This window comes from Dermacentor silvarum, chromosome 1 (assembly GCF_013339745.2).
Source record: "Dermacentor silvarum isolate Dsil-2018 chromosome 1, BIME_Dsil_1.4, whole genome shotgun sequence".
NCBI classification, from domain to species: domain Eukaryota; kingdom Metazoa; phylum Arthropoda; class Arachnida; order Ixodida; family Ixodidae; genus Dermacentor; species Dermacentor silvarum.
The window spans coordinates 127,689,504-127,761,592 of record NC_051154.1 but is presented as its reverse complement, the minus strand read 5'-3'; the positions used below and the strand labels follow the sequence as shown (position 1 = coordinate 127,761,592).

The window sequence follows — 72,089 nt, the reverse complement described above, 5'->3', positions numbered from 1 at the left end:
TCGTGGGTTCAGCCTCGAGTGTTTTTAAATTGGGAAGGACAGTGAGCCTCCGACCATGCAAAAAATGAGTGGGAGTTAACACTTCTGGTTCATCCGGTGTAGCATACAGATAAGTTAACGGGTGTTAACATGTTTAGGGTGGCTTCGACTTCCGTTAAGACAGTGGCTAATTGCTCGTAATTGATGAACGATGTGCCAAGAGCCTTTCGGAGACTGTCCTTAACAGATCGAACCATGCGCTCCCAGAACCCACCCCACCAAGGAGCGCGTTCTGGCGAAAACTTCCATGAGATGCTATGTAAGCAAAAATAGTCTCCAAATGCACTGCATCGTAAGAGTTCATATAACGCACGAAGCTCTCGCGAACCACGCTTAAAGCATAACGCATTGTCAGAATAAACAATACGGGGGTAGCCGCGGCGAGAGGTGAATCGGCGAAAACCTTCTAGAAAGCATTCAGTGTTAGCACGTGTAACAAGCTCTAGATGAATGGCTCGTACTACAGCACACGTAAAGATGACAACATGGGCTTTCACAACAGGGTCACCTCTCACATATAACGGCCCCGCAAAATCCACTCCTACTTTGTCAAAAGGCTGAGCGATTTGCACGCGCTTCACAGACAATGGTGCCATTGGGACACAGGCGGGTTTCGCGCGGAAACGCGCACACCATGAGCACTTCGCGATCACTTTCTCCACGCACTGCCTAGCGGCCACAATGCAGAATCTCTCCCGTAGCTCTGCCACTGTAACTGCTATTCCAGCGTGGAAGAGACGCTTGTGGGCACTGTGGGCGATCAGCTGGGTCACTCGGTGATCGCCAGGAAGCAGAAGAGGGTTCTTGACGCTAGGCTGAGTAACTGCGTTCTGCAGTCGTGTTCTTATGCGTAGAAGTCCGTCGTCCTCCCAAGAAATGGGTGATCTTTTATCCGCGATGATGTTTCGATGGCGCGCCCAGCTTGCAGTCATGCTATTTCCGTTGAGAAAGCTTGGGTTTGGGTGTATGAGAGCCATTAAACTTTCGCTTTGGCAATTTCTTCAATCAGTAGTACATTTTCCTTTTGACGTGTCAGTCGTCTGGAACCATCGGCAAACCTTAGGATCCAGGCGGTCACTCTAAGGACGCGAGTCCAGGAGCTATATCTACTCACGTCGAAGAGTGCCGGGTGGGGCTCTGTTGACGGATGTAACACGACGGTATCGGGCGCGCATTCTTCTATCACAAGTGGTGGGCAGGTCTCTACAGTTGTTGTAGGAGGCAATTCGGTCCGCGTCGCTAGCCAAGCTGGCCCTCTCCACCAGAGGTCGTTGGTGCAGAGTGAACGCGCTGACGTTCCCCTGGAAAGCAAGTCTGCAGGGTTGTCACTTCCAGAACAGTGGTTCCATTGTGAAGGATCTGTTAGTTCTTGTATTTTGGCGACTCGATTACGGACGAATGGCTTCCACTTCGTGACGGATCCTTTGATCCAACTTAGAGCCACCATAGAGTCTGTCCAACAAATATATTGCAGAGAGGGAATATTTCATGTGCTCCTGATGAACTTTGAAAGCCTTGCCCCAACTAAAGCTGCTGTGAGCTCGAGTCTTGGTAGTGAAAGGTCTTTAAGTGGAGCCACTCGGGCCTTTGCCATTAGGAAGTGCCTGTTGGAGTCCATAGCATGTCTTGGGATGCACAAATAGGCGACTGCTCCGTAAGATGCATTACTCGCGTCCGTGAAAACGTGCAGCTCTGTGTCTGACAAGGAGCTCGAGGGATGGCACAGTCTTGGGACAGCCAACGATGCAATATCAGGCACTTCACGTAGGCAGTTCTTCCAGTCTTGAACTAGTTCGTCTGGAATTCCGTGATGCCACGACGTCCCTATTCGCCAGATGCGTTGAAAAAGTTTTTTGCTCGGATCAGAAACGGTGCTACAAAGCCGAGTGGGTCATAAATTCGAGCCGATGTCTGCAATATGAATCGTTTTGTGGGCTCCTCGTTTTTCAACCATTCCAATACCGGTTGTACATTCACGCTTAGCGTGTCCTCTTTAGTGTCCCACATAAGGCCCAATATTTTTGTCTTGTCAGGAGTACCGGACTGTTCTTTCTTATCAATGTAGCCACGCATTTCAGCGCTGTTGGTGGCCCACTTTTGCAGTTTCATGCCTGCACCAGCAAATATATGTGTGGCATCCTCATACAGCTGGCGAGCTGCCTTGTTGTTCTCCACTCCAATCAGCATGTCGTCTACATAAAATCATTTAGACAACTTTAGTGCAGTAGTCTTGTAAGGTTCACAGCCATGCTGTAAATGGTACTGTAGAGTCGCGCTGAGTAGAAACGGACTCGATGTAGTACCGAAAGGAACACGAGTCATGCGATACTCTTTGACTCGACATAGGTCTTCTACACCCGTCGGCGTGCTCTCAAAGCACAAGAATCTCAGAGAATCCCTGTCGGCGCACTTGATTGAAATCTGCAGAAACGCCTTCTGAACGTCTGCGGTGATCCCAATCTTATGCATGCAAAAAGATAACATTTTCAACAGGTCATTGTTGAGGTTTGGGTCTTTCTACAGATGATCGTTCAAGGATGTCGTTCCGGCTGCATGCGATGACGCATCAAAAACGATCCGTAGCTTAGTCGTCGTGGAAGACTCCTTGATGACTTCGTGATGTGGCATGTAATACGTAAGCTTGTTCTGGACTGTGTCGTGCGAAGGCACGGGTTCTGCATGACCATCTACGAGATACTGCGTGACCGCCGTATCGTACTGAAGTAGAAGGTCTTCGCTCTTGGACAGTCGGCGGAGGAGGCACTGTAACCTTTTCATCGCTACCATCCGGTTGTCTTTAAGTTCGACATCAAGCGCCTTCCAAGGGAGGCTAACTTCGTAGCGATGGTTGCACAGCTTAACATTGTTGTTAAATTTTTCGAAACAGTATTATCATGTTCAGACAAATCTGGCTGATCAGTTATACCCAAACTCTCAAGCTGCCAGAATTTCTGCAGTGGTGTTGATAGATCGTCGAACATGCAACACGAAGTACGAAGCACACAGACATTCGTCTGTGTCCGTCGATTGAGACATCTGTCGTTGCTAATTGGGCCTTGCAATACCCATCCGAGTGCCGAGCTCCTAGCAACCAGTTCTTTGTGGGTGTCATCCCACGTCACTTCTTCTCTTAATATTTTCCAAATCTGATCTGCCACAATTAGCAAACTAATTCCTGGTTCCTGTAGCATTCCAGGATAAGCAACCACGTCAGCCAGGAGCCTACAACGACTCTCTATTTTCTTCACAAAGTCGTTGTCATGCGGAATCTCCACAATAATCTCGCAAATGTGCGGGATTTCAATAGCCTCACTTTCCACAAGGGTCCCGTCAAACAGACTCTGCAGTGCAAGTTTAACTGTCTTTCGTCGTGCAGTGTGGCTCGGACTTTGATGGCCATAAGCCAACTTTGATGGCCATAAGCCATAAGTATGCATAAGTCAACATCATCTATGGCTTCGAGCTTCAGTTTGCTGATAGTTCTTGGCTAACAAAAGTGCGTTGGCTGCCGCTGTCAAGAATGCCTCGTGCATAGCAGCAAAGATTGCGGCCCCGCATCCTTGCTCTAAACGTCTGAAGTAGAATAGCAGTGTCAAATCTGCAACGGTTCTTGCTGCCTACTTGTGTAGCATGCATCGACGCACTGCTGAGAGACTGCTTCGGTTCAGGTGTAACCACCTGTGATATGTTCTTATAACACATAGATGAGGCATGTCTGCCGGCACAGTGGGTGCAACTGACCTTGCGGCGGCAATCCTGGGCCCGATGTCCCTTGGTAGTGCACCGGAAACAGCTGCCGCTTGCCGTGAGCAGACGCCTTTTCTCGTTGTGTTCCAGGGAGGAGTCACACTCTGATGTTGCATGATGCTTCTCACAAAAGACGCACGTTCCAGAGGCACTGTTCTTAAGCACTGCTGCCGATGACGCTGGTGTCTGTCGGCGACCGGATCCGGGCAGCAGGTACTGTCTGCTGAATCCCTCTAATGGACCGTGAGCTGTTCTCTCCCTGCAGTCCACCTCGACGCGAAAATACTGCAGGAGATCTTCAAGGTCTTCCTCCGCTGTTGGCCTTAAGTTCCGATCGTCATTTGCCTTAAGGCTTCTGTGTCTATGGTAATTTACCATGACGTCTTGAGGGATGGCTTTCGTTAACACTTCGCCGAGCATTGCTGCCTACGACGACGCAGGAACTCCGAGACCTCTCAGTCCTCTTATATTCACCTGTACTAAATCGTAGACTAAAGCGAAAAAACCAGCGAAAAACCAAAACGCAGGACCAGAGGGAGGCAAACACACACACACACAGTCGCCGGTGACTGTGTGTTTGCCTCCCTCTGGTCCTGCGTTCTGGTTTTTCGCTGGTTTTTTTTCGCTTTAGAACATGAACCAACTAGCCCAGCAATTCACGCTTCTAAATCATAGAGGTTCCGCAATCCCGTGACTTGGGTCGAAGAGCTCACCGGAGTGAGGGTACGCATGTTCTCAAGGTATTTCGCCTCGATGATCTTGGTGTTCCCGAAACGTTCCTTGAGAATCTCAATGGCATCGGTGCAACTGTTCTCGGTAGTAATGTTCCCTGCGATAGCCTTGGCTGCCGGGCCGTCCAGAAGAGAGCGGAGATACTGGAACTTGACGATGTCACTGAGACGGGAGTTCTCATGCACGTTGTGGCGGAACATGCCCCAAAATGACTGCCACTTCATCGTTGATCCATAGAATCTCAGCAGGTCCAATTTGGGCAGTCTTGGTTCAAGTGCGGCAGGGGCACTCACTTGGGGACCGTTCTCGCCAGAAGGCATCGCGCTGGTAGGTTGTATGGGCGGCGGCTCTACATGAACACCTGTACCGGTAGTCGGAGGATTAGACAGCTCCAAAATATGGTGTCGCAGCAGGCCCAGGGTGCCTGCGGCCTGGTCTGCATATTCCAGTACGGAATCGTAGTCAGCTGCGACCTCATCGTCGGACATCTCAGCATGAAGCTCACCGTTGATCTTCGTGAGCTCATTCGTGCTCTTCTCGAGACGCTGAAGGATAGTCCGGAGCGATGCCAGGTTGAACTCGTTGGCTTCAATGAGGTCGTTGATCTCTTTCACAAGCAGCGTCTGCTGAGCTGCACGCATCTTCTTCAAGCGCTCCATGGCCCATGCAAGTCGAAGTCCTGCTCCCGGGTTTCAGCACCAAATGTAAAGGCGAGAGCCTTTTCGAAGGAAAGATCAGGCTTCGTCATCGGGGATGGACAAGCCTTGAGACCATAGAGTTTCACACTATAAAACCTAGAGGGAAATGTGGCGCTGCTGCGCTGTGGTATGCAAGGGAATGCCGGTATATTGTGGATTCGGATTGGCATCGTTCTTGGAGAGCCAGAACGCCTTGAAGACGCGCCTGGCTAGCACCGTTCCGTTTGTCACAATGATTCATTTCCTGCTAAAACAGGACATAAAAAACTGCTTTAGCTTTATTATTACACAAAAACTTGTTTTGTTTAATTTTGAGGACACACTATTGGATGCACAATTCTATGAAACGTAAAAAAGTATAAGCTGGCCGCTAAAGTTGGAGGGCAGACGACAAGATTCTCGCTCGCTTTGGAACAACTCGTCGTCTGTTCTTGCTTTTCTTCGCTTGATGCTGCATTGTAGGTGAGTAAACTTTATTGAGAGATGTAATATGGGTGAATGAAAGCCTTTTATGTAGATTTTATTTTAAGAACGCGTTATTTGTGTAGCCATGTCCACGTTTTAGACGAAGCCCCCTACAACACCAGCCAACACAAGCCTCGCAGACACATATCCCGTCATTTCCATGAGGGCACGGCAGCCCTTTAAGAAACTCGCATAGACGGTGACGCCAGTTTACCCTCTAGGTGTTATAGTGAGAAACTCTATGCTTGAGACAGAGACACAATACGTCAGCTCGTCTTTAGGGTTTCATTTCTTCTTTTCCTTTTTCGTGTCCATGCACCGAATTCCGCGTCCCACGCGCCCTCCTCCAAACCTCGTTCGCGCCAGCTTCTATGCGCCGCACAGTGTAGCAGACGACGCTACCACTATACGTGAAACAGGCGTTTCAACAACTAGGACACGCGAACCTCAACACCACTGAGTTGGTTTGAGCTTCCTAGCACACCCCGTCGTTTTTAAAACATTGGCTACATTTAGCTGGGACACCCTGTATATACAGGGTATCCCGACTATCAAGCAGCAGGATTTCAAAATATGCAAATGCCACGTAGCTGTACAGAACCAAGGTATTGTTGTTTGCCGTCGCTTGAAGATACTAAGATCATTTTTTGCATTACGCCTAATTAGATAATTAGTCCTAATTATATTTATCAACTTCTCAATTATTCTAATTAGATGAAAAGGGTCAATGGGAAAATTGTAGACGAACATGAAAAACTTCCGATACAGTTTTCTGTTGCTCAATACGTACTAAATAAAAGTGTTTTTCCGATCATGAAAGAAGCCCGCGAATACACGCGAAATTGCCGCGCGACTGACCGCTCGAGGCACTTTGCGTGTATTCGCGGGCTTCTTCAAAGCTCGGAAAATCACTTTTATGTAGAACGCATTCAGCATCAGAAAACTGTATCGGCAGATTTCATGTTGCTCTACAATTTTCTCATTGACACTTTTATTCTAATTATAATATTTGAGAAGTTGATTAATTAAATCCTGCTGCATAATGATATTTTTAAATCCTGCTGCATAATAGTTGGGACACCCTGTATATACTCATCATCATCATCGTCATCATCATCATCATCAACCTATATTTATCTCCACTGCAGGACGAAGGCCTCTCCCTGCGATCTCCAATTACCCCTGTCTTGCGCTAGCTGATTCCAACTTGCGCCTGCAAATTTCCTAACTTCATCACCCCGCCTAGTTTTCTGCCGCTCTCGACTGCGCTTCCCTTTTCTTTGTATCCATTCTGTAACTCTAATGGACCACGGGTTATCCATCCTACGCATTACATGGCCTGCCCAGCTCTATGTTTTACAGCGAAAACTGTATATGGCTAGGCGAAACGAAAAACCGTTCGTCCCATGTTTCTCTGAACGTCTCCATTGGCTGCACCGTCAGATACGTCGTTCTCTACGTCGCACCCAAGCGCGCGCGCCATTGGCAGCGCCGTTAGGGACGTTGTTCTCTGCAGTCGTACCTGCTCTACCCGCAACGCCAGGCTCCTCGGCTCGCCGTTGTCGCATGCGTTCGATATATCGAGTTAGCTCGTCGTCTTGGCTAGCAGCATCCGCCCGCCATTGGCCATTGCGTTGCACTTCGCGATTTCAACGTGGACGTCTCGTCACAGCCAAAGTCAAAGTGCCACTCGAGAAACTCCCGCCAAAAGTGGGCTTTGGCCCCGGCGAACACGTTCGCGCCATTGCCACGTTGACGCTTCTCTGCCCGCAACGCCTCCTCCTCGGCTCGCCGTTGTCGCATGCGTGCGATATCTCGAGTTAACTCGGCGTCGTGGTTAGCAGCATCCGCCCGCCATTGGCGCTTGCGTTCCACTAGAAACACAAACATGTAACCAATAATTGAGAAACGCTTAAATACAGCGTCGGGATTAACCCACTGCTAAACACCGGGGCCGCACGTTTTAGCTTAGCTGGTTAACCATCTGCATACGGAGTGCTTGGGCGGTGTTTTTTCTCTTAATGTCAACTAGAATATCGGCTATCCCCGTTTTCTCTCTGATTCACACCGCTCTCTTCCTTTCTCTTAACGTTAGGCCTAACATTTTTCTTCCCATCGCTTTTTGTGCGGTCCTTAACTTGTTCTCGAAATTCTTTATTAAGCTCCAAGTTTCTGCCCCATATGTTAGCGCCGGTATAATGCAATGATTGTACACTTTTCTTTTCAATGACAGTGGTAAGCTCCCAGTCAGGATTTCGTAATGCTTGCCGTATCCACTCCAACACAATTTTATTCTTCAGTAAATTCCCTTCTCACGATCAGGCTCCCCTGTGAGTAATTGACCTAGATAAACGTACTCCTTTACAGACTCTAGAGGCTGAATGGCGATCCTGAATTCTTGTTCTCTTGGCAGGCTATTGAACATAGTCTTCTGCATATTAATCTTCAACCCCGCTCTTACACTTTCTCGGTTAAGGTCCTCAATCATTTGTTGTAATTCGTCTCCATTGTTGCTGAATAGGACAATATCATCTGCAAACCAAAGGTTGCTGAGATATTCGCCGTTGATCCTCACTCCTAAGCCTTCCCAGTCTAAGAGCTTGAATACTTCTTCTAAGCATGCAGTGAATAGCATTGGAGAGATGGTGTCTCCTTGCCTGACCCCTTTCATGATATATGAAATAACGCATGTGCGCACGCACTTTCACTCATTGGCATAAGTGCGTAAATCTGCACATATGTATATGAGTTAAAATTGATCTTTTACATGTCCCTATACTGTGCTAGCTGTAAGCACCAAAATCTTGCTGAAGACACTTAAGCGTTGTGTACATCCTTGTCCGCACAAGTTTGACTGCCGGCGTGCGTTGATAATACGTAGCAAGTCAGCAGCAGGCACAGTTAAGACGTGAAGGCGATAGAACTTCAGTACCCTCAGAAAGCAGAAATAAATATTCAAAGAGAAAGAACTGCTTTGTTACGTACATTAACAAATAAACTTGGCACAGAAGTTAATTGGGCTTCGCACTCGATTTGGCTCCTAATCGCGTGGACGAGATGCTTATAGATTGCTTTTTCGGGGCATCCCACATGATGTAGAGGATGGCTAAATAAGTATGTTGAACATTGCCGCTGCGAATGGTATGCTTGCGTGTTATCTAAAATAAAATACCATTATTCAGATTTAGCAATGAACTTTACAACAGCACAACGCGATAGAAAGGATACTCAGCTTGACCGAAAGCATGCTTCACTGCTTTAACTCAATAAATATTGAATCGCTCTCATGGTAAATACATGAACGGACGTTTCGTGTGCATCGCCAATGCTTTTTTTGTTTATTTAATGTTTTCTTGTAACGACTCACTCAAAGTGCAGCAGTTGCTAGTGGTATGACACATCACTCAAAGTGCAGCAGTTGCTAGTAGTATGACACATGGTTTCACTCTTCTTACCACAATGTTGGTGGGCCAGTCTGTTCATTTTCGGAGCAAGGTCAGGTACACTAACAGTGCACATACATGAAAGTAAGACAGGGCGAGAGATCCACCCAGCAAGGGTTGCTTGCCAATGAAACACCTCGACCCAAAAGAGAGGATGGCAGCGTAAGCGACTGCAGTGATTCCACGGCATGGAACAGCGGAGGTGTGATTCCGCCACGCTGGTTTCCTCGCACTGCCAAGGCAAGGATTGACAACTTGGCGTCGATTAGTTATATGATGTCATAGACAAAAAAATGCAGATCCATTTTCGGCTTGCAGGTTTTCGCAGAGAGAAACCAGGTATTGCTTGGGTCTCGAGAACGCACATCTATCTCCTTTTTTTTCCTTCTTTTAAATAGCTTTTTTTTTTCTCAGACATAGAATCAGAATTAAGCCTTCAACCCATTATGGAAGGATTGCGCCATATTTGTATCAGTTTTCAAGATCGAGCATGCCGCGAGCACATTAACGGTTGTTACTCAGTTTTATTTCTGCCACAGAGACAGTGGAGAAGGTACCAGTCACAAAATATCTAGATGGCGCTTTGTGGGTGCGTCTATTTTTCTGTTCCCGTCTCGTCTTCTTCGCGCAGTTTAAACATTTTGCAGAAATTCGCGAAGATGTGCTGGATAAATGAAGAATTCAATTAATTTTAATTATCTTTATCAGCAATATCCTGATTCGTACAAATTCACCTTACTGTGATCCGTTGCTATGGTAGAGCTTATTTCACAAAATAAAATGAAGTTTGGACTGAGAGCTTTCTCCGCTGCCTAATGTTTGCTTTCCAAAGACTGACTGCGTTTGTACATTTTTGCAGATATGTATAAATCTATATTTAATGAGAGAGCTCGCATTGCGAATTGCGTCAGTATAAACGCTCTTAGCAAATTCGCTCCAAGGTTCGCTCTAAGTTCACCAATGGGTTCATTGTCTCTGGGAGAGGCAAGACAGAACGCCGATAAGCAACTTTGACAGTCAGCTGATCATCAGCGCTCTGTATTGTTTTGTCTGCGTTGTTGTCCCGCTTTGAGCTGGAAAATAGCACAGTGTGAAACCAACTAGCCCAACAATGCGTTATTGCCAATTTCAGATTCTGGGTATCATCGTGTTCAGCCTGTGCTACAACTACACCGGTTACAGCTCGGGCATCTTCCTCCTGCTCATCTCGTTCACGTACTGGCTCATCTCCTTCTACATTCTGCTGTCCGCCTTCTTGTCGGCGTCGGGGACGCTGCTGCCTAGCACCTTCTTTGTAAGTTTTTACCGCGGCCTTGGTACGCAGTGCAAATTTCATCCTGACGCTTTCACAAAGTGATACGAGGACAGCTCTTCCCTGCCATTGTTTACACAGGCACCGCGGGGAATTGATCCAATGAAGAAGCAGAGAAGCAGCAATAAAAAAAAATGCAAAAATATAGCCCTAAAAGACCGAATGAAGCGCGAAGCACTGTGGTAACAACCAACAGCATAACTTATTTTCACGTTGTGGCTTTTTATACAGTGAGGAAGTAAAAAAAGAAGGAAGATGCTTTGGGGCCTTTCAATGCTGTTTTTCCTAGTCCCATTATTGAACTGGCCCGTCAGTTATTCTTGCTAGAAAAGCAGAGCTACTCACTTGGACTGCCAATAAGGCAAATATACTCCTATGGCCCGAGCCTCCAAAATGCTCCTTGTTTAAAATTAAGTGGATCGGCTCGCCGCTATATACGCTGTGTGGAACGAACGAGCGGAAATAGACCATTTAATCTGCTCTTTTTAGCCTTTTCACATTCCAGAGGACAGCCCTAATTCCCGCACAGAAGATACGTGCGCATCCGTCGTGGATGTAGCCTTGAGGCGCGAGAGAAACTTGGATCATGGATTTTTGCCGTCTGTGCATCCAGCACTCTGAAGGCGCTTTTAACGTTCCTGCGAGACATTGGTCTCACTTAGACACTGTTGCTTTGCATGCTGGGCGTTAATTTCTGCTTTCCGTGTGTGACGTGACTGTTGTTCGTCCTGTACGTGTAACTTTATTTAACATTGTTTTCATATCGAGTACAGTATGCAAGGCACACCAACAGGCAAAGACCTCACCAGTTTTTATTAAAAATAGCTGCTTGCTCTACCTGCTCTACCTTATTTCTACTCCCTCTTTATTTTATTTTTGTGAAAGGCTCCGGTTGAGAAGTTGCTTACATTCATTCTTATCTATTAAGTCATAATTCCAGTAGAGTAAAGAAGTGAAATTATGTGAATACCAGGTAACAAGTTCTGTATTCTCTCATCTGCTCAATGTTAAGAAACGAATGGCAACGCCGGACCGTTGGTATTTTTTTAATGGACAGCTGGCAACAAACACTCTGCGCGATTTTGTTGTACTACTGATTATTGAATGATTTTATTAATCGGAAGGATGTATCGTTCGGCGCAGTAGCGCTAGATCTCTAGCAAGTCATGCTGTCAAGTTATAATTGAAACGTTTGAATGTCCGATGAATGGTACTTCTAAAAGATAATCCTGATTTAAGGGGATGTAGAATTTTCTGCATAAATAAAAATTGGCTTGAATGAACACCATAAAATTATTTTGGTAATTTGCAATGTAGGAGTAGCTTTCTATGTAATATAAGACCGAAATGTAGCTTATTTCACTCCTGTATTTTATTAAATAGATTTACATTTGTGAATGCCTAAAATAGTATACATTTGGTATGCAAAGGCGTGACCACAAGAAAATATATTTTTAAAATGTGCCACGTTATTGAGCTCTGTCCGTGCTAAAACTGGTTTTAAACAGTCTTTCACATCAAAAACAAACATAAATGAGATGATGGTACACATAACGATTATTTGAAGAAAGGAGTAAAAATTAAAAACGAGAAAATTATGCATAAACCATCATAGATGATTCTAAAACTCAATGATAGGTTGTGTGGTCATAAATCGTCCCACATACCGCACGCAACTAGTATGGTCCCCCAATGAAATGTTTGGTGAAGTAATATGAGAAAGTGTCTAGTCAACAGGCTGTGAACGGGATCACCGCATAACTATAACCGGTACAATTTGAAAGATTCAGCTATCATCTCTTGTCTAATGCGATGTTATTGATCTATTATGCAAAGATGAACTACTCCGAATTTTCATTTTAGTAAACGAAAGAAAAATGCCAATGAGATAAATGGTAGCCTGGCTACCATTTAATCGTGGGCCAATATCAATAAATCAATCAATTTTATTTACCAGAAACAAAAGGAATTGGAGGGACACCTGGGAATAAAGCTGTCGCAGCAGCTTGACGGAGGCCCAGGGTCCCTTACATGGCAGTAGCACTCACATGACATATACACAGAAGGCTTCATACACAACACTTTCATGAAATGCTTCATACACAACAAGCATTACACATCGCAGGTATGCATAAAAATGAAATTGTACACTTGAATGCAATATACTGAAGAGAGAGAGAGAAACTTTAATGGATAAAATGAAATTTGAGGTCCCGTGGTTGGGGCCCCTAGTCCAGGGCTCCACTGGCATGAGGTGTCGCTATAAAGAAAGAAAGTAATCACGCAAACCATTTTTATTTAGCGTAGCTGTGTGCTTATATTTGTTTAGTACAGTCGGTATATTGTGTGTTAAAGACTGTAGGCTGTAATTGTTTCGAAACCATGTATGTATACCTTCCACCCCTCGAGGTTTCGTGTTGCATGTTTTGTGTGTGTGCAGAGTTCTAGCTGAGCAAGGGATGTCAACTAACTTTTGACATAAGCGGATGAAAAGTAAATTGTTTCTAGTAATCTATGTCCGTATAATTTATCTACGCGGTTTAGTCTGTATTTGAGAAATATATTTTCTGTTGGTGAAAGCCGATTAACGTTCTCTATATACCGAGCGATTTTCTTTTGAAGTATTACCAGCTTCTGCAAGTTAGATTTAGATGTTGTAGCCCAGACAAGGTAAGAGTAATTTATATACGATAAGAAGAGACCATAGTATATTTGAAGTTTTGCTCTCGTAGGTAGAAATGTGCGGCAACGTGCCATAGCACCGGTAACCGCAGAGATGTTTGATATTGGCATCCCAACGTAAACCAGTTCAATGCGCTGGCTCTGAAAATAAATAGCATGATTAATGTTAAGTGGTTTATTTTTCGCGCTAAATATTCTAACTTTCGTTATACAGGGTGTCCGTGCTATCACGCAGCACGAATTTAAAAAAGAGGAACGGCGTTACGCGAAGCAAACCTAGTGCGTATTGTTTCCAGTACAGTGGAGTAGCAGCCAGTAATTTTTTAGTTACTGAGATTTAATTAGGTAAATGTAATTAATTATCTAACTCGTAAAGTACTGTCCTAATTTTCAAAGTGTCAATGAGAAAATTGTAGAGCAACATGAAAAACTCCCGACACAGCTTTCTGTTGCCGAATACGCGCTACATAAAAGTGTTTTTCCGAGTGTGAAAGAAGCCCGCGAATACACGCAGAATTGCCGTGGGACTGGCCGCTCGAGGCACTTGCGTGTATATTCGCGGGCTTCCTTCACGCTCGGAAAAACACTTTTATGTAGCATGTATTGGGCAACAGAAAGCTGCATCGGGAGTTTTCCATGTTGCTCTACAATTTTTTCATTGACACTTATATCAATGAAAAATGTTGTTTTGCTGTGCATGCGAGTGTCCTTGCGTTGTTTGACGAAACCTTCTATTTTTATCGCTGGCATGAATCAAACGGTCGACATCACGCAATCAACAATCATTTAAATTTTATTGCGTGCCGCAGATTATTCTTCACTTCAAAGCTAGCGCAGCTGTGGCTTTCGTGCGAGGCAGTAGCATTCGAGTGGTGCGTCTAGACATAAAGGGAAGTTGGCACGACGCCCGAAAGGTGTTTAGTACGCATACATAAGCATGTGCGGGCGTAGTGGCCCGGCAGTTAGAAAATACCATTCTTGTTCTCGCCGTGATGACAGTGACGTGCGAGCTCTTGGCGCTGCCACTCCTTCACGTAGTCTAGCTTCTATCTTATATGGCGCTGAGCCGTGCTCTCTCAAGGGCTGCAGAAGATAGCGCCAACCTTCCTTTACTCATAACGAACCACTTAGTATATCTCTTGCGACGAACGCCTCGAGCACTGCAAGCTGACGGCGGCAGCCGGATAGCCGTTGACCTCTGGCCCAAAGTGTGCCAGTTCGGCATCCGCTGGCAGCTGCAACGTTTACGAGGCTGCCTTTACGTTTACTTGTTCTACATGCTTGCTTACCAAGATATATGTAACATCTGGGAGCTGGGTTTTCTGTAAAGATTACATGAAGTCTGATGCGCTCCTCCGCCGGGTGAGGGGAACAGGCTGAGCACCATCTCTTTAGTGCCTTAATTGATCGTAGTACGTATTGATAGAAAATACTAATCGATAAGTTGCGGGCTGTGCGGTCTTTCGTGAACAATGTCTAGGGTGCAAGTGTGGTGCAAATTTATGAAATGAGGGCATTAGGTGCTTCTTCAAAGACTCCAAAAATTACTTTAAAATATTATGCGTTTGTTGTGAGGCTCGCATGATTCTCCTTTCCTTATATATACATGTATGGCCTGCGATGTGGTAGGTGCGTATTCACTTGAGCCCTAATTGTACTTGAACTCGCGCCACTACGGCTCTGTGACCCGCTGTGTTGCACAGCGTGACCATCGTAACTGTGCTTGTAAGTTACGAAGACTTGTTCTTACACCTGAGTTACACAGGGTACTATCGATCACGATCGATCTCGATCAGGCTGGACCATGATCGAAAGTGCCCTTTGTGTACTAGATTCGCGTGATGTACTCTTTTTAAATGCTGTTACATTTGAACAACTCACCACGAGAAAAGCGAGAACGAATCGCGCAACATTTACTTAGAGTAATGCTGTTTATTTTATTTTTTGTCGCACAGTGTCTTAATAGCGGAGGAGTATTCCTCAATGCTAACGTCTCCTGAACGAGCGTTTAAATAGTAAGAAGGGCTGAGTTGCAGCGAGTAAAAGGAAATAAGCTAGTGTAGACATGATATAGGCGTATTCTCAGGAGCTTTATCATTCCATGTGTATAAAAAGAAAGTTGAAAAACGAAATAAGCCGTGAGCCATCGCTGCACCCTGTCATTGAATCGCACGGACTCCCCGCGTTCGTACCGCAAGCTATGGTATACATAGCCGCATGCCACAATGATACCGTTTGCGTCCCAAACTAGACAGAAAACGGCTGTGTACGATTATTTCATGAAGTTTAAAAGAAAAAAAGATCAGTAGTCAGTGAAAAAAAATGTCACAGTTTCGCCCTAAGGGCGAAGCAATGAATGCGATAGCAACACAGCAATGTCATACGAAGTAAGGTGAGCGGCTTTGGTAGCAATATGAATTGTAGTAAACATGAGCTGATTAAGTAAGCAGGTGTGCTGCGGCGTAAGTAGACCGACATGAAGAGAGACTCGATGACCACGAGAAGGCGCGTGTGAAACGGTGGTGTTGATGAGAAGCGCTTCCCGTGGGCAGCGCGTGCGAAGGGACACACCTGTAGCGCTGCACTGCCGACCCGGGCAGCATGGCATGTGTAGCGTGCGTTGCAAAATGTGGCCCGACCATTACTAACTGATTGAAGAAGCGTGGTGTGAGCCCGCACAAACAAACATGAACAGATCACACTGAATGACTGCAGACAACGACTGTCAAAACACTGGCAGCAAGCACATACGCCGCCGCGGGCGAAGGTACGTGCGGTCTATAGCTTCAACGAAAACTGAGCGGGGAATGCACGACGCATAAAGGTCAGAGCCGTGGGGAGATAGGAGACGGTGCGGGCGAGCGAGCGAGCGAGCGACGAGCGCGGTTGTTGGCAGAGCAAAAGGGCGCCCCCCCCCCCCCCCCCCGCGCTCCCTCCGGCGCTGGCTTCCCGCTTCCTTGCTAGCGCGTGGGTGATTGAGCTCTCCGTGATAGCGCACGTCCCCGCACGCTTCCGCTTGGGCATACGGCGCGCGGCGAAGATTTTATCTATAGGGAACCTCACGGCGACGGCGACGACGACGGCGACGGCAGAAATCCGGTTGAAGTGTCCATATAATTGCTATCGCAATAAACTTGTTTGGAAAAGGGTTTTGCAGAGGACACACGTAATCAGGCCACACAATAACCGTGATTGCTGAGCAGTGCTATGGTCTTAATTTCTATTTGCTATTTCGTCTGTTTTGCAGTAATGAAGTCGGTGTCGCAGAATCGAAATGGCACTGGTGCCTTCGTGTTCGTGACCCGCCGCGGTAGCTTGGGAGCTGTGGCGTTGCACTGCGGAGCTCGAAGTTGGCCGTTTGATCTCGGCCGCAGCGGCCGCATTTAAATGGGGGCGAAATACATAAAAACTCGTGTTAGATTTAGATGCATGTTAAAGAACCTCAGGTCATCACAATTATACCGGAGTTACCCGCTATGGCGTCCCTCATAATCATATCGTGGTTTTGACATCAAAACCCAAAATTTTTTTGTCGCATTCTTGATCCTTAGCAATGGCGCTTGCCCACTACGGGGGTTGGCCATTAAGCAGGAGGTTTTGAAATTGTTTCGTTTTAGTGAATAATACATTTTAACCAGCAAGAACTTACAATATTATGTACCGGTGTGCATGTGTGCTAGAGAGGCATGAACCTTTTTTCGGACGTCAACAGAATCTTCTTGTTGAATGTGAGCGTTATTTCACGTCCGTACGTAGGTAGATCATCGTTTTATTTGAGACTGCTTTATGCTATTAATTCGCTTTCGTTACTATAGTAGCGAAAGCGAATGAAAACTTTGTAAATATATTTATAAATATTGTTTCATTGCAAAAATTTCTAGTGCCTGTATTTTAGTGTTGCGAAATAATATTAAAATGGTATATAGGTGACGGAAGAAGAAAACGCGTTGCGTTGCAGAATTCGCTCTATCGGTTCTGTCTGTCGTAGTGCGCGACCTTAACACTGTTTGTGTGCATGGAAGACAAAGATTGATTCATTCATTCTGTGACGTTTAGACGTCCGGAATGCTATTTATATATCTCGAGCCACGTGCGTGCTGCAGACTAAACAGCTTAGCATGCCAGCAGCTGCTATGTACTAGATACAGAGGGGAATGGACTGAGGGCTATATGGCTTGCGTATTCACATGTATGGCTCTGCGACAAGCTGTGTCTCCAAGCCCGATCCGCTAAGCCGAAACATCGCTCTCTGTGTTTTGCAGCAGTTTCGTGCAACGTTCTAGAAAGCAGTGTGGAGTCGGTTCTTGAGGCATGTATTACAAAAAAATAGTAACAGATATATATATATATATACAGGGTGTCCCAGCTATATCATGCAGCACGATTTAAAAAAGAGGAACGGCGTTACGCGAAGCAAACCTAGTGCGTATTGTTTCCAGTACAGTGGAGTCGCCGCCAGTAATATTTTCGTTACTGAGATTTAATTGGGTAATTGTAAATAATTATCTAACTCGAGAAGTACTGTCCTAATTATCAAAGTGTCAATGAGAAAGTTGTAGAGCAACATGAAAAACTCCCGATACAGCTCTGTTGCTCAATACGTGCTACATAAATGTGTTTTTCCGAGTGTGAAAGAAGCCCGCGAATACACGCAGAATTGCCGCGGGACTGGCCGCTCGAGGCACTTTGCGTGCATTTGCGGGCTTCTTTCACGCTCGGAAAAACACTTTTATGTAGGACGTATTCAGCAACAGAAAGCTGTATCGCTAGTTTTTCATGTTGCTCTACAACTTTCTCATTGACACTTTGATAATTAGGACAGTACTTCTCGAGTTAGATAATTAATTACAATTACCTAATTAAAGCTCAGTAACGAAAAAAATTACTGGCGGCAACTCCACTGTACTGGAACAAATACACACTAGGTTTGCTTCGCGTAACGCCATTCCTCTTTTTTTTTTTTTTTAAATCGTGCTGCGTGATAGCTTGGACACCCTGTATATATATGCATGAAACATAGTACGTGAAGGGTGTTTACGTACCAGGTCCCCGTATGATGTTTTCTTTTTTTTTCGCTTCAGCACTTGCAAATCAGACACATTGTAAATATACACTGAGAATGCACATTGTAAATGAGAGACATGTGAAGTGTGGAAGAAGTCTCACGCTTTCTGTATGTTCGTGATGAAGCACTTCATGAGAATCTTCTGGTAGGGTTAGCCGGTTAAATGAAATTCTGAGGTTTTACGGGCCAAAACCAAGATCTGATTATGAGGCACGTCGTAGTGCGGGTCTACGGATTAATTTTGATCAGCTGTGGGTCTTTAAAGTGCACTTGCACAGTACACGAACATTTTTGCATTCAGCGCCATCAGAATGCGGCCACCGCGGCCGAAGTCGACCGCGTGCTGCGCAACGCCATATAGCCACTGAGCTACCGCGGCGGGTAGACTGGTTGGTTCAACATTATTATGTTGTACAGCGCGCACGAACCCCGCAGGTTGCGTGCGTGCGTGTGCGTGCGTACGAGCGCGCGTGTGTATTTGTGTCCCAACTGGCCCAAGCATGCATCCTGGTTTCCGAATGGGGCATTTATTTCGGCTACTTACATCATTTTCTTACAGGCACATTTCTTCTGTCACAATGTGCCACCACTTGCACATACCAACATCTTCTGACGTTGCTATATTAAAAAAAAAAAAAAAAAGAAATGAGGCAGGTGACACCTGATCATTACTTTGTCCTGGCATGACATGCGATCCTCCCTGCTTGTTTCAGTATTTCCTGTTCCACGTGTTCGGAATGCTGCTGTACGCCGCCGGCGGCATTGCTGTGCTGGCTCATGTTACCAGATTCAGCCACTCGGGCGCCATTGCTTCGGGGGTAAGAAAACTTTATTAACACTACATTTTGTAAAGGTTCGCTTGTTCCTTGTTGCCATTTGTTGCCGGTATCGGCCACTCGGTGGGATGGATGATAAGAATAAATAAAATCGAAGAAAATAATGGGATCCGTCGGCCCAGTATGCATTGTAAGCTGACCCATGAATGCAGGAAAGCATAGGACGTCGTTCCTGTCCTTGTCCATAGAACACACAACACTTGGAAAACTAATTATTGGCGAAATTACCATAAATAAACGGGGAAAATTTTGTCCTTAATGGGATAAGAGAAAATGTAAATATTAAAACAAACAAACGGGTTCTGTTTTGTTGACGGGACCCGGGCTCTTTAGTACCTTTGCCACATCAACTAGGTGCCTTGACCACTCGGCCAGCAATTGTTTCCTGTATTGAAAAAAATGTGATTGCAGTTCCATGGCCTAAAACGAGAGAATTATCCTTACTAATGATAAAGAGGTCAAGAAAAATGTAGCAGAGGATAAATTTAAGGGGAAGACGTGACACGGTTGGGGGGGGGGGGGGGGTGCGGTGGTTACGCCGGTAAGGCGCACTGCTTGACCTCGATCGCTACTGTCTGGACAGATTCGTGCACTAGATACATCACGACTGCAATATGTCCATGACTCGGTCTGTGCCATGGCGTCCATTTGTATGCTGACATTGCATGGATGCTCGCTGGGATGCCTCTGCAACTAGATTTTCGAGAACACTGCGAAATTTCGCACTACGTGTACGGTGTTAGTGCCTGCCGGCTCTGCCGTGATTTGCTATGCTTTAATTTGATTCAAGGAGACGCTGCTCCTTCTGGCAACGCGGGTGGCGCATGACATCGGAGGACAAAGACGCGCAACATTCTGTAGTACTGACAACGAGGGGAGATGATTACGACCCAACCCACGAGTAGAGGAAAAAGGAAATAAGCCGGATACGCTTTGAAGACGACAACAACACGTGCCACGGTCTCCACCCAGGAAGAAGTGAAAGCCCGCGGAGCCTAGCTGTTCAGCTGCCGGTGTCATTTGTTTAAATCTCCACTCCTCTGGTGACATCTCTCTGCATTCTGATGGACGCGATTAAGAAGGAATGGGAACCAAGATGCTCGCAGTGTTTTATGCTTTCAACTAATACCGGGTGACGGATGGGCGATTGTTTAAACCATTTTAAAGACCGTAAATAAGAAGAAACGAGAAAAAAAGCGCACGCGCATTAACCACCCCTTTTCTCTCCTCATTGTTTGATTACAGGCTCTGGGACTGATAGCAGCCATCTGCCACGTGGTGCATGTGGCGTTCATCTACAAGGGACCCAAGCTGTAGTCATCAAAGAACTTTAGTGCTGCTGAACGGGCGTTGATTCACGCACATTGAGCCCAGTCGACTCTGCGTTGTGATGGGCGTATGATTACTCCACTGCCATAAAGTTTATACGCGAAAATGTTTCAGGGCGCCTTAAAGCATGCAGCTTTACTTACGTTGGGAAATAAAGTTGTTTCTTGAATAGATACGAACTACTAAGCTGACATGTACATGTGATCTGGCGTAGGAAGGCTTAAGTAGAAAGTGAAATATATATCTGTTGAAACCATACAATAGCTGTTCTGTGCCAAAGTTTCGTGCCGTGTCAGTGCGAGTTTCTAGCAAAAAAAAAAAAAAAAACTGAGAAAGTTGATTTGCCTTAAACAAATGTTTCTTCTGATTAGCCACACTGCCCTGTTACGATAAGCAAGAAGGAATCTGTGCGCAGCATAATGAACCCGAACTATACTGCAACTTATGTGAAAGTGAACGCGGATGCTAAGCAGACTAGACCGAAGAGATTACAACGGGAAGCGTTTGCCGTAAAGGTCGGTAGGATTCCAGTCTGATACCAATGTACACTGCGAATGGTAACTACAGGCGTCTCATCACAGGACGCTCTTTGACCACACTTTATTTAGGCTAGCCTGTCTTCGCTTACTTAGGCGGGGTCAATATTTGAATCCTTAGGTCATTGATGAGAAAACTTTGTTCGGACAAGTACAGATTGTATAGACACTATATACTGCATACCGTTTCTGTACGGCATTGTTTAAAGGCTTTTCTATGTTGCATGGCCTAAATAAAGAAAAGGAGCGAGAGAGAGAGAACAAAGGTGTGACTGGTTGTTACAGGAAGTGTGCTATGTTATAGCTAACGTTAACAGCTTTTCACTTGTTTGGAACATAAATATAAAACCCCCATTTTCCTGCTGACGGTCGTGGTGGTGTCTTAATTGTGATTGCTTTAAAAATACCACCCGTGAGAATGCCTCCTGTGTGGGAATAGAGTACAGAAGAGAGAGTAAAAGGTTGTTTGATTATTAAACGCTTTGCTATACAACAGAACTAAGTATCATGAACAGATGAAAACCGTTGTGGTCGTTGAAGCGCAGTCAGGAAACACAAGAACCATAACGGATCCGTCACCAGGTCTGTGTACTTATAACAACACCTGAATAAAGATCACGAAATTGAACCTTGTGTGCCTGACGGTGCCATTGAGGCCCTCTTCGTGATTTGGAAACACAATGAAATTCAAGGTCTTATGGAATGCCGCCTCGCTGAAATGAACCATGGCAACAAAAAAAGAAAAAAAGGAAAAGCGTTTTATCACACGAATTAAAGATTATATATCGACACCGATTCTCTTTAATTATTACAATAGGCGGCGGTCCTTGCTGTCATAACCACGTATACGAATATATGGCGCAGCTATGATAGTGCTATGTACACCCGTTAGCAAAAGTATACGGAACAAGGGGGCAAGGTAAATATACCTGGTAGCGAAGCTTCCATAGAAGCCCATACGTTCAAAACATGGTTGCTTACCGGCGGTTCATGGGGCTTAGCGCCATCTGTGTGAGGAGGGGACACTTCCGGCGGAAGAAAAAATAATTTGACGTCATATCCGTCAAAAACAGAAGTGACGTCATTTTGTTCTCATAGGCGCGAAATTTGTTTTCGGAGGCCTGCCATTACAGCTGTATATTCAAATGCCCCGCCATTCGACTTCATGGCCGTTCCGAGTTTTCAGCGCGAAAAGCGATGACGGAAAAGATCAGCCATACGGGTGTCGAAATCGCGTCGCTGCACAGAACATACTATCTTTGGAGGTCGACGAACGCTTTGGGCGATTGCGTAGAGTGCTCGTCCTTTCGTCGGACGCCAAGCCCGTTGGCCAGCGCTGTTGCACGAAAACAACTAAAGTAAACAAGTATCTGACGGTCGCAACTCACTACTTTTGACTGCACAGGTTAAGAGACAATAAAACTACCCGCGTCACCTAATTCAGACAAACGTCGACATGTAACACAACACATATGAGGGGGGGGGGGGGGGGGCGTATTGTAACACGTGAACTTTACGAGCGCGCCTTTCCACGCACTCCAAGAGTTGCATGGCATTGCAAGTGATAGCGGCGTCAACGCCCGCCGCTATCGATGGGCGCTCTCACGGTGGGCTCTGAAAAAAGGTATATATTGATAATGATTTAGTAAAATACAGTTGTATCTTTTCTCGCCATGCATATATAAAATGAATTAGGAATTTTATTTTCGTTGAATAAATGTGACTGCGTCTCGCTTTAATTTAAAAACGCTTTTTTTCTTTCCCAGTGTTTATTCCCTCTAAACATAGTCGCGCTTCAATCGCGGCTCCCATAACCACCATTGCTGATGTCGGTGACAATTGGTTCTGAACCGCTTTTCGCCCGAAGCTTCGCGACCTATGTGGATCGACCTTGCACGGGGGCACGTGCCCAACTGCATCGACGCACCATCTTCTGGCGCGGCGCTTGGTGTCGAGACTAGCGCTCTAGCGACGGTGCGCATGCGCGTGCCATCATATATGCCGGCATGTAGTGTTGCCTTTCTTAACGAGGTACACTGCCCGTTGAACGTTAAGGTGCGCTGCTCGTCGACCAATTTGTTCAACGAGCAGCCGCCTGTGCCGCTTCCTCTGCTCCGTCACATAAGCGCCGCCGTTTGCGCGTCGGTCGCGCATCTCGTTTCATCGGTTATCGTGCGGCCTTTTCACGACTCGAGCAGAATGCCTTGCTTCTTACTGCGGTCTTATGTTATCGGAAGCGCTTCCAATACTAGAGAATTATAGCTGAGCGGGTTTACGGGCCAGCCAGGGGCGTAGCCAGGGGGGAGGGGGGAGGTTGGGGGGGGGGTTCAAACCCCCCCCCCCCGAAATTTTTTCCGCAACCTCCCCCCTCACCCACCCTTAGTTCTCGTGGCTTCGCGGTGACATAATTCATGAAACCGGTGCTACTATCACAATGTCATTCCTGGGCGCTTCCGTTTGGTTTGGTAATTTACAGCGAATCATGTCTGCATATGGAAAAAACTGTCACGGTGTTTGTCAAGGCTTTGACACTGTGAAGTTTTGGGCGAGAATGTGGCGGCCGCATTCTGAAGCAACAAATGCGCAACAAATGAAGCAACAAATGCGGCAGCCGCATTTTAGATGATGGCGAAAACGCTCGAGGCCCGTTTACTTAGATTTAGGTGCACGTTAAAGATCCCAGGTGGTCGAAATATCCGGTATACATTTCCGCCGCTTCCCTTCAGGTGCCGGTTAGGCCGCGCTCGCGCAGAGTCTTAGGCTACGTTCACACTTGGTCTCGAAGCTGTCGGAAGAGGCAAAATCTTGCAAAAATCCGCCCGCCTAGGCGGCAAAACAGGCAGAAAAACAGGCAGCAAGCCAAATCGGTCTCGGGCCGATTTTTTCGCCATGGCGAAGCGGAAACGCGGCGGAAAGTCGTTCTGCTTCACTGGAAGCTACACTAGCCTGTAAACAACCGGTCGTAAAATTGAACATGGCACCAAAAGTGTAGGCTGTAATGCTGATCGACGCGATCAAGAACCAGCCCTTGCTCTACGACAAGAGTGGCACTAAAACGTACTGTCAGCAATACTCGCGATAGTATTCAACGTCGCGCGACCGGAGTTGCGGCAACGGAGCCTTGGCGTGACCCAACCTCTCGCGCTTTTGCAAAGCCAGGCGAACCCACCACCGCCGTTTCCGAGGTGTCCGCGTCTTCCGTTTATTCATTGTCCTTTTCTAGAAAACAAGTAGGTAGAAGTATAAAAGCCATTTCTTCTTCCACTTCCACGGCAGACAATAGTTAGGCAGATTCCTCGTTGGCGCTCCATAATTGTCCTCGAACGTGTACGGTATGTTGCAGAAGTCGCGGGGTGCTTTTCTGGTCGCGACGATATATTGGGAGCGTAGGTCTCAACGTAGGACGCGCAGGCTTTGGCGAGCCCCATCACAAGGGCCAGCCCGGGTTTTAGCTGTGGTGTTCCCGTTGCCCCTTTGGTGTCCTGGAGGCGCCGACAATACGAAATGATGAAATGTTATTACAACTTGTAAATAAAAGCTATTAAAGAAATATTATCACGCCTAGGCACCAACCTGTGACTCAGCGCTACCACGCCCATATGAGGGGAATTATGGAGCGCCAACGAGGAATTTACCGAAGGTCGCAGATGACACGCGAAGTTGCGTAAAATGATCACTTTTGATGACGGTATGTGGGTCAAAGAATGAACATACCGCTCTAAATAATGCGATAATGAGTGCCATCACGCCGACAAACGTACGCAGACGAGATGGATCTGGACGAAAACGGCAGCGGCGGCCGCGGCGGTAGCAAAACAAATTTGAACAACTTGGACAGGCGCGGAAAACATTTTCCGGCCGCTTTGGCCTTTCGGCCCGCTCGCCGCTTCCCAAGTGCGAACGTAGTCTGCGCGAGAAACGTCTCTTGTTTGCGATTGCGCCCCTACGGAAGGCTGGTAATTACTGTTGTGTTGTTGAATCCGAAACCAGCAATTACTGAAGGCTGGTAGTTGCTGTTTTGTTCTGGAATCCCAAACCAGCAATGTACACACGAAGGGGTTGATGACAGCAGTGAAATTCCACCGACTCGCAACAGAATGCACGAAACAGACAGCCGACAAGCATGCATGAATTACTGCTGTGCGCAGTACAGCGTAAGTAAACTCTTGTTGCAGGCGCTGACAGTTCTCGTCGGAGTTCACGCGCACTGAGAAATTGATTATGTGCACTATGCACTGAACAAGACCGGAGTTCATTCCTGCATCACCAGTACACCAATCAGTCGAGATTCTGTGAGGTACAAGGCCGCTTCCTGTTTGCACTGGCGTAAGTGAACTAGAAATGAGTTGCACGCACTACTTAAAATGCGTACACATGCCATATCTATGCTGTGCGGTGAAATATTCTGTACAATTCTGAATCTGTTGACGTAAAGGCAAATGACGGCTGCACGCTCGCACACAGCGGAGGACACAGCGGCCCATGCACTTGCCGCAGGAAATGCAACTCTCTCGTATGCGGGAGCAGGGCTGCGAAAGCTTCGAAGAAAAAGAAGCTATACGCGTTTTTGCGCGTATTTAAGTTTTCTAGCGCAAAGACGCAGCGAACAAGCTATTGCTATGGGAGTAGGTATAGCCTGGTCACACGTGCATTTCCACGCGTATAGCCGTCCTTGACTTGTGAAACGCAGTTCGCCCCGACGAGGACGACGCCATCTACGCTTAACAGAAATTAACAATTAATGATGTCTTCTCCGATCGCACGGGTCGTCTCAATGATGCGTTTTCGAAGACTGGTCCATTCAGTGGCGCGATGAGAGACCGTTGCTCCAAACGCCCACTGTACCTGTCGTACTTACTGTATTTACTGAGCTTACTTTACTTTTTACTTAATTTCTTCACAAGCACACGCACACGCGACGGGGGGGGGGGGGGGGTAGGGGGGGGGGGGCGGTCCCATGTCTTTGATATACATGTATAGAGTCTGCTTCAACTACCGATATTTATTATCGATCACGTGACGTAGAGGAAAGCAGAAGCTTGCCCCCCCCCCCCCCCCCCCGGTCGGGTCGGCGAACCCCCCCCCCCCCCCCCCCCCCCGAAAAAATTTCTGGCTGCGCCCCTGGGGCCAGCGGTCCCAGCGGGCGAGCGGAGACGCCACTGCGCATGTGCGGTAGCTTGGGCCTGTAAAAAGCGTGCTTACGGAGCGGGCCGCTCGCTCCGCTGCTATCCTCAACCCCAGCGGAGCGCGCGCAGCGGACCACCATTTTTGAGAAACAAACGTGGAGACCACCAGCACGTACAGCAGAGGCATGTCGTCGGCGTCGTCTTCAAAGCGGCGCTGGTTCGCCTGCAGGCGAAAAAAGCCTCGGAGGTGCTTCACCACTGAAGAGGACCTCTGTATCCTGGGAGAGGTTTCAGCAACGACGCCGTTTGGCGACGATTTGAAGTGGATGGCCGCGATCAAGAACCTCAAGCGAGCGCTTGGCGGCGAGCGGACGCTAACTCCAACCTTGTTCGGCAGGTGGCGCACCTCAACCGAGTGAGGGTTTTGAAGCCAGAGAAGCACTGAGCAAAATTAGTTTTGAAGAAAGGCTCAGGAACATGGATGAAAATAAATGGGCGGCTAAAGTGCACAAGTATCTCTACATGAAAAGCGTAGACACAGAATGGAGGAAGAGGTCAAGGAAGTCGGCAGCCAAGTACAGGATAATCGAAACTGCAAATAGACAACCAGGAGTCATCAGAAAGAAAGTGAGAGAAATAGAGACCGTGAATTGGATGCAAAGAATGGAAACAAAAAGGACAATGGAGATTTACCAGAATGAGAAGAAAGAAATTAGAAGGGAAAATCTGTAGGATAACACAAAGGGCAGTGCCTTGCTATTTGAGGCTCGAGCCGGTTGCCTAAGGACGAAACCATATCGGAACAAATATTCGGAACTAGATGAGACATGTGCATGCTGCAGTAAAGATCCAGAAACCACTCAGCACATCCTAATGGAATGCGACGGGATCCACCCAGGGAGAACCGTAGGTAACGTGCAACTCCCAGAAGCGCTTGGTTTCAAAGTGGAAGGAAACATAAACAGATCAGCCGTAGAGATCAGCAAGAGACGATTGGAGTACTGGTGGCAAAAAAGCAGGGAAAAGATGGATACGACCTGATCTCTTAAAATCATAGGCAGCGGCACAAGGTAAATTTTTGAAAAATAAAAATAATAATGAGAGGTATACAAAAACGCTATATAAAGAACATGTATAGTATACCTGATTAAATCAAGCAGGCTAGGTGACTATTTGTCGCCGCCCCGTTTCAAAGGGGATGCCAATAAATCATCATCATCATCATCATCATCATCATCATCAGGCATCGCCGAGCTAAAAACTCTTCCTTTCGTGCGGCGCTTCGCTGCTGTCTCCGGAGGCTCGCCCGCTCGTTTCGCTGGCCCGTAAACCCGCTCAGCTATAAGGCTTTATTAGCTACCGCTTATTAAAAGCATGGCTTTCCAATCGGTGTTCTTTGTGGTGCAAAAAGATTGGAACAGTTGATCGACACTTTATTCTATGAAAGTATACCAGCAGCACGTAGGCAGCAAATATTGGAAGCACTTCCGATAACATAACATCGCCGTAAAGAAAGCAAGGCATTGTGGCCGAGTCATGAAAAGGCGCGATATTAGGCAGTAGGCAACACAATAACCGAAGAAATTACAATGCACAACGGACGCGCGAGTCAGCTCAGCCGCACCCACTCAACGAAACAGCGGCACAGATATACATGACAGAGCAGAGGAAGTGGCCCATGCGACTGCCCGTTGACTTTTCAAGCAACATACGTCTTCAAGGAAAGCAACATGAGACACCGTCAGATATGATAGAATGCGCATTCGCACCTAAAGCCCCTGTATATAAAAAGTGGCGACACTCTCCTCCTCTGCCTTCCCTCCTCCTCGTTTCTCCTCTCTTTCGCGCTCCTTTTTCGACCGTTGCGCCGGCTACACCGCTTGAAACACGTGCACTTGTTTATCTTTCACCGCTGATCAGATTCGACGATCGCCGACTGTGTTCGTCGCTATCGTCGTGCTCCTCGCCAGTCGGTAGACGCTTCTCGGGCGAAAATGGCGATGGAGCGTGATCGTAAACAAACGCAGCCAGCGCCCGGGGGCTCGACGGTCCACGTGATGCCATTAGGCCAATACCGACGCTGCGTCGGCCTCGGACAGGGTGTGCGAGGAGGCGGCGGCATTCTTCAAAGCGTGACGCAACTTTTTTTTATATGGGCTTTATTCGCACCGCCGCTCGAGCGCCACTCTCGACCGCAGGCGCCGCGCCGGAAGGTAGCGCATCAATGTAGTTTGGCATGAAATCCCTATATAAGAAAAGTACCGCCATTCTTTGATAACCGCCGCTTCTCTCTCTCCTGTATCTCCGATTGGACGATGATAGCGCGCGCTTTTCACTTCTTTATATTTTCTTTTTTTCCGCCTCCAAGCCATGTTGAAAGTCCTCTGCGCAGCCGCAGTCGCCGGCGGCAGCTGCGGCGCGCGCCCGGCCTGAAAGCTTCAACGTGGACTTTCTAGGTGCGCCACCGTCGACTTGGCTTTCGCAAGCAGAAAGTAATGAAAAAAAGCAAGCGCTTTAGGAGAGGAGGTAGGCGGTGGAAAGAGTAGATGGCGGTACTTTTCTTATACAGGGTGTTTTTTTTTAGCTGCACCAAATTTTTAAAATTAGAAAAATATAAATCTTGGTCACGTTATGCTTACCATGCGAGTATACGGATTGGCGGCCTCTAGATACAGAGCAATTTCCGCACTTAGGTACGTAATTAGCTAAGTTACGCTAATTAACTTTCTAATTATCAACAATAGGTGGCCACAGCAAATTAGTACTTTTGGGCCCGTCCTGTGCACTATACCTATCCCAACAATCAAATTTTGAATAGCGGAGTTCATGTGGGAGTTACGCGAACGATTAGTTCCCCTTGGCAGGCTCCTTGAAACCGAAACTGGCCGCAATAAGAGCGTCTGTGTCGTCGATGTCGCCGCCCCCCCCCCCCGCCTTTCGTCACGTCTCCGACGTCAGCGCCAGTCCGACCCCGCGAGCAGCTTGCGTTATCTCCTTGCTGTCTGCGACGTTGGCATAGCGCTTCAATGCCGGCGGGCCGCCAAATTTACTTCGTCATTCCGTCGGGCGCCAAGTGTCCACTTCCACCAACGAAATGACGTTTCATGCTTTTGGATGAGAACGACGCTTGATCAAAATTCCCTTTCTCCGGGAAAGCTATCTCGAACGCGCGCGTGCGAGTTGTGTAAATAAAGATGCGTAAACCAAGACAGATAGGAACTTAACTCACCGAGTGAATCGACAAAAAAAAAAGAAAAAAAAAAAGAAACGAACACTACAAGCGCAGCAAAGACAACCTGGGGCGCGATCTTGTACGCGTTCCAAAATGGAACGGAGGCGTTCCGTTCCATCGAGCCGCACACGATTGGTCAATTTCAACCGCGACGTTCAAATTGACCAATCGTGTGCGGCTCGATGGAACGAAACGCCTCCGTTCCATTTTGGAACGCGTACAAGATCGCGCCCCTGCTCAATGTAAGTGGACTTGAGTGCACTCAACACAGCTTTATTCCTGCAAGACACTGCTCAGCAAACGACTTGATAGCGCGCGCGCACACACACACACACACACACACACACACACACACACACACACACACACACACACACACACACACCACACACACACACAACACACACACACACACACACACACACACACAAAGCGTTCTTCCAATTACATGCCTTCAAAGGAACTGTTCAAAATGATGGCCATTCGTGGCAACACACATTATCAACCTGTCTTTCATGGAATCCAAGACTCGCTTGAGCATGGCAGGTTGAATTGCAGCACATGCAGCAATTATCCTTGCTTTGAGGTCTTCCACAGTGGCGGGTTCAGTGGCGTAAACCACATTCTTCACATATCCCCAGAGGAAGAAATCGAGAGGGGAAAGGTCTGGAGAACGTGCCGGCCACGGAACGGGTCCATTCCGTCCTATCCATTGAAAAGGAAAGGTGCTGTGAAGGCACGACACAGCCCTAGAAGAGGAATGTGGAGGAGCGCCGTCGTGTTGGTACGAAGTGTCTTTGAAGAGGGTTAGAGGAAGTTCAGCGATGAAGTCTCCTACGACTTCTTTCAGTATCCGCTCGGCGTATAACTTCCCAGTGAGTGTGCCATCAAAAAAGTACGGTCCGATAACTTTTCCATTGTAAATCCCGCACCACACGTTAACAGACCACCGCACTTGGTGGTTGTGCTCACGAAGTCAGTAGGGATTTAAATTTGCCCAATAATGCGCATTGTGAATGTTCACAACTGCATTTCGACAAAACTGGGCTTCATCTGTCCAAATTATTTTCGTGAGGAAATCGGGATCTCTGTCTACTTGAATCAGCGCCCAATTGCAAAATTCTAGGCGTCTCAAGAAGTCCGTGTCTGTTAGTTCTTGGTGCAGGCTCACATGAAATGGGTACAATCGATGTTTCACGAGGACTCTCCACACCGTTGTGATGTTTGCTCCACAAGACTCGGCAACTTCTCGTGTGCTTGCTTCGGGCTTTGCCACAAAATATCCGAGTATGGCTTCTTCGAACTCTTTGCTTATAACATATTCTTTCGGTGTCCGCCTTGTCATTAGCGATCCAGTTGCAGCAAAATTGTTGAACACTACCATTGAAGGATAGGCGCTGTGTATCTTACGACACACCACGCTCTTATTGCGGCCAGTTTCGGTTTCAAGGAGCCTGCCAAGGGGAACTAATTGTTCGCGTAGCTCCCACATAAACTCCGCTATTCAAAATTTGATTGTTGGGATAGGTAGTGCACAGGACGGACCCCAATGTACTCATTTGCTGTAGCCACCTATTGTTTATAATTAGAAAGTGAATTAGCGTAACTTCGCTAATTACGCGCGTAAGTGCGGAAATTGCTCTGTATCTAGAGGCCGCCAATCCGTACACTCGAATGGTAAGCATAACGTGACCAAGATTTATATTTTTCAAATTTTAAAAATTTGGTGCAGCTAAAAAAAACACCCTGTATAGGGACTTTAGTTTGGCAGGCGCTCCCGTGGTCCGTATACTTTAGCTGAGGGGTGTTCTATAACAAGTTCTATTGAAAACCTCTGGTAGGTAAGTACGAACACGTACGGTACAATCCTCTCAACCACAAGCGGCAAAGGCGTGGCAGTTAATATGATTTTTGTTGTCTGCGCCGTGCTGCACTATTCTACCTGCCCGGTGTCTGCACCTGACAGGGTCGCTTATAAGTTATACTTCATATGCCCGCCACCTTGAGGGGTCAAAGTAAATGTACAGCGAAATACATAGAAGTCATGTTAGAGTTGCACGCGCTTGGTTTGCTACCTTGATACAACATCAGTGACCTACCAGTGATGATGAGCGCGCGCTCTAGGCCACGATATCGCCATCTCGTGAAACGCAAGTGACTCAGTTCGACTCGTCTGGCTGAGAAGCGGCCGAATATCATCGATAGCTTTGTGCACGCCAAAGGTAACCGCTTGCGCGACGCAAGCGCCAGCACTGCCATCTCTTGTCCACATCGCTGCTTACTCGCACCGCGAGACGAAACTTCAAGGCGCCGCCTTGCGTACATTTCTTTTTATAAATTAAAAAGCCGCCGTTGTCATAGCCACTGATGACGCGAAAAGTCATTAATCTTGATTACGATACAAACGCAGCAGTGAAAAGTGCAAGAAGTCGCAGAAAGTTTGCAAGAAGTCGCAGAAAGTTTGCAGAAAGTTTCTTAGTTTTAACAAACATTATTTCAAGTAAACGTGTTTTTAATAAAAATGATGGTTTAAAACACAAATGCCAACACCACCCGAGAGTGATGCAAATGCTATGAGCACGCGTTATGAACAAAAGATTTTCAGGGCCCCAAAGGACGGGGGAAATGCGGCGATACGCATGCCTGTCGACCGCGATTGAATATGGCCGCTCATTACAATAATTCGCGCGGCTCGTCGCACCACAAATTATGGCAGAAAATCTCTGCAATGGCGCCCCAGCGCAACATCACGCAACGTCAAATTGGCGTTTACGAAATGGCCCTTCCTGTGACGCGGGATATTCCGCCAGCCAATGAACAATCTGACATGCCGGCTATCTTGGAACGCCACCACATATTCGCGAAATTGCAGACGCATTGCACGGGCTTCTGCACGCTACCGCCCACTTTCTTTTTAAAGCGCTAAAGTTGCAATATAGGTGCCAAGAACCCTACAAAAGTATTAGTTGATGAACATTGCAGCTTCACGTCACGTTTCGTCATTTTGATGAAAACGCAAAATTGCATTTTGCAAAACTTCCGTTTACCGGCACAAATTTCAAAACACGTGACCTCTCGACAGCCAATGAGAGGGTCAACATGGTGGATAATGGCGGCCGTGCAGCCGCCATGCGTGTCGAAAATAGGGGCTCTTTTTGGGTGAAGGCAACTGATCAATAAATCTGCATATGCTACTTGAAGGCATCAATGTTGCCGGATTGGAGACCCTCGTTATGTAATGAACTAGAACAAAGGGAACCAAGGGGCCCGATTTTATTAATCATATCATATTAAGCCAAGAAACATAGACACCAAGGACAACATAGGGGAAGTTACTTGTGCTTACTAATTGATTGAAAGAAATAATAATCAATGGTAATGAAAGTGGATGAAAAAACTTGCCGCAGGTGGGGAACGGTCCCACGTCTTCGTATTACGCGTGCGATGCTCTTGCCAATTGAGCAACCGCGGCGCCATTCTCCCATCGACTTTCTGGGGTATTTATGTTTTTACAATTAGAACTAACCCTGGGAGTGTTAGCCAGCGCCACCACTCACGAACCTTAGCGGGGGATGTGGAACATATTTCCTGCAGGAGGCGTCCCAATTACGTGATCTTTTTGGGTGAAGGCAACTGGTCAGTAAACCCAGACATGCACTCTGAAGGCATCAATGTTGCTGGATTCGAGACCCTCGTTATGTAATGAACTAGAAGAAAGGGAACCGAGGGGGCTGAATGTATCAATCATATCATATCAATGAAAGAAACATAGACACCAAGGACCACATCGGGTAAATTACTGTCTACAAGTCTGGACGGAAATTCTGTGTTGCTGACTGTCTTTCGAGAGCGCCTGTGGATGAACTAAGTCAGGATGACGTGTTCCTGGAATTATTGAGTAATGAGCATCAGCTCTTCAGCCCTGATGCGGCGCGGTGACACGGAGCTGCGAGCATTCAGGGACTACATGCAAGGCAAGGGTAATTCACCACTCGGAATATTCAGGCGCGGGCTGTCCTTAGTTTACCCCCAGAACAACGCACCGGTGATGAAAGACGTCGCACCGGAGAGAGCCGCTTACCTTCTCGTCGTGCCATTAGTACTACACGAAGAAATTTTGGAAGCTTTCCTCGAGGAGTCAATTGCAGGGCATCTTTTATTCATTAGTATATTCCGAATAATTCAAGACAGGTATACTGTATATCACTGGCTGTACCTTTTTACCGAGGTTACACGTTACACACTACGTCAGAACCTGCGGGCTGGCCAGCGATGAAAAGTGCCAACTACTTGACCCTTCGGACTTCTGAAACAGATAGTACCACTATAGATACTTTTGTAGCTGATGAAGGTAGCTGCATGGGTATGTTGGTTTCAATTTGTTGTAGCGAAAGAACCCCGGCACGGACGTAAAGAAGGCACATGAGACAACACACAGCTGGTTGGAGTGTACCTTCTCAGTTCTTTTACGACGTCAGCAACCACGAACAGTTGTATCATTGTGGCTACTGACTATCTCATGCGCTTTGTTGAAACAAAAGCACTACCGAGCGCGAGCATCGAGAGCATCAAACTTCGACACGGTGCCCATGAAGTACTGATCACCGGCAGGGGGACAACGTTGACAGTAGAACTGACAAAGCAAATGCTGTGCCTCAGACACTCAGTCACACCAGCCACGGTAGGACAAATGCGTATATTGCGCAAACTAATGGCCACAGGGAGCGCTTGAGCAAGATACGTGCTTGCAGACATGCTGGTAATGTACATACATACGTATACATGGCCGTCGAACAAGAGCTGGGACGCCATTCTGCCATGCCTAACTTCTGCCTACGATACGGCGTAGCAGAAAACGACGCAGCCGAATCTGTTCGGGCTCTTGTATGGGCGGCAAGCCGCGACAATGCTGGAAGCAATTTTTCTGAATATTACCGACCAAGAAGTCAACTCTGACGTAGAAGCGTTCCTTGAACACGCAGAACAGGCTCCAGCTCGGCTCTCCACACATGAAGGGCCAGCAACTCATCAAAGCCCGAAAGCTCAACCTCCCGCGCCGTTGCCACGCGATAGCGGACTGTCGGACGTTATTAATTTGCTTTCTTTTTCACTGCTTTGCACTGTTGGCGTTTATTTTTTTATATGTGCGGTCCTTATTTTCATGTGTTATTTTCCGCATCGGGACGATGATTTTTGAAAGAGGGGCAGTGCTACGTGCATTTCTGTATCTCGCCTCTTTGGGCACCCATACTTTGCTGTCGGTGAAGTCATTAAGGACTCCAGCGTGGCAGTTTGGGCATGTTGGTAATCCATAAGAACGTTAAATAGCGATAACTGGACATAGACAAAAAAGGCACGTATACACTAGCACCAAATTAGTTAAATGTGTAAATGGCGCAGTATACATGGTTCCTCTTTCTTGTGGTAATGTATATGGGGGACAATCCGGAAGGATGTGTCAACAATCACCTCGGAGAACAGCAGACTTTATTAAGAGCCTCAGGATTTTCACATCTTGCTGACCATTGCAGAAAATGCTGTTGGTATTCTGTTTTCAAAGAAACAGACTATTTTAAGACATCGAGATCAATTCAATCACGAGCGCGTACAATCATACCGTATCAAGAAATACCATACCATACCCAACAACGTTTTTTTTTTATTTGTGTTTTCCATAACGCTGGGCGATCCTCAAAAGAACAGGTTAGCTTTAGAAAGAAGCGCTCTTTGAAAATATTTTTTGTCTCCGTTTTGAGGAGTCATGACCAAGCAGCGAAAAATCTCGCAGTCTCGCAGTTTCGAAACGCTGCCTTCGTGATTCGGTGGAGTGTTTTCGTGTAGCGACGACGCGGTGCCTCAAATCAGTGCTTTCGGAAACTGATGAGTACAGCGACTGGCGATAACTTAAGCGACCTACAGGTCGAGCGCGATCACTTGGGGGTCACACCACCGGGACTGCAGAGTCGTTCCTAGGATTTAGTTTTCCACTCACGTTTAACCGCGCGCACGGGTCTACGACACGACGCCAGCCATGAATTCCTTGGGCCTAAGCATCCTCCTGGGACTGCTGGGGGTTTCTGCCGCCCAGTTCAGGTAAACAGAAGCGATTGCTGCTTGCCTATACAACTTCAAGCGGTAGAGAGAGACGAAGGCGGTTTATGGCCCGGGCGTAAACACCTGAAATAGAATTGGCGAAGAACTGATTTGGGATCGAACGAGAGTATATGTTATTTTGCTTGAGACAAAGAATAAATATGAAGCTGAGCAGACCATGCAATGCGTAGAACAGATAAGCGGTGGTCCATTAGAGTAATGTAGCAAAGCAGTAGATTCAATTATGGGACATTGTAGGTATAAATTGAGTTCGGCTCGCCTAATAAAGATGTGATTGAAAATCAACGGGAATAAGCCTTTTTCATTAGGTAGATTTGGTCAAGCTGCTGCGGTATGGAGACTTCACTGATGGCCATGAAGAAGCATTGGAATGTTAAACTCGTGTCGCTCGGTTGACTACTTTATAAAGCTTGGGTTTCAACGTGAGCATTACACGGAAAATGAAGACTGTGTAATTCAGTCACAATAATAGTATAAAAAGTGAGATAGGAAAGTGAACATAGCGTTACCGAAATCGTTGAGGCCCGGGCCACTACTCCTCGGTAATGTTACGTTAGAGTGCAAAAAAAAAAAAGACAACAGACATGCGGAGACAAAATTTATATTTAGTGTTTGTGAATGCAAATCTTGGCTCTATGAGCAGAAGAAGCACTTTAATTTCTTTTTATTTTATCAGGCAAAGCCCTTTCTGCGAAAAAGAAGAAAACAGAGGAAGGGTTAATTCCAAGTGGCATCGTAGAAAAGGTGCGATTTCATCTTCGAACGTTAAGACTTCAGGACTCCACGAAGGTGAAGGTTTTACTTGTGGAGCTATACATCAGAAGTTATTTGAGTTATTAATCACTCGAGTAAAATGGCAGAGACGAGTTTTTTGCTAAGAATAAACAAGATATGCCTGCGTTGAACACGTTGAAACGGAAAATAATTGACACACCTGCGAGATTTCGTAATACTCCCTTCCGCCTTACTTGTGTTATCTGGATAAGTCACAGAAGAAGTGTCTACCATGAGGTAATAAAGCCATTTCTGTTGCCGTACATACGCCGAATTGCCGCGTGACTGGTCGCTCGAGGCACTTTGCGTGTATTCACGGGCTTCTTTCGCGCTCGGAAAAACACATTTATGTAGCACGTATTGAGCAATAGAAAACTGTATCGGGAGTTTTTCATGTTACTCTACAATTTTCTCATTGACACTTTGATAATTAGGACAGTACTTCTCGAGTTAGATAATTAGTTACAATTAACTAATTAAATCTCAGTAACGAAAAAATTGCTGGCGGCTACTCCACTGTACTGGAAACAATATGCAATGGGTTTGCTTCGCGTAACACCGTTCCTATTTTTTTTCAATCGTGCTGCGTCATAGCTGGGACACCCTGTATATATATTTGCTTTTCTTGCACTGTTCTAGAATTTGAACAGCGGAGCTGTTTAAGCCGGCCGTTATTCCGTTAGTCGTCCACAAAAAATGTGGGCCGATCCTGGTGGTAGTGCAGAACGGGTTCAAGCGCAATGGCATATACCCCTGTGAACTAACGAAGCTGAGCCTGGCTTTGTCTAGCTAAGCATGGTTGGGACTACTTAAGCTTAGTCAGTCATCGATAGCCAATCAATAGCTAACCGATAATCGATTAATAATCAATAAATTCCGGAAAATGCTCGGGATGAATTCGTAGTGCTTAGTCTAGCCCAAAAGCCAGGACTAGCTAGGTGTCCATCAGCTCCGCTGTCTCTTTAGCATTGCGCTTCCAGTGCAAGCTACGCTAGTTTTTCTTTCTTTTTTTTATTATATCGTCCCTGCTCATACATGAAGAGTAGCACGTCTGCGGTCAAACACACGCCTGCAAAAACATCTACCTTTCAGCGAGGAACTCTCTGTGTCTCTCTTTCTGCATTAATCGTTGGAGAGACACAGATAGAAAACAGAGACTAACAATTTTCGGTCTTTATGGGTTTCCATAAATTCTTACTGTGTTGCACACAGCTTGCTTGGAACTGCCGCAAGTATTGTCTCTCTGTCATTGAGTTGGGTTTGATGTTGAGCATAGTATAAGCTACCTTGTTCCGCAGAAATGAAATGAATGAAGTGGAAAATGAAGACAGCATGAGAGCAATGCACAGCTCTAGCAACCAAAGCAGGAAGCAGAATCTAAAGGCAACTGATATCTTTCAAAGAACTGACGACAACGTAGCGTTAAAAAAAAGAAAGACAAACTGAAGCAGACGAGTTTTACGAGGACTAGAAATAATGAACGCTATTTTTTGTTCTCTCTTTTCTTTAGCATCTCCTTGTGGAGAAACACGACGGACGCGGAACCGAGACGGCGAATGTGGCTCAGTGCACCTTCCGTGATTCAGGAAGAATTGGAAAACGAAAACAATGTGAGTGCTTCACCTCAAAGGAGGTGACAAAATGTTCAAATAAATAAAACACAGAATCTATCAAACCAATACGGTGTTCAATGAATGCCCAATAGTGCAACACATGTCGCAAACACTAAGTAAAGCGTTATACATGGAACAGTAGCAGCATGTTTTCCTTAATTTGTTCATGTAACTCTTGGTGCGATATTTGCATGTTCATATATCTTCATTCAGCGCACGCTCATTACAATATATCTTCATTCAGCGCACGCTCATTACAATGGTCGGCTCAGATAAATTAAAAAAAATTCTCTGTCCACTAATAAAACACGAACAGGGCGTAAAACCTTTGTCAACAAAATGGGCGAGAAATACATTCAGTATAATCTATTTAGGCGTCGCATATCCTGCTGCTAGACAATTCCTCAAAAACTTCTGTATTGCTTCATTTGCAAGAAAATCGTTATTCATATATCTCTGCTTATCGTCAAATGAAAGCGGGGTAAGCATACACAAATATAATCTCTTCCTTCAGCTCCATTATTACGGACTCATCGGTCTTGGCACGCCCCCGCAACCATTCAAGGTCATCTTTGACACCGGTTCCGCGAACCTCTGGGTCCCATCAAGCAATTGCCCCAATACGGAAGACGGCTGCAGTAAGTACACCGCCGTAATCTATTATTTTAGTCTTCATTTGGTCGGAGTATCTGGAGCCCGCTGCACCACTTAAAAATTTAAGCCAAGCTCCAGCCCATCATTGTCTTTTAGTTAATTGATTATCAAATATTTCATGCACGTGAGCACTTAAATAATCGAATGAAAAATGTCACCGACGATTACGATACTCCCTATTGCAAAATTTGAGCGCAGCTGTATACCTGTTTTCATTTCGCGATATATTGAGGCCAATAATTTTAGAACTAAATCACCGCACCGACGGGCAGTGGGCCAGTGCCTTCAGTGCCTTCGCAAAGGGCACTGAAGGCACTGAAGGGGCAGTATGGGAACGCTGGTATGATGAGCGACCTCGAAGCCAGCTGTGGAAGAAGACGACGACGAAGGCGCGAGCAGTGGCACGAGCGCGAGGTGCAGTATGGGAATGCTGGCATGATGAGCGGCATCGTAGCCAGCTGATGAAGAAGACTACGACGAACGCGTGAGCGGTGGCACGAGCGCGAGGGCCAGTATGGGAATGCTGGCATGATGAGCGGCATCGTAGCCAGCTGATGAAGAAGACTACGACGAACGCGTGAGCAGTGGCACGAGCGCGAGGGCCAGTATGGGAATGCTGGCATGATGAGCGGCATCGTAGCCAGCTGATGAAGAAGACTAAGATGAACGCGTGAGCAGTGGTACGAGCGCGAGGGCCAGTATGGGAATGCTGGCATGATGAGCGGCATCGTAGCCAGCTGATGAAGAAGACTACGACGAACGCGTGAGCAGTGGCACGAGCGCGAGGGCCAGTATGGGAATGCTGGCATGATGAGCGGCATCGTAGCCAGCTGATGAAGAAGACTAAGACGAACGCGTGAGCAGTGGCACGAGCGCGAGGGCCAGTATGGGAATGCTGGCATGATGAGCGGCATCGTAGCCAGCTGATGAAGAAGACTAAGACGAACGCGTGAGCAGTGGCACGAGCGCGAGGGCCAGTATGGGAATGCTGGCATGATGATGAGCGGCATCGTAGCCAGCTGATGAAGAAGACTAAGACGAACGCGTGAGCAGTGGCACGAGCGCGAGGGCCAGTATGGGAATGCTGGCATGATGAGCGGCATCGTAGCCAGCTGATGAAGAAGACTACGACGAACGCGTGAGCAGTGGCACGAGCGCGAGGGCCAGTATGGGAATGCTGGCATGATGAGCGGCATCGTAGCCAGCTGATGAAGAAGACTAAGACGAACGCGTGAGCAGTGGCACGAGCGCGAGGGCCAGTATGGGAATGCTGGCATGATGAGCGGCATCGTAGCCAGCTGATGAAGAAGACTAAGACGAACGCGTGAGCAGTGGCACGAGCGCGAGGGCCAGTATGGGAATGCTGGCATGATGAGCGGCATCGTAGCCAGCTGATGAAGAAGACTAAGACGAACGCGTGAGCAGTGGCACGAGCGCGAGGGCCAGTATGGGAATGCTGGCATGATGAGCGGCATCGTAGCCAGCTGATGAAGAAGACTAAGACGAACGCGTGAGCAGTGGCACGAGCGCGAGGGCCAGTATGGGAATGCTGGCATGATGAGCGGCATCGTAGCCAGCTGATGAAGAAGACTAAGACGAACGCGTGAGCAGTGGCACGAGCGCGAGGGCCAGTATGGGAATGCTGGCATGATGAGCGGCATCGTAGCCAGCTGATGAAGAAGACTAAGACGAACGCGTGAGCAGTGGCACGAGCGCGAGGGCCAGTATGGGAATGCTGGCATGATGAGCGGCATCGTAGCCAGCTGATGAAGAAGACTAAGACGAACGCGTGAGCAGTGGCACGAGCGCGAGGGCCAGTATGGGAATGCTGGCATGATGAGCGGCATCGTAGCCAGCTGATGAAGAAGACTAAGACGAACGCGTGAGCAGTGGCACGAGCGCGAGGGCCAGTATGGGAATGCTGGCATGATGAGCGGCATCGTAGCCAGCTGATGAAGAAGACTACGACGAACGCGTGAGCAGTGGCACGAGCGCGAGGGCCAGTATGGGAATGCTGGCATGATGAGCGGCATCGTAGCCAGCTGATGAAGAAGACTAAGACGAACGCGTGAGCAGTGGCACGAGCGCGAGGGCCAGTATGGGAATGCTGGCATGATGAGCGGCATCGTAGCCAGCTGATGAAGAAGACTACGACGAACGCGTGAGCAGTGGCACGAGCGCGAGGGCCAGTATGGGAATGCTGGCATGATGAGCGGCATCGTAGCCAGCTGATGAAGACTACGACGAACGCGTGAGCGGTGGCACGAGCGCGAGGGCCAGTATGGGAATGCTGGCATGATGAGCGGCATCGTAGCCAGCTGATGAAGAAGACTAAGACGAACGCGTGAGCAGTGGCACGAGCGCGAGGGCCAGTATGGTAAATGCTGGCATGATGATGAGCGGCATCGTAGCCAGCTGATGAAGAAGACTACGACGAACGCGTGAGCAGTGGCACGAGCGCGAGGGCCAGTATGGGAATGCTGGCATGATGATGAGCGGCATCGTAGCCAGCTGATGAAGAAGACTACGACGAACGCGTGAGCAGTGGCACGAGCGCGAGGGCCAGTATGGGAATGCTGGCATGATGATGAGCGGCATCGTAGCCATGGAGCTGTGGAAGAAGACGAGGACGAACGCGTGAGCAGTGGCACGAGCGCGAGGGCCAGTATGGGAATGCTGGCATGATGATGAGCGGCATCGTAGCCAGCTGATGAAGAAGACTACGACGAACGCGTGAGCAGTGGCACGAGCGCGAGGGCCAGTATGGGAATGCTGGCATGATGAGCGGCATCGGAGCCATGGAGCTGTGGAAGAAGACGAGGACGAACGCGCGAGCAGTCGCACGAGCGCGTTCGCGCGGTGACGCCGAGAGAAGCCGACGCTCAACCCAGGAACGGGCGCCTAAGAGCTGCGCTCTACAAGATCGCACCAGATATTACTCTTAGATACGAGTGCATATAAGGCGTAGCATGAACGTGCTCAAGTATTCGCATGGGAATACTAACAATCAGCGTGCTTCCTGCTGCATTCACAAACCCAGCAGCTTAACTGAATAACACCTACTAGCAAATGCAACATCAACCCTTTTATATGTACCTTTTTACAGCGAAGCTGTATACCTCTAACAGTCAAGGAAATTTTCGTGTTTTCGTAAGCAAAAAACGCCAGGCTAAAAATTGAATACAAACAGCATATCTCCTTTGAAATCAGGCATACAGCTCAGCACTCGTTTTGAAAAGAAAAACCGAAAAACAAGCATCAAAGCCACATGATGGCTGATATGGCGCGTGTGAACAATGGGAACACCCACCGACGCGTACCGGTACAGATTAGGTTTGCAGCTGCTTCGAAAGGGGTTTACGTCATTGAAAACTCTCGTGAAATCAGTGTCTCTGGTTTCACTATTTGTAGAGCCGCGTGTGTGAATTCAAGTGACGTCACAATGGTAATCGTTGTGGGTGTCGTTTACAGCGTTCCTTCTCCAGCGTTTGTTTCCCGGTAAAGAATACGGTTGCGTAAGCTACTCCGAGTGGAAAAGTACCCAACAGCATAGAAATCACGTAGTGACGTCACCACGGTCTGGCAACTCATTCAGTTCATTCCAGGCTACCATGGGTAGACCACGGAAAGTAAGGACGCCAGAAGAACAGCGTGGATATAATGTTGTTGTGAAGTAATAAAGGGTGTGGTTAAGTACATTTCACTTGGCTCTGGGTTCACTCTTTGTGGAGCAACGTGTGTGAATTAAAGTGACGTCGCAATGGGTAATCGTTGTGGGTGTCGTTTACAGCTTTGCTGTCCGACCACCTTCACAGCGTGGATTGTTGCCAGAGTTTTTTTTTTGTCGCACTTCCTATAAGAGTTTAGTCCAATTTAGCCTACGCTCAATCCCCCGAGCACTAACAAGGGGGTGGAGGAGCCCGACGCTCTTCATAAACAGCTCTCAGCTTTCGGCACGGCTGTGTTCGCGGTACCGTTTCTAAACAGCACTATACATGCTAAGCTGCTTGGTCAGCAAGTAATAAACTTGTCGCCGTCATGAGGATCAAGCTGTGCCAGCACCAGACCTGCTAGCTTTGCAACATGTCTTGAATGCAAGCAATAATAAACGGACAGTAGCACGCTGTCCAGACTGCGTGGGTTTCTGTTGCACACTTGCAGTACACCAGTATTGCAGTACGCCTGAAATTTTGCATTGTAGCCCGTATTTGCACTACAGCATGCACAAGCGTATGTATATTGCAAGGCAGTTGTCTCTTCTGAATTTTGTGCTTTTTAGGAAATTTGCGAGCATACATAAGGAACAAACCTACACACATAGGGTTCCCTTTAAGCAAAAGAAAAAAAGAAAAAAAAATGTCAGGCGAAACGTGTTTATTTCACAGGACAACGAAAGTATGAATGGTGCACTTTATCTGTTGTTCATATTAAGGGCGAAGATTCAACACATGTACTTGTGTGGGCGCTATGGGACTTCAGAACATTGTATAAGATAACAAAAAACAAACCAGTCCAAGCATGCGTGCACTTATACTTCTATAATGATTGCCATCAACAGTTAATTACAATCACGTGGCCTAGAGGCAGTAATGGAACCATTCGGATAGTTAACTATAGTTAAAGCAATATGTTCGTCGATAATAACTAAGCTTTGAAGACGTACTTTTTTGTCGGTCACAGATAATGAAACTTCGTGCTTGCGACTAGCTCACTGTCTTTGTAAAAGCATGTTATCCCGTAACTTACATACCCATATTATAGCTTCACCAAATTCGGGTAAGATGATACAGCGCAGAGCTGTAACTCTATAGCCGGGCAAGGAGGTCTAAAAGTGAACGCTATGTCTTCTTTTCTTTGCGTCATCTATAGAGGACAAGAAGAAGTTCAACAGCGCTAAGTCGAGCACTTACCAGAAGGACGGCCGCAAATTCCGCATAGAATACGGAAGCGGAATTGTCCAGGGCATCTACAGCACCGACGATCTAAGCGTGGGAAATGGCAAGGTTAAGGCACAGACCTTTGCCGAGGCCACAAAGGCACAGGGTTCCATCTTCAGAGCGGCCAAGTTTGACGGGCTTTTGGGCCTCGGTTACCCAGCTCTCGCCGAAGACAACGTCGTACCAGTGTTCGACACCATGATTAAGCAAAACCTGCTGCCCCTGCCGGTGTTCTCCGTCTACCTCAACCGAAATCACAAGGCTAGTCCCGGAGGAGAAATCTACTTTGGTGGCATCAACTCCAAGCGCTACACGGGAGGTATCACCTACACCAGTGTCACGAAGAAGAGCTACTGGCAGTTCAATATGCAAGGGTACGTGCAATCAGTGTATCGCGATGGCCGCCTGCAGATCCGCTTGAATATTACACGCGCAGAATCAGGCAGTACAAGAATTTTTCTTTCGCTCAGGGCCAACTGTTTTAATTTCTTGCACCGATATGATGAGTTATCGCTGAAACTTGGTTAACTATCGATGACGCGTTTTTCTAAAAAAAAAAGAAGAGAGAAAGAAAAAATTAGAAAAAGAGGAAAAAATAAAAGAATTATGCAAACTCATAAGGCATCGCTACAAAATAGCGGCCGTGGGCCGCTATTTTGTAGCGATGCCTCATGACTTATTTTGGAATAGTCTTATCATGCACTGCTCACGGCCGGCTGATCCCGTTGATAACGCAAGCGGACCGTCGCTCTGACCACTGACAAAGCGCGATAAGCGCGAAAAGGTGTTATTACTTTAAAGTCATCGCTACAAAATACCGGCCCTGCATGCAGAACACGAAAGCGAAAAACAAAAGAACGCGCCGTAAAGAAAAATAAAGGAATACCGTCCCAGAGTTCATTAGCGCTGGTAGAACGGCTCAAGGCGCACAATATGGACTACTTCTGGTCGTGTGAGGCGCCGCTGTGATTGCGCAATGCCATCCGTCACGACCTCATAGTCAAGAGCGCCAATACGTAGGAGGATTTCGTAGGCTCCGAAATAGATGTCGCAAACGTTTTACATAAGTCATCGTCGGTGTATCGGGGTCCGAACACAAATACTGCCACCGGGAAAGATAAATAAGTGCGCGTGGCACTACTGACTCCGGGATCAGCCCACTTTGCTATGACAGGGTCGGCGCACCGACTACAGTGGGCATATTTCTGGAGATACTGCAATAGTAAACTGCGCACCCGCCGTGGTTGCTCAGTGGCTATGGTGTTGGGCTGCTGAGCACGAGGTCGCGGGATCGAATCCCGGCCAGGGCGGCCGCATTTCGATGGGGGCGAAATGCGAAAACACCCGTGTACTTAGATTTAGCTGCACGCTAAAGAACCCCAGGTGGTCCAAATTTCCGGAGTCCCCCACTACGGCGTGCCTCATAATCAAATCGTGGTTTTGGCACGTAAAACCCCATAATTAAAAAAAAATAGTAAACTGCGCTAATTACTCGGCGACACACCCAGCAAGCAGAGGCGCCAAACCTCGGGAAAGGAGGTCTTGAAAGGCTTGATTTAGCAAGAGAATTCTTCTCTTTATGACGTATATTTGTTGCGATGAGGATACTTAGGTACTATTTGTTGTATCACTGCGTAATTCCGCGGAAAACAAGGCCAGCTGCCAGCACATCTGTAGTGGTAGTAAGGATGGGATTGCTGTCCAGTGTGTGAGCTATTTGGCAGGACGGCGGTGGTGGCGGCATTAGCAGCGGGAAAGGCGAAGGGATAGGCAGAGAAAGTTTCGCTTTAAAAGCAGGACCTGGGCCTGACTGACAGCGGAGAATAATAATAATAAACTCTACGTGAACTACTACAATTGAATTATGTTTACGCATTTTGTATAGAACACCGGTGTCGGTTCGTTGTGCAATAGTTTTACCCATGTAGAAAAAATGCTGAGTTCGAGAGCCTTCCTATCACATGGGCGCGTGACGGCAGTCTCAAACATGCGTCATTTCTCTGTGTTGAATCGCTGACGACTTTGATATAGCATATCAAGGTTCTCTCGGTGTTTAACACAATTTTATATTTTACCCTCAAAACTGAGTAAAATAATTTAGGCCTACTAGTCCCCGGGAGGTTGTGCAAAAAGTAGTCTACTCATTTTTCGAGTCACTTCTCATTCCAAAGAGGTTGACAAGTAAGCGCCAGTCAGCATCTTACTTCTCAAAATGGGAAGGGGACATGTAAGACAGAAATGAAAATTTTATTGGCATGCATGAGCCTTGAGAGGCATCCGAGATTAGGTAGCGCGCGCGTCATCTAGGAGGTCACGGAATGAATCGGGATCATGACCACGATACGTGTGCTGAGGCGCTGTAATGTAAAGCTATTCCAATCTTTTTCTATTTCTTTGCCTTCGTTAGCCCTCCGCGATTGATCTAATATTTTGGGGCCATATGCGCGCTTCGCCTGTATGTCACGACACGTCACGAAAACTCCGAGAACTCTCATCTCAAGGTGACGTGTACATACAGATTACGCGTGAATAGGCTACACGAAAGAAAATCATTTCTTTCCGACTCTGCGCTTTTCCACATTACACTTCCGGTGCCGGGTGAAAATGTTTTCGGGCCACGCCTGGTTCGCCTCCCTGTCACGCGACGTTACAAAACCGCGAAAACTCACCACGCCAAAGTGACCTGTGCGCACTAAAGATGTATAAATATGCAAAAAAAACTGAACTTTTTTTATAATAGCCGGGGATTGGGCCCTGTTCCCAAAAGGAATAGAAGATGGCTGTCCACCGATTGCTCCGGCACTGTGTACTCGGAGCTGCCTACGAAAATTGATTTCTTTGCATAAAATACAAAATTTGCGTGGCAGTATAACGTCGCCTCGGCACGTATACGACATCGCTGTGCCAAATCATGAATGAGCATTTGTTTTGGCGGCATTTCTAACACCCCATTGCACACCACCGGAATAGTCGACGAGCCACCACAATCTAAGCAAGGGGAAGCGGACCAATCGGAGATATCGGCACCGCTCTCCTCACCTGTTTATCTATTTTCACTGTGCTAGCTGGGCCCCACTTAAATCCTGTCCTGTTCTGTGCGCTCTCGCTTCTCGTCAGCTATTTAGATAAGGAAAACCTGTCGCGGTAGGCAATGCTATTCACTTTGAAAGCAAACAAAAGTGACCTCCTATAAACTAAGGAAATTGCTTGATTGGGCAGTTGAAACAACCTTGCGAGCTATACCGCCCGTCTTTGCGTCGGCGGTTACGTAAATTTGACGTCAAGAGATTAGATTGAACTCAGAATGAAATAACTTGTCGTTATACTGCCTTTGTCGGTCGACCGTCGCTACTGTTGTAGTCTCCACGAACGACAGCTGTTTCTGACTAGCGCCTTTCATATTTCTACGAATTTAGGTGTGCAGGGAATATATCTAGGGCTTCATGCTTTCATGCCTATTCCCCCCTCCCACCCCCCTACTTCCACTGCCTTTTTTTCCACCGTCAGCATGCAAGTGAAGAAGGACAAGAACTTCTGCACTGGAGGGTGCGACGCTGTGATCGACACGGGCAGCTCTTTCATTGAGGGCCCCCAGGACGAGATCGAGCGGCTGAACGCTTACCTGAGAGCCAAGGAGGAGCCTAGTGGAGAGGTGCGCACCCTTATGACTTTAAATAACCAGATCAAAACTAGCAAACGATGGGGCTGAAGCCCCGGAGGATTCCTTCAAGATGAGTCAAGTGTGTGCTAAAACGGCGAGAACTGAGAAACGTTTTGTATTAATATTACTGTCAACCTTCACTTAATGGGTACCGTCGTGTCAGCCAGAATTTACCGACTACTTGCCATCGAGTTGAAAGACGTACACTGTAGCTGTGCTTTTGCTAGTGCGTACTTTCCGTAAAACAAGGCATTTGCCAATATTACAATGATTGGGGACATCTCTGAATGGTCGTCACAGGGTGCAACATTGAAAATAAGTTTGTAAGCGCAAGCAGCACGGATAAATGGCGTACATAGGCTATGGTGGCATTTCTTCCTCTATCCCGAAAAAGTGACATATCGTGCTGATCACCGTGCGTCTTACCTGATAGCCTCTCTCCATGCAATAATGTAGATGCCATATTTAAACTTGACAGCTGTTTTGCTGACGACACTGAAAGAAGTCTCGAAACGAGAGAGTTAAAATGCATTGTGCATCTTCCTAACGACCCAAGAAAACAACCTTTTTTTTCCTCATAGCGATAAGTATGATTTATCAATTATTCTGCCGGCTGGGATCATTCGTTAAAAATTAAATTCACGATCTGATTATGAGAATACCGTAATGGAGACTCAGAATTATTTTTGAACACCGTGGGGCTCTTTAACGGGCACCCAATGCACGGTACACGGGCGTTTTTGCATTTCGTCTCCATCGAAATGCGGCCGCAGAGGCCGGGATTCGGAACCCGCGCCCTCGGGCTTAGCTGCGCAATGCCGTAGCCACTACGCCACCACGACAGGGTGCGGTCAATGTTGAAGATACAGGAACATCAAAGGGGAGGGAACTGGAATAGGGAAAACAAGAAGGGGGCCGTTTGGTTGCAACGTGCTTAGACACTAAACTAAATTTTGAAGACCAGTTAGTGTTGTCTGATGCGGGGAAATATATATATATATATATATATATATATATATATATATTGACACAAGGTGCCTTGGAATCTCGCACGCCAGCCATCTCCTGTGCCCGTCCATGTGTTGCTACGCACGAAAGATAGCAGCAGCGAAGCGGCCAACACGTGCTCACAAGGCACGTGTGATCCGAGCAAAAGATCATCAGGCGGGGCACGAAGAAGAAGAAGACGTGTGGAACTCTTGTGAGAAGACCGTGTACGTTGGATCGAGACTCTTGCTTAACTGTTTGTCGGGCACAAGTTCGCCCAACGTAAATCAATTAAACTAACTTTAACCAACTGTGTGTTACAATTCTGGTGGAGGTGCGGGGTATGAGTTCAAGCCCTTCTCGAGTCAGAGAAAGCAGCCCGGACCCTCGCCGACTCACACCCACCGAACTGACTCCTGTTCACCAACGCAGCAGTCGTCGCCTACGTGGCGAGCTCCCCGAGTTTTCTAGACACAGTTCTACAGACGCAGTTCTACAGACGCAGTACCTCTGTAGACGCAGTTCCAGCAGTCTTCAGAAGCAGCGTAGAAGTCGTACGGGAGCTCGTACGATCTGTAGTGTGAGAAGAGCTCCAGAGGCTACGACTTGACCAGAATGCTCCAACGCCCTCTTCACTGGCAGACGTGGTTCGAGAAGAGGTCAGACAGGTGATCCGGAAACCACAGCTCAGTGCACACCCCCAAGCGCCATTACTGCGCCAGCCGAGTCTCTTATATGCCGATGTTCTGCGGCAAACTCCCGGGCGTGCTCAAGTCGCAGCCACTGCATCTATTAACAACGCGATGCCTCGAAATACGCTGTCGCCACCCGAGCGAAGATTTAGGAAGGCCGATGTATGGCGCACTCCTGACCGAATACCTCTTTGCTACGACTGTGGTGAAGCAGGCCACTTCTACCGAATGTTCCACTATCGCCAGGCAGGACTCCGTGGTTTTCCGGTAAACGCACCTTGCCCTCGAAATGGTGAGCGTCCATTCGAAATTGAGGAATACTTGTCAACTCATAAAAGCTTCCCATACACCTCTCAACAACACCAACCTCGATGAACAGCACCGTTGAGGTATCGGTCACCGATCCCCCGTCCGTCATCAAGCTCCCCAACACGCCGTTTACAAAGCCCGCGTCGGTAAAACTATAGAGTCAGCGACCTGGGGAGGTAAGGCCGCTGCCGAATGCGAAAACAGAAGAGCCTCCATCGATCACTCCGAACGACGATGAGGGACTCAGAAACCAGTGGCGTAATAGCGATGTCGCTTCCGATTTACGTGTGTTTGTTGATAGTTACGAAGTGAATGAGTTAGTGGACACAGGTGCAGATTAATCTGTAATAAGTAGTGAGCTTGCCAGCAAACTTGAAGAAAGTGCTGACTCCTTGTAAAGGGCCACAAGTCCGCACTGCGGGAGGACACCTCATCGACCCGACGGGCAAGTGCACGGCTAGAATAGGAATACGAGGCTTCACCTACGTCGCTAGCTTTATTGTGCTTTCCGAATGCTCAAGAGATTTGATTATTGGCATGGACTTCTTACAGGCTAACGGCGCCGTTATCGATTTGCGGGAATCACGTGTTTCCTTTTCAACGAGGCACGCTGTCGGAACATTTGACACTGAAGAAAAATTCGATGCCCTCTGCATTGCTGACGACGATGTGATGGTTCCTCCGAGATCCAGCGTAGGTGTTGCAGTAAGGAGCAACGCGTTCAGTGACTACGAAGGGATTGCAGACAGCAACACCAGACTCTTACTAGAAAAAGGGATCTGCATGGCAAGAGGCCTTGTTCAGCTGCGTGGCGGATGTGCCAACGTATTCCTCACTAATTTTGGAAATGAAGTGCAACATGTCGCGAAGGGAACCGTCATTGCAAGCCTTAATAACTTCGTCGAAGTTACGCACCTAAGCATTCCCGAGATTGCACTATCGAATTCCCAAGACGTTGATTCTGTCCTTGCATCAATAGACATCGAACCAGGTCTATTGCCCGGACAGAAGGAGGAAGTAGAGAACCTCATAAGAGAATTCGCCGAATGCTTTTCAACTTCATCTAAGATCCGACGTACACCTATCGCCAAACATCGGATAATTGTCGATGAATCAGGGAGGCCTATTTGCCAGCATTCCTAACGAGTGTCGCCAAAAGAGAGAGAAACCATCGGAAGTCAATTTAAGGAAATGCTTAAGGACGACGTAATTCAGCCGTCGGCATGTCCGTGGGCGTCACCTGTGGTACTTGTAAAGAAAAAGGACCAGACCTTGCGCTTCTGCATAGATTACCGGAAGCTGAACGCCGTCACCAAGCGGGATGTTTACCCACTTCCAAGAATCGATGACACTCTATAGATAGACTACGAGACGCAAAATTCTTTTCCTGCCTAGACCTCAAAAATGGGTACTGGCAGATAGAAGTGGACAAACGAGATCGCGAAAAGACGGCATTTGTGACGCCAGACGGACTATGCGAGTTCAAAGTACTTCCGTTTGGCCTTTGTTCCGCACCTGCAACATTTCAGCGGATGATGGACACTGTGCTCACCGGTGTGAAATGGCAAACCTGTCTCGTTTATCTTGATGATGTCGTGGATTTTTCTACTACCTTCGAGCAGCATGTAGAACGACTGCGGGCTGTGATGAAAACTATTAGATCAGCAGGTTGGACGATAAAACCACATAAATGCCATTTCGGCTTTCACGAGCTCCTTTTCCTTGGCCATGTCGTCAGTTCCGAAGGCATTCGGTCGGACCCTGAGAAGACTGCGGCTGTTGAAAAATTTCCAAAACCAACCGACAAAAAGGCCGTTAGGCGATTCTTAGGACTCTGCGCCTACTACAGGCGCTTCGTGAAATTTTTTTCCATATATATATATATATATATATATATATATATATATATATATATATATTGCGGCAACCTACTCCGAAACACTTTCGCTAAGACGTCAATGACATCATTACTGGATCATAGCCGGTAAAATGTAGCGATTCCGTCAACTTGATTCTATTTTCCTTTCTTATGATCAACCACTCACGCCCAGCCAATCGTTGAGATTACGTAAGCGGAGCAGAGTTTCAACCACTGATGAAGCGTGAGAAGAATTGCGATAATGTCGTCACATTATCCCGGCGTATAGCTTGTAAAATGCAGTCGCCCTTTTCCTCACGACCAACTATAAGGGAAGACCGACATTCTATTCAGGATGTTGCTTCTTATTTCTGGAGTTTTACGTGCCAAAACCCGTTCTGATTATGAGGCACGCCGTAGTGGAGGGCTCCGGATTAATTTTGACCACCTGGGGTTCTTTAACGTGCACTACAACGCAAGCACACGGATGTTTTTGCATTTCGCCTCCATCGAAATGCGGCCGCCGCGGCCGGGATTCGATCCCGCGACCTCGTGCTCAGCAGCACAACGCCTTAGCTGACTGAGCCACCGCGGCGGGTGAGGATGTTGCTTCTGAGAACCAAATTTTAAAGCTTAATTCTTGAACTGGTAGCTCAACAATATTGTTGACCTAACAAAAGCATGCTTTTGTTAGGTATTTTGCTACGCATACTTGTATTTGTCTAGTATTATTGTCTAGTATTTTGGTATTTGTCTAGGTTTTGCAGATGCATCTGCAAATACAAATATTAGTCTGTGCCTTTCAATTTACCTTTATTAATGTACCTGCTCAACAGTGGTATTCACAAAAATGTCAAGCGTGAGCAGCAGCAGATGTTGTTGTTGTTGTTGTTGCCTCAAAACATGCAGATGTACCGGTCCCTAAACCTGAAGGCTTCGTCGTTATCTTCTTAGCGCCCGTGGTGGTCATATTCTTGCCAATGCGATTTTTTTTCCTTTTTTAACCAAGCTCTTTTTTCTTAACTCCATCAAGGTACATCTCAAGAACACACATTGACCTTGCCATAGCAAGCTCTAGAGACCAGTTTTGGGCCATACATTTACCTGCCACCCCCTGGTCAACAATAAGTTTGACCTACTGTATCTCGCTTAGTTTTTAGGGAAACCGTTTAATTGGTATGTATTTGAGTTCAATTGGTATGTATTTGAGCAAAGTAAGGAAGAACTAAAGCCATAAAACCATTCTAGGTCGTCTTTCGTATCTTGCCAGTTAAAGGGTTAAAGCGAAGCTTCCTTTGCAGCTTTCACACTGCTGCTGCTGCTTCTGGCTGCTGCCTTGCCGAATAGCTCTTGCCGAATGCATGGGTCATACTGAATGTAATGTCATCGTCACGCCACCGTCATCAAAAAATCATCATCCCTGCTGGCTGCTGGCTGACGGCTGCAATCTTGGACGATTGCCGGTACCGGACATAGTGCAAACAAACACTGGAAAACACATACACATATACATACATAAACACATAAAAAAGCTAAGTTTTGCAGACAAGTGCACGAAACGTAGGTACACATACATAACATAAGACATAACTACTTGGCATCATAACAAGCTTAGACTTACACCACACATATGTCTTTTAGAGGACACTAAAATTTAATGTAAACCTTATCAGTGTCTTAATAAAACTCGCATCAGGAAATGAACCTGCAATCTTGTGATGAGCACAGAGCACCTAGCCACTGAGGCAACACATTGCGTCCGATATTGATCCACGCGGAAATGCCGGTGAACAGTACTGAGCATGAAATAAAAAATTTTTCTGGTCATTTGTAGTGGTTGCAGGGCACAAGCTTTTTGCATTGTTGCGCGATTCTACAACTTTGCCGGTTTAGGCGAAGCTAATACATAGCTCTTCATAAAGACAAACTGAAAGCATGAACGAAGTGTTAAAGGAGGACTGCAATGGCAACGCTCAGACCGTCTTAAAAAACAAAAACAAAGAGGGACCTAGAGAAGATCATTATTGTTTTATAGCGGTACTAACAGGCTTGTTTTCTCGTAATTTGTTTTGACGGCTGCGTACTTGATATAACACCAACCCTTGCATTCAGTAACAAATGAATATATATTATGAGACCTCCTAAATATATATATATATATATATATATATATATATATATATATGCGGTTAGAAGGAAGCATTATTCCCCATGAATAATTCGTACTTTATTTTTCAATTTCAGTGGCGTGTGAAGTGCGCTAATATTCCGAAGATGCCGAAGATTTCCTTCACTATTGGTGGAAAGGAGTTCACCATGACTGCCGACCAGTATATCATCCAGGTGAGAGGCACATACTTTTTTTTAGAGACATGTATTGGTCTCCTGACCTGGAAGGCCACCACCGGCCACCACCGGCCACAACAGATCAATTTTCCAATGTTTATAGCTCCAAGTTTATCGGTTACTTCTAAATGTCATTTGACCCTGGGATGCAGTAAGCCATTTCCTGGAATTTCGAATTCCTGCAGTTGCTTGGATACATCCTCACGTTAAATTACGGGCACCTCAAAGTCTCAAAGCAACTCACGGGTCATGACAGACGCCGTAGTGAGGGGCTCCGGATAAATTTAGACCACCTCCGTTTCTTTAGCGTGCACCCAAGGCGCCAATACGAGAGCGTTATTGCATTCCGGACTCATTGGAATGCGGCCGCCGCCGTCGGCATTCGAACCCACGGCGTCGTACTCAGCAGGAGAATGCCTCAGCTACTAAGGCTCCGTGACTGGTGATATATCCTCTCATAAAAGGTTGTTCGAGAAAGAAAAAAATCGTAAAGTACGACACAAGCTGGATTTGTAACTGTGATAGCATCGCGAGATTATCGATTAATCCGTGGGAAGGTGCGCTTTACGGGCGGGTGTAGAGCACCGAAATACTGATGCTGATAATGATGATTTATTGGCATCCCCTTTGAAACGGGACGGTGACGAATAGTCACCTAGCCTTCTTGAGATAATCAGGTATGATATACATGCTTTTCATTCTAGAAAAGAGGCGCTGCTTGTCCTGCGCTCCTAGTGCACACTTCCATATTACGCGTTGAGTTCGATTTTCGCGCTTGGAAGGACTTAGGTTTCTAAATGTGCATAACTACGGGAACTTTTGACTACAGCGCCTTGTGGCGACATTACGTTCCGTGACTTGCGGTTCATTCTCAGTGGAACGAACACGTATTGGATGAACGTTTTGCAATGCAACAAGTAAAAAAGAATGGCCCCTGAAGTGTTTTAAGTTTCTAGTTATACAGTATATTAGATACCGCATTTGCGCTGAACATTCAAGGGCTGCTGTACCGCGGCCCAGGGCCGATTTCCGCAAATAAGAGTTTTCTTTGAACCTTTTACCATATCGGAGGTCCTGAATATAAAGAGAGTTTGCAACATTGTGTACTCAGAGAACGTTAAAAAGTTTGCTCTTTCTTTTTATGAGCACGTTGGCTTATTATAGAAAAATGGCGGCGCAGAAAGAGGCAACAAATGTAAGGTAAAGGAGGACAACGATATGACTCTTAAACCCCGCACGTAGCTATCGAGTAAAGTAATCATTACAATTAACACGAGCGCTGCTATATCATATGGAGATGCAAAGCCTAGAAACTCGAAATGACCCGCACTTTATCCATCTTTTGGATTTCAGCGTTTTAACAGGCAAATTGCTATTTTTTTCCAGCTTGAAACATCAAAGAAGGTGAAGTGCTTCAGCGGTTTTGCCGTCTCTGACACTCCTACTAAGAAATTCTGGATTCTCGGCCAAGTGTTCATTGGAAGCTTCTACAGCATCTTCGACAGAGGCAGCGACCGCCTGGGATTCGCGATCGCCGCCTAATGGGCACTCCCGACGGCCGCCAGTGGAGAAGACAAACAACTAGAAAAGCGTGCACGTATAGTCCTATTGAAGAATATATTGTAATTAAAAATACTAGAGATAGCGAACACCTTAAAACGACGCTAATGGAACAAATGGTCACAAGAATGAAAGATCTGACAAGATTTGTGCAGTAAGAAATACCATAGCTTTGCTGAAGTAAGTGAGAAGCGTGAAGCCACCGGTATACATGTGGATTCTGTCACTTCTAAAAAAAAAGTGATCTGTAACTGCACGTACCACGTGGTGATGTTGAGCGGTCCAAGTTCTACAATCTTTAATGTGCGCTGACATCATGGTTAAGAGAGTGTTTTTTTTTTCTCTTTTTTCATTTATGTTTTGACTCGTGCCGAACAATTTAGTTACTGCACCCCTCGGACCAAGCCCAATAAACGCAGCAGATAATTATTTTCGTACCTACGACTTCTCTGAGCTTTTCACAAAAAACGGGTCGTCAACATTCAGAACCCCGAGTTTTTCTTGCAAGGAAAGTGCAATCGATTTTTACCAGGTCCTGTTTTCCGAAACCATTACACTTAGAGGACACTCGGGTTTATGCGTCTTTGCACTAAACATGATTTGCAAGCGTCCTGCCTTTGCATTGCTGATTTCACGCACTAGACGACTGAAGTCTGCTTGCTTGCACAGTTTATTCGCCTCTATCTTAAGCCTTTTTAGGGATACGTCACGGCTCTGGGTAAACACAGAAGGAATAGCTGAGCGGGGCTTATTACCAAATTCAACATCCTTAAAAATACCAAAACCTCTTTCCTTATCAGCAGGAAGATCAGAGAATCGGTGCTCTTTCAAAAGTGAAATAACGCGTCTAAACCGGTACATGTGAAACTGCAGTTTTGTTAGGCGTAACTACATCGACTCCCTCAGAAATACATCTGTGCACTTCACCTTCTGGAGTACACTTTGAAACACGTCGCACAAGGCTCAGGAGTTCCGACGCACTAAAATTAGGCACGAAGGCGAAGTTCGGACCAAACCCAAGAACACTTTCAACGTATATAGTGTGGAATACGGACCTCGCTGATTGTCTTGACAACACAGGATTTTGTTAGTTCCTTCTTGGGGCCGCTGGCGCGTAGACGGGGCAGTGTTTGCTGCCGCAGGAACTCTGTGCCGTGGTCAACAATTTGACCTCCCAGGAACGTGCAGAACTGCCCTTAGCAATCATTTGACCACCCGCGCTTGCCTTTGCCACTCACTTCTCAGAATCTTTAACACTCTGATTTCATGGCCTAGTGACGGATCAATGCCGCCAAATAGTCGCAAGACTTGATTGGGTAAGTGCTTGCAGCGGATTTAGGAGGACAACGTCCGAGCTTGAGCCAGTTAATCTGGACGCACATTCTACAGTGGACAAACTTTTAAAGTTTTTACTGAAGCCCTTAATTTACTAACACTGACGGTTGAATCGGCCGCCGAGGGATCACTGCTGAATTTAGATATCCAATTTGAGTTCTCGGACCAACACATGGTTTGGATATATAAGCCTAGAGCTAATTATTCCTTGTTCCCGTACAACTTCGCCCATTCAATAATGTTTAAATCGAGTATTGCTAACCCATGTCTTGGAAATGCTTTCAAAAAGTCGTGCCATCACAGGATTTACACAAGCCTGAATCATCAATCTGTACGGTTGACTATACAGCAGGGTTTCCGAAGGCTTTGCAGGTTTCTGTATCAGAGGGTTTGGTGAAACGATGTCGTGTAGGAAATAGCACTCGGGACGCAGCAAATGAACAGACGCAAAACAAACAAAAGGTAGCGGTAGTGCCCGACCTACACAAGACGGCACACGGTCTTAAAAAATTGCTAGTCGCAGGGAAGAAGAAGAAGCCACGGAGTGCGGATGCCCGTCGGGTGGACTCCGCAGTTTTCATATGATTCTCGCTGGAAAATCACAATATCGTGGAGAATATCCATTGATAATCGAAAGAAGAAGTGCCAAGGACCCCAAGTATACCATTCTCTACCAGGTGGGCCCATTTTAGGCCGTCAATCGTTCTTTTATCTCCCGCTACGTGTGGCGGGAGAGCTAAGCCTAACGCGAACGCCTCGACGCCAGTGTCTCCACCGTGGCCGCGGCTGAGAGAGCTCGGCCTAGCGTGCCGACGGAGTTGTCCGGGGCCCCCCGTTCCCCTCCGAGAGTTTTTGGTGGTGCCGTAATGGAGCTCATGAACGTGGAAGACAAAGAAGTGCAACGGGAGGAGCTCATGAACGTGGAAGACAAAGAAATGCAACGGGAGGAGTTCATGAACGTGGAAGACAAAGAAGTGCAACGGGAGGAGCTCATGAACGTGGAAGACAAAGAAATGCAACGGGAGGAGTTTGGAAAAGAATCAGGCTGGTGTGAAGTTAGAAAACGCGCGAAGAAGCGATGCAGCAATGAGGCCGGATTGGTCGTAAAACAAGCACCACGGAAGAACGTTCGTCGAGGAAGCAGCAAGACACAAATGGAAGAACGAACGCAACGTGCGACAAATCATCAGAGCAAGTAGGATGCCTAGCCTACCGAAAGAAGATTACAGAGTGATAGTGCGTCCACGTGGCGGACTTAACCTCTCGGACTACAAGCTGGCTCGCATTTACTGCTGCCTGCGCAACGCTGCCGGGGTTGGTCGATAGACAGCGGAGGAAGACAGCATATGTATAAACAGCAAGCAAAACATAGTGGTGTTCAGCACGCCATCCGAGGACCGGGCCAGGAAATATGGAGCTATCAATAAGCTCCGTTTTGGAGAACAAGAAATTGAAGCAAGCGCTTACAGAGCTAGCTCCTGATAACACATCCAAGGGTCTCATCAGAGGAATATCCAAAGAGGAGAGTCCGGAGGACATAATGACCAGTCTGGTCACGCCGCGCAATCCTGGGGTCTTGCACGCCAAGAGAATGGGTAGCACAGACAACGTGATCGTTTTATTTGAAGGTTTTCACGTCCCAAGCTATGTGAGATATGGAGCGATGCTTATTCGATGCTCCTTGTATAAAAAGCAGATTGACATATGCTATGGATGTGGAAGAACAGGGCACAGGGCTGACGTGTGCCCCAACCCGCAAGACAAGATTTGCCGAGAGTGCGTACGCAAGAATCTACAACGCGACCACAACTACCAAGCGGAGTGCCAACTCTGCGGCAGAGACCACCTCACGGGAGACAAGAAGTGCGACGCAAGATACAAGATACCGTACCTGGTCAGGAGACGTCGCTGGGAGCGACGGAGGAGGGAAGAACAATATGCCGAAGAGGAAGACTACTATTACCACAACAACAAAGAAGCCAGAGGGAGCAACAACAACAATAAGATGATATCGAGCAAGCATCCATCAACCGACAAAGAAGAAACAAGCAGGAAAAACTACGAGCGTGACCCTGGGAGAGAACGGTCCGGTTCCTTCCCGAGACTGTCCGGGGAAGCCGGCCGTGGACGCTCCAGGTCCAGGTCCAGGACCAGATCCCGGACCAGATCAAGGTCGAGGCCGAGGTCCGGTTCGAGCACTTCTCGAGGGGGAGACGGGCGCAAAGCACAGGTGAGCTGGGCAATTAGCGTGGTCTCCGGCACTGCTACTCAATCTCCTAAAGCTAAGGGGTCCGCCCTAGAACACCAAAGAGATTAGAAAGATGTTAGAACAGATTACTCGAGAGAATGCAACGCTTAAAGAAGAGATCAAGCAGTTTAGGGCAGAAAACACGAAGCTACAGCCAAAAAAAAAAAAGAATAGCAACACACCTTCCGCCCATAGGACGCCGACGCCTAGTCGAGCTCCAACACCTGTTCCCGCACAAGCGAACGGGGAAGCACCACCACACAAAGGGCAGGCGCAAGAAACGGTTGAGGAAAAGAGCGACTTTACAATCAGCGAGGTTATGGGAACGTTTAAAGAAATGTTTGATGGGATACAGCAACAAATTACAAACATGTATGTAGATATTAAACAACGATTCGGTGGATTAGAGAATAGAGTAGCGGCACTAGAAAGCAAACCAAAGGATATTGGGCCTACAGGCGCGGGACCCGTTAAAAGCAAACCGTAAAGCAGAGCGACTGCGGTGGAAAATAGCAAGGCCACCGGGGAAGATCAGATAAATCAACATGGCGCCGCGTAAGCAATACGCGATTTGGCAATGGAACTGCCGCGGGTATCGTCGCAAGCGAGGAAACTTGCAACAGTTCATAACAAGCAAGGAGCCGCCAGATGTCATCGCCCTGCAGGAGACCGGGGGGATGGCATAATTATCGGGATATAAATCTTACAGTGCTTCCGGCGAGAAGGCAACAGTCACGACGCTGGTATACAGAAACCTCGTGGCTGTCGAGTACGATACCGGAATGCGAGGCATAGACCACGTCCTTATTGAAATAATTCCCTCCCGCAAAGAAGCGGGAACTCTATTTATTCTGAACATATACAGTCCACCCCGGCACAAGCCGAAATTTGGTCCACTCTTCCGCAAAGCGTTGAGCGTAGCCGACAAACAGGCGCTAGTCGTGGTCGGCGATTTTAACGCGCCACACGCTGCTTGGGGATACAGATCAGGGAACATTAAGGGCCGAAGCCTATGGGCAGACGCTCAGCAGGAAAGACTAACGCTCATAACTGATCCTCAAGCAACCACCAGAATAGGAAACAGTGTAAGCAACGACACGACACCAGATCTCACGTTTACAAAAACGTAGTAGATTCTCGATGGAAAAACATGCAGGAAAGCTTAGGTAGTGACCATTACATCGTCGTCACAATGGTACAAGCAGGCCCAAAGAAAAAGAGAGGTAGAGAACTGAAACTTGTAGAATGGGACTCTTTCCGCAAAATCCGAAAGGAAGATGCGGAAGAGAATATAACGGACATCGAGAAATGGGCAGAGAAACTACAACAAAGTGTTAAACGAGCTACCAAAACTGTTCCAAAAGAGGCAGGGATTCAGGAGATGGATAGCAGGTTATTGCATATGTGGGAAGCGAAAGGTAGTATGCTGAAAAGATGGAAAAAGCAAAAACATAATGGGAAATTGAGGAAGAGTGTGGCTGTATGGCTGAGTGGTTACGGCCCTCGCTTCGGGATCTTGGGAAATTGAGGAAGAGAATTGCGGAATTAGACAAGGAAATCGAAGTTTATGCGAATAGGTTAACCCAACAAAATTGGGAAGCCACGTGCAATTCGATGGATAGGCAAATGGGTATGTCCAAGACCTGGAACATTCTCCGATGCCTCTTGGATGCCGAGAGTACAAAAACTGTACAAAGACACAATGTACAGAATTAAGGTTATACACAGCTACGCAGGTACAGAAGAAGAGCTCTTTCGAGAGCTCCAAAAGATGTACGTTGGAGATGCGAATAGAGAACGACTCCCGGATTACAGCGGCAATGAGAATCCTGATCTCGATGCCCCATTACGGAGGCAGAAGTAAGATATGAACTTACCAGACTGAACCCGAAATCTGCACCAGGGCCTGATGTTATAACCAACAAAATGCTCAGAAACCTCGAGGATGAATCCATCCGAGCTCTCACAGACTACATGAAGAAGTGTTGGGAGCAAGGTGACATTCCAAGTCAATGGAAAGCAGCCCAAATCATCTTTATACCGAAGCCTGTAAAGAAACTACACCTGACAAACTTAAGGCCCATATCGCTAACATCCTGCGTCGGTAAACTCATGGAACATGTGGTTCTCAAACGCCTCACGAGATACATGGATGATGGAGGACTTTACCCACATAGCATGGTTGGATTTCGACCAAAGTTATCGACGCAGGATATTACGCTCCAACTGAAACATCACATTATAGATGCGGGCGCGAAAACTCTAGATACCAAGGCGATACTAGGGCTCGATCTAACAAAGGCCTTTGACACTGTCACGCACCAAGGCAGTACTGCAAAATTACCAAGAGCTGGATGTAGGACGTAAAACATACGCGTACATCAAAGACTTCTTGACGGATCGTACGGCAAAGATTACAATTGGGGGAACCAAATCGGAGGAGATCAAAGTAGGTAATAGGGGTACTCCGCAGGGGTCGGTCCTATCCCCCTTTCTAGTCAACGTGGCAATGATTGGTCTTCCTGCGAGACTGGAAAAAATAGAAGGACTCGGAGACAGCCTACACGCGGACGACATTACCCTCAGGGTGGCGGCTGGAAGCGATGGGCATGTGGAAGAGATCCTCCAAACAGCAGTAAACACGGTCGAAGACTACATCAGAGACAAGGTAATGCGATGTTCCTCTCAAAAATCAGAACTTCTGCTCTATAGACCCACATGCAGAGGTCGAAAAAGCATTAAGGAAAGGCCGGACGTTGTGGTCACAGTAGAAGGCACCAGGATACCGATAGTGGAGAGCCTAAGAATACTGGGACTCCACATATCCGAAAACGGTCATAATGGAGAAGCCATTAGACTACTGGATAATAGTGTTCACAAAACAATTAGACTAATAAAGTGAATATCCAACAGGAACTATGGCATGAAAGAGCACAATCTTATTCGATTAATAGAAACATTCGTAATCAGTCGTATTGTATATGTGGCCCCTTACCTTAGGCTCTACGCTGCGGAGAAAGCCAAGATAGAATGTATCCTTGTAGAATGTAGCTCAACTTGCTCGTTGCTGCTGTTGCGCTGACTCACTCCAGCGTTTTCACACCGAGTTTCCGCGGTCATCGAGTGAGATGCGTTCATGTTTGCTTGTGCGTGCGTGACAACATGCTTGTTATTTAGTTAGTGTGCCTATGTTAACAAGCTTATACGAACGATAAAACTACTATCCTTACTTTGTATAGCTGTCCACTAATTTGCTATCGCAATCGATGCTTCGCGTTTCGGGCGAAACTGTGACTTTTTGTATTCCAGATTGCTCAGCTCGCGCTATTGTCGTTCAAGCCAGGCGTGAAAATGCTATCCAGGTATTTGGGGTTTTATGCAGGGCATCATAAAATGGCTATAGTAGAGCTATCTGCCATAGTAGAAGCGACTAATTTGATTACCCGAAGGGGTGTGTCTTAAACCGGGTACTCTGTTCAGACTCGAATTCTGGGCTAAAGATGAAAAACCACAGCATGTGCGCAGTGGAGCGTCTCGTGTACACTATGTTGAAACCCGGCTTCTTGGCTTTTGCGTGACACGGATGCCATGACATAGTGGGCCCATAAACACGGCTACTTGGGTATCACTCGTCTTTTCAGCCATGACATAAGAGGCATTTTGAATTTGACATCATTACCTGATGCCGCGAAACGATAGATTCATTGTGCAGTACGTGGACCATCAATTAATTTCTGCTAACTTACTAAGAGACGTGGAAGTTTTCTTCCATCGACTAGGTGTTGCCGTCACGTAGCTGGAGACCTTCCATAAAATTTGGCTCGCCCTATCGTCATTACGCGCTTGTGGTTGACTAGATGAGAGCATCTTGCATGTAATGTTAACTTGCTCGCTTTTTGCCTAGCATAGGCGAGAACTGTGCGTCAAGCTTAGAGCTCCGGAGAATCGCGTTCGTTATTTAGGAACTCTTCTTGGACCGTATATAGAGCCATCCCAAGATATTGAAATGAGGGCCGTATGTGCTGTGCAGATTTTCTTTCTCGTTAGATCCAATCTAGGTGCAAAGTACTGGCAGCGTGCATGCGTTTGAACTTAGTTAACTGTTTCTACTTTTACGTTTCTAACTTGCCATATATAATACAATAGCAATTATGTGGACACTCCAGGCGTATTTCAGCTGTTGCCGTCGGCATGGGCGTCACCGTGAGAAGCTGGTTATTTATCAAGACTAATTATGTAATTAGGCGGAATGCAAAACATAATCCGAATATCTCAATGCGACGGCAAACATTACCTTTGGTCTGACTAGCTACGTGGCATTTGCATATTTTTAAATATTGGTGCATGATAGCATGATAGTTGCGACACCTTGTATATATTGCGAGACGGCTGTTCAACCTCGACGGTAGATTATGCAGGCCGCGCGCTGAAGAGAATGACGCTGACCATGATATATATATTGTGGGAAAACCCCTCGGTCCCGCGGTCCATGGCCACAGCTCCAGTCTCGGCCGGCCGGCTTCCGGGTTTTCACATAGGTGGGACGAAATTGAAAATACATAAAATAAAAAAAAAATGTCGCGGCTTCATCCGAAAGGCGAAGCATCATTTGCGATAGCAAATTAGTAGAGAGCTATACGGAGTAAGGATAGTAGTTTTATCAGCTGTATAAACTTGGACATATAGCAGCACCAGCAACGCGCAGAACTGTTGTCAACGCCGTCGGCGTTTTGCCCGCGTTCGCACCGAACGCGCGCGGCGTTGGTGACTGTTGCCGGTGCCTCTGGCGGCGGATCGGAGGTTTTCGACGATATCAGAACGGGACACTCATCGAGCAGCGTCGGAAGGCTTTAGCACCTTCTCGCCTCGCAACATTTTTATATAAAAAACACCATCCAAGCACTCCGTACAGATGGTTAACCAGCGAAGCTGAAACGTGCGGCCCCGGTGTTTAGCAGTGGGTTAATCCCGACGCTGTATTGAAGCGTTTCTCAATTATTGGTTACATGTTTGTGCTTCTAGTGGAACGCAAACGCCAATGGCGGGCGGATGCTGCTAACCACGACGCCGAGCTAACTCGAGATATCGAACGCATGCGACAACGGCGAGCCGAGGAGGAGGCGTTGCGGGCAGAGAAGCGTCAACGTGGCAATGGCGCGAGCGCGAACGCGTTCGCCGGGGCCAACGCCCACTTTTGGCGGGAGTTTCTCGAGTGGCACTTTGACTTTGGCTGCGACGAAACGTCCACGTTGAAATCGCGAAGTGGAACGCAAGCGCCAATGGCGGGCGGACGCTGCTAACCACGACGCCGAGCTAACTCGAGATATCGAACGTATGCGACAACGGCGAGCTGAGGAGCCGGCGTTGCGGGAAGAGCAGGTACGATGCAGAGAACGATGTCACTAACGGCTCTGCCAATGGCGCGCGCGCGTGGGTGTGACGTAGAGAACGACGTAACTGATGGCGCAGCCAATGGAGACGTTTAGAGAAACATGGGACGAACGGTTTTTCGTTTCGCCTAGCCATATACAGCTTTCGCTGTAATACGCATTTGGTGCCGCAACTAAACATCGCCTCCCCTCCCTCCCTCCCGTCCCCCCATGGCCTTTCGCGCGACGGACGACGTCGCGTTTGCTCTCCGCCGTGCGTTCGCTTCCCTTGAAAGCGCGCGTCCCGCGCGCGCTTTCACTCTCAGAAATAGCATACGACGCGCAGGACGATTTGATCGCTGTTGGACTTCATACAGAACCTCACGGTGACGGTGACGATGACGACGACGGCAAAAATTCGTTTGGAGTGTCCATATAATTGCTATCGCAATAAAATAAAGGCAGGTAGATGTCGATGGTTCTACTTATGGTTGATGATGGATATGACATCAGAGCACAGGTTTAGTACAGTAAAGAGCTAATTAAGTGTCAGGAATAATTAGAAACAATTAAGGAAAATCTACATGCCGCAAACCAAAGCACACAATCGTACACTTTAGATACCCACTGCATCCGTGCAGGTTCCCATGAAATTCGAAGAACAAAAGTGACGTCATCAGTGACGTCACACTTAAACCAGGGGTACCCGCTCATTACTAATTAAAATAAAAACAAGCTAATTAGAGCTACATACCACCTGACACAGAGTGAACGCCTGCCTAACACAGCGGGGGGGGGGGGGGGGGGGGCGACGTCACTGCCTCCTCTCTCGTTCCTCCTCTTTCGACGCGCACCTGCTCCGTCGCTCGTTCGCGCGCGCCAGCTGGGGGCCGTCCTCTAGCGGGCTACCCGTCGCGCCCTCCTTCGCTTCCTCGCCCCCTCCTCTGTGCGTGGCGGTTTCCCGGTTTCCCGCCAGTTCCGTTCGCTCACTCCTCCGAGTTCGGTTTCGCGCCCTACACCAGGGTACACCAACGCCGAGGCGCGAGTGCCACTATAAGACACCTAACTCAAGGATTAGGGTGGTTTCTCATTTTTATTTATTTATTTATTTATTATCATACAAAAAATTAAAATATGGGGCTTTACGTGCCAAACCACGATCTGATTATGAAGCACGCCGTAGTGGGGGACTCTGGAAATTTGGAGCACCTGGGGTTCTTTAACGTGCACCGAAATCTAAGTACACGGGTGTTTTCGCATTTCGCCCCCATCGAAATGCGGCCGCCATACAAGGCATTGTAATGCCTTGCAGCAAAGATGTATTATCGCTTGTAATTTGTTTACTCTTGTGGACTGTCACGTACGAAACGTACAGCTTCGACCATTCATGCGCTATCCTTGCAGTGCGTCATTTATTGTGTTTATATAGTGCGCATATATTCAAGTGGACGCCGATTCATTTATTCTTGACACGTTGGCGATAGAGTTGCCGTGCGTTTCCGTGTCAGTTGGGGTAGATCATGTGTGTAGATAGCTTGCGCGAAACTTCCTATGACTGGAAGCGGCGCTACTCCTTTTGTCATAGTTTACCGAGCGGTACTCACTCTTGCCGACGTTCCTGGGCAGAAGCCTTTTCTTTAACGGTTAGTGATACAACGTTGGCGGATAAGCAAATTTCTGTATCCTCGAGGAAAGCGGTACATCTCGAAGTGCCGGTGACACGTACTGACAGTGCAGCAGCGGTCCGCGAACTTGGCCACACAGATTCATTCCATTCCTTAATATGCCAATCACAATTGTTGCAGCCAACTACTGCATACGTCTTTAATCCACATGATTCAATTCAGCGTGATTGGAGTAGTGCGTGAGCGAAAACTCAGTTGCATTTCCGACAGCGGATCGCACAGAAGCAAGGAAGAAGCGGCAATCATAGAATAAATTTAATTAAGGGCGGTAATGGTTTCGTATTCGTGCGCTGTCGCTGAGGCGACGTGTGGCGCACCGCCGAAAGCGCCATCTCGTCTCTCCGGAACAAACTGCTCCGCGAAAAGGGTCCATAAGGACTGGAATAAGATAAACAGGCAGGTACATCAAAAAGAACAGATACATTTGAGTGATTTCAAAAGGTGATCAGTTGCTGCGGTATTGAATGGTGATGGATAGGCTACGGTGGCGATGGAAGAAGGAAGATGGTTCCAGTCAGCACATGTTCTTGGCATAAAAGAATGCCGGAACTTGTCAGTGCAACAACGCGCAACAACTTCCTAACTTCTGTGATCGATACGGATGACACAGACACTGGCTGCGAAATCAGTTGCTGATTTATTGAACGGTGATGGAACGCTTATTGGAATCAACAAAGGCATGAGATGTTGCGCTGAGTTTGAAGGCTATGAAGGTAAAGTTACGATTTCATGCGCGAGACACTGGTGGTATACGTGAATAGTTAGACATAATAAAACGGACTGATCGATTCTGAGGTGATTCCAGAGATTCAATAAGAGCGCGGTGAGCGGGGTCCCAAACTGAATTCGCGTTTTCGAGCTTTGGATGAAGGAATGTTTGATCAAGTAAAAAAAGCCGCAGTTTCGATCGTCCGAAAGGCGGAGCATCGATTGCGATAGGAAATTAGTAGACAGCTACAGAAAGTAAGAATAGCAGTTTTATTGGCCGTATAAACTTGTAAACATCCCCTTATTAACTAAATTAACAAGCATGGTGTCACGCGCTCACCATCAAACATGAACATATCTCTCTCGATGACCGCGGCAACTCGCTGTCAAAACGCTGGAGTGAGGAAGCGCGTTGCCAGCAAGCGAGCGAATTGACCATCGCGCTGCCTCTCGCTTCCACGCGAACAAAGCGGCGAAAACGCAGCTCACGCGAAGCTAGCAGTTGGAGCACTCTGTTTCCATCGCCGATCGCTCTCAAGATGGTGCCCGCGTGGCCGCGCCATACGTTGCAGCCGCCGGTGTAGAACGCCCCCCTCCCCTTCCCTCCTTCCCCTTTCCCCGGTGCCTTGCGCGCAACGGAAGACGGCGCGCTTCTTCCCTGCCTTCCACGCTTGCGCGCCAGATTAAGCCGCCATCGTCGGCTCGCCTTCGCACGCTTTCACTCGCACATACAGCATACGACGACGATGTTATCGTCCTCAGACTTTATACGGAACATCACGGCGATGGTATAAATGCGCCTGGAGTATCCATGCAATTGCTATCGCAATAATTGTCGGCGCTGTGGAGCTTGGAAAGCCGAAAATGCGGTTGGCGTTACTTATGATGTCAATGTGAGTGTGTCATGACAGGTCATCAAATATGTAAACACCGATATATTTGTATGCAGCTAATGCCATCGTCAATGATGTCTGTCAGCGGAAAAACCACGTAATCAACGGGAAATGAAGGTGCGGTGAAAGTTTGGAGACAAATTTATGTATACCCATAAAAAAGTACAATTGCAGTAGGAGAGACATTAGGCTGCGATTTTCCGTTATATATTGATACAAAGCAAAAATACGTCTATAGTACTCTATATACTTTAGAATGCTTGTTTTCAGACTTACGAGTAGCGTTAGTGCTCATGCCACGCGGCAACCTTGAGTGGTGCAAGGTGTACAATCTTTACTGTGTGCTCACATCACCGCCCATCACGATCCGTGTGTAAGTACTAGATCAACTATATAAGGTAGCCCTTCGGTTCACGTTCCCCCCCCCTCCCCTATTCGGTGAATACGGGCAAACAAACCCCTAAACGTGGCCATCCATGCTAACATCGCACCATCCAAGGGATGCAGTGCGCAGCTGCAACATGTTGCACTAACAATGTTTTTTCACAAATAGCATATCCCTTGCTGAGGGGCCAATCATGTGGCTGGGCCCATACTTCATGTTAAGAAAGAAATGGAACTACCACAGGCACCGTGGCCTCTTTAAATTGAATTTTGCTTTCCGGAATAATAATGACTTCTAAAACAGGGCTGTGCAAGAAATATTACAGCTTATCCACTTACTGCATAAGCCACAGATGTTCAATGCACCATAAGTCAAGGAAGGGACGCCAACCACGGCTGCACTACGATGGTGCTGCACTTAAACGTGGTGCTGTTATATTTTCCTTAACTGTACCTTCCTGATTAAGAGTTACAACTTCAGAATCTGCTCGAAGTGCAGCGGCATTTGCACCAACATGAGTTCCAGGAAGAATTTCTTCGTCTTCACTGCCTTCCTAACCCTGGGCTCCTTACTCAGGGCATTCGAAGTAATTAACAGCCGCAGAAAGCTTCTTAGATACGAGCCATCACAGCATCGTCGGCTGGATGAGGGTAATAGTGAAATGGTGGTGATTCGGCCCATGTCGCAGCAAAGGTCTTCTCTATACAACTGGTGGCCAAAGCACTCCAGGCTTTCGAGGACTCTCTGCAGTAGCTCCATTCACCGCTGGCACTATAAACTCGTCTCGTCGGCTCGGTGGTCTTCAGTAGGCGCCTCCGCCGATGCATCCACATCCTCGCTGATCTACTAGCCCGAGGTGGTGGGCGATAGCGTCCTCCTCCACATTTAACTGCCACGAAGCTGAATAGCGTGAGCGCCGGCATATGCCTCCAGATGGTGAGCACAACGGCGGCACTTCGCTCAAACACCACCACAGTGTCTTCTTATGTACCCCACTCTGCTACATCGAAACTGTAAGGGAGGCCTGCCAGGAATTAGAATTACGCACTGGCATCCGGAAATCGCTGGCAAATCGAAGGACGGGAGCTTGTGGCTTCCTTATTTGAGTGTCAAAACCACATTGCGGTTCGTGATCTGCCAACTTTCTGTGCCTTTACAACGCCACATTCCTCTGGTAACGGAGTGCTCCATGCCATACGACTCTATAGTGTTTCAACAATACGCTTCTGCTCCCAGATGAGGAACCTAGAAAAGTTTCATTTTAATGTGAAGCAGCATCCTTTGTCTCACTCTTCCTCTTTATGATTGCCTGTCGGCCTATATCTCACTTGGTTTTGAGCCCGCGCCCGCCTCTCGATCTCGAAGGTCTAGGGTAGTTCAAACGCATGTTCACACAAGTTGCAGTGCCACGCCACAAGTTCGCACAGCATGTCCGTGGAGCGTAATCCATTCCCCTCGTAGTATCACTCTTAGCACGGTAACGTTTACTAAAGGGGTATATTCTCACAAATTTGTGCACCTATAAAGAAAAGTTACATAGTGACCTTTATTTAAGTAACCTTTAATAAAGGGCATAATCTTACAAATTTGTAACCTATAAGTTGGAAACAAAATTGTAACCTTTACTTAAGTAACGTTTAATAAAGGGGCATATTCTCACAATTTTGTGCACCTATAAAATAAAGGACCACGTGTACCTATACTAAAGGTTACTGTATAGTAACCTTTAGTATAGGTACAGGTAGCCTATATGTATGTAACCTTTCGTGTAGACATACAGTCTTGCAAGGCTTCACACGTGCGTCCTTCTGCGCATGTCCATGAATTTAGGACATTGATTCTTCGGCCAACCACCAAACTTCACCGCAATACACTAGCGTAACTCACTGAACAGAACTTATAAAAATTCTACTTCAAATGACCGGCCGAATTTCTACAACTTTCGGTTACCAACGTCAGCAGGATACTCGCTTCTCAAAATATAGGCATTTAAGGCACTTCGTCATAACTTCTCTGCTGCGTTATATTAGCGCTTTGGTCAAGGTTAGAGCACTGCTATAACTCAGCAGAGAAATTATGACTGAAGTGTCATAAAAGCTTATGGTATCAGAAAAAGGTATCCTTTCGACGTAGCTAACGGAAAGTTGTTGAACTTCGGCTGATCTTCCGAAATACAATTTTCCTGAAAACGCTGCACAGTGAGTTACGCTAGTGCCCTGCAGTGAAGTTGAATGGGTGGCCGAAAGAGCAATGTGCAAAATTCATGTGCATGCGCAGAAGGACGCGCGGGTGACAACGTGCAAGACTGGATGCCTATACGAAAGATTACAAAATAAAGGTTCCTAAAAATGGCCGCAGGGGTTATGCCCTAATTTCTTGGACATGACTCATTGCCGAAAACTAAAAAACATTCAGGTATTAAGACAAAATGACATTTTATTGCTGTGAAAACTTCATAGCGGTGACAGACAGCATTTTCACGATAGTCAATACATTTGGGGACAAAATATTACGAATTAGCTTTTTTGATTTCGTTCCGGACATGTAATTGCATATTGAAGGCAGCCAGTATGGAAAGCATACCGATTTGCCATAATTGTGCCTGGCACCAATTTAGAGAAATTGAATCTGCAATGAAGTGCGTTGCTGTGTCAGTTATTCTTTCTGCACAACCTGCAGCAAAATTCTGTAAATATCTCAGCTAGAACAGCAATGCATTTTATGGCATGTTTGCTGCAAAATTCTGTAAATATCTCTACTGGAGCAGCAATGCATTTTATGGCATGTTCGCAATATGTGTTTTTGAGTATATTCTGTGGCAGAATGCTTCCAGCAACCGGATATGAAGTGCTGATTGACCAGCTCTGCCGTTAACCACGATTGTTTATTTACATGCTAATCAGTCGAACCTTGGTAATATTCGTACTAATGATGATTATTGGAGTTTATTGGCGCAATTCGTACTAATGATTATTGCTGACATTTTGTTGCGATGACTATAAAACTTGTTCAGCAGAAATCAACATTTCGTCTCAAATGCTCTTTTTTAATATTCAAGGACAGTCTGGTTAACAACGTATAAACCTTTGCCGCATTGATATTTTATAGCGCAGGTCATTTACACAAGGCAGCTTCCAGGAATTAGTATAGAATGCACGATGCATCAAGATAGTTCTACTGTTTGAACAAAGCTGGCACATACTTGGTAATTTTGGATTAAATGTGCCAAACACAAAATAATTGATGAAATACACAGTATGTTGCTTTTGTATAGGTGAATGCATCGTATACAGGTTCGTCCCACAACATATTTCTTTGCTGCGGGCCATGTTGAAAGTTTTTTGCAAAAAGTATCATGTCATCCCATGATAGTGAGATTTCTAATAATTATATTTTGCACAAGTGGAAAACACATCTGAAAAGGCGGCACATTTCAGAATGAATACGCAGTTCTGCATGCAACATCTCTTGTATCGAAAAAAAATTATAGAGGTATGAGACGGCAGCACCCACATTCTGGAAATGATGTGAGTAGCAGCTGTGAGAAGAAAAGCTGACACAAAACATTTAGTGAAAATGTCATGATTACTTTATTTACATATACAAAACAATGTAACTCAAAGCTTTCCCTTCACAAGCAAAATTACATTTTGCCTTGGTCTGTTTTCTTCTTCACGGCCATGAAGTAATAATGAAAAAACCTCTGCGTACAGTGCTGCCTGGCAGCACAAATTTCTACAGCATCACGAGGAATGGGGCAAAAAAAGAGAAATGTTGAAGGTTCGTGTACAATATGTTCATATACAAATACGTATAAGGTTTAGACTTCCACGAGGAGGACGATCTCATCCCTGTTACGAGCACAATCATGTCTCTTTGGTGCTAGTATGTCAGTTGCTATTCTCCGATCTCCTTGATGTGTAGTGGAGCCTACAACGACAGAAAAGTAATCCTACAATCTCATTATACAATCTCAACATTAGCGTCGCCCTGCAAACAATAGCTATTAACATTTAATGAAAGAGACATAAATAAACCACAAACAGATGAAAAACTACCACAGAACAAATAATTAAACACGCCTAAGGTGAATATACTCATCTGTCTAGGAAATGTCGGTAACAATAAAAATTAAAGATAAAAAACTGAACGAAAATGAATTCTCAAGTCAGTTCGCACTCCCCTCCAGTACAAGTACAAATGACAACACCGCAATAATGTGATAGTTTAACAGTCAAAACGCAATATCAAGTGATTACAAACTGAATATCAGCACAAAACACCAGTTCCGTGCATGAGGTCAATGTTGTGCGTCCGCACAAAAGTGCAACATAACCAACACGGTGACTGATAGCGATAAAAAACTATTAAAACAACAGTGTTTATGAAGCGAGCAAGTAGTTCACTTAAATAAAACTCAACAGTGCGAGCATGAGCATGAATTGACGGGTGAAATTTACGACAGACACACACCAGCAAATAAATAGTTGAACAGGAAACATTGCTTACCTAGGTCACATTTATTGCTGTCTTCGGCATTCATTACAACAGTCACAACAAAAAATGTCACAGTTTCGCCCTAAGGGTGAAGCAATGAATGCGATAGCAACAAAGCAATGTCATACGAAGTAAGGTGAGCGGCTTTGGTAGAAATATGAATTGTAGTAAACATGAGCTGATTAAGTAAGCAGGTGTGCTGCGGCGTAAGTAGACCGACAT

At 46.8% G+C, this 72,089-nt stretch overlaps 2 protein-coding genes across 2 annotated transcripts in view; both read left to right on the top strand.

Moving 5' to 3' along the window:
• Positions 1-21,512, top strand: part of LOC119436006 (uncharacterized) — a 26,897-nt gene extending 5,385 nt beyond the window's left edge. The window contains exons 3-5 of the mRNA XM_037702729.2: positions 10,257-10,418; positions 18,897-19,001; positions 20,265-21,512. Coding sequence (XP_037558657.1) covers positions 10,257-10,418; positions 18,897-19,001; positions 20,265-20,336 — 339 coding nt within the window. The 3' untranslated portion in view covers positions 20,337-21,512. The remainder of the gene's footprint in view (positions 1-10,256; positions 10,419-18,896; positions 19,002-20,264) is intronic.
• Positions 21,513-35,125: 13,613 nt separating this feature from the next.
• LOC119450337 (lysosomal aspartic protease) lies at positions 35,126-56,160 on the top strand. Its single transcript, XM_037713771.2, has 7 exons — positions 35,126-35,335; positions 37,641-37,740; positions 38,258-38,381; positions 43,267-43,708; positions 46,842-46,986; positions 53,086-53,184; positions 54,574-56,160. Exons 1-7 carry the CDS (start codon positions 35,274-35,276, stop codon positions 54,727-54,729), a joined length of 1,128 nt encoding a protein of 375 aa, XP_037569699.2. The 5' UTR covers positions 35,126-35,273; the 3' UTR covers positions 54,730-56,160.
• The last annotated feature ends 15,929 nt before the right edge of the window (positions 56,161-72,089 follow it).

What these genes read in the sequence shown, in the direction of transcription:
- LOC119450337 (XM_037713771.2), top strand. Translation starts at nt 35,274, where the DNA reads ATGAATTCCTTGGGCCTAAGCATCCTCCTGGGACTGCTGGGGGTTTCT. An exon ending in AGGAGGAGCCTAGTGGAGAG is followed by an intron (nt 46,987 to 53,085) that starts GTGCGCACCCTT and finishes TTTCAATTTCAG; the next exon opens with TGGCGTGTGAAGTGCGCTAA. An exon ending in CCGACCAGTATATCATCCAG is followed by an intron (nt 53,185 to 54,573) that starts GTGAGAGGCACA and finishes ATTTTTTTCCAG; the next exon opens with CTTGAAACATCAAAGAAGGT.